Genomic DNA, 71,927 nt, shown 5'->3' with positions numbered 1-71,927 from the left:
AGCTATCAGGGATATTTGGAGAGTCAGAATTCCAAAGCAGCCCTGTTTCGAAGCGATTACCTTGCTCGACGCGTTTTGTTGTTTCTTTTAATATGCGATTCGCTCGTCTTTCTTCTTCTGTGTCCAGTTTCTCATTTGTAACTTTCGTGCAGTAATCCTCTACCGTGAAGTAGTCTCGCAACATGTCGTTGACTTCTTTGTTACAATCTGACTGGGGTGCAATATGAAAGTTTACTATCGCTGCTGGTGCCTTGTTTTTTGCACTTCCTCCGTAGATCGACCAACCTAGTCGACATAGAGCAGCGATTGGCCTAGGTGGCCGTCCTTCGCGAATTTTCAATGGCACATCAAGCCGGATATTGTCCAATCCGATCAACAGTTGAGGTTGTGCGCGTGTGTAATTCTGCAGTGGTAGCCCTTTCAAATGCGAGTATCGTTCTTGTAGTACGTCATATTTTAGCGTTTGTGTTGGAAGCATAAGTTGGCTGACTGTTCTCACGTTTTCCAGTCCGTACTTAATGTTTTTATCTCTCCCGGATATTTGCAGGCGTATTATTTCTGAGCCGGGCTCTTTCCTTGTCACTTGTCCTGTCCACTGTAGGGTCAATGGTGTTTTTTTGCCATGCACGTTCAACTTTTGGGCTATTGTTTCATCGATTAATGAGTATGACGAACCCTCATCTACGAATGCATAAATTGTTAGTGAAGTATTATCATGGTGCAGGGTAACGGGTAGTATTCTGAATAATGGACTTATAGCATTTACCTCATTTGTGTGTGATGCGCATGCGCTTACGGCTTCATCGGTTGCTACTGTTGGATGGAGCAACTGGTGGTGCTTCAGGCGACATCCATCCACCCCGCAACCTTGCCAGGATTTACAAGGCCATTTACCATGGTTATTTAGACACGTCCTGCATAGTGACTTGGTATTTATAAATTTCCAACGTTCATCCACATCGGCGGCTTTGAACTGCTCGCATTCGTAAACACGATGACCTTCACGTTGGCATACTGCACATTGTCTCCTTTGTGTTGCACTAGGAGGACGATATGAGGACGTTGACCTTTCGTTCGGTGTATCATCTTCAACATTCATTCTTACGTGTGTGTTTAAGGCGACCGTATGTTTTCTTCTTCTTTCTCCTATTCTAGCTATTTCGTGTAGGTCATTCGTAACTGCACATGCACGTTTTGCCAGTTGTGAGACATAGTTACTAAAGCCTTCTAGCCCTTCTATTGCCTTTTCTTCTTGATAGGCGGCCCAATTCAACTTCATATCACCTGGTAATTTTTCTTCGAGCTCTTCCAATAGAGTTGGGTTATTTAGATGCGCGTTTAGTTTAGCTGCTTTCATATGATTAGTCAGAGCTTTTACCGATAAACCAAATTCTATCACTGTTCTCATTCTATCCGGTCTCGGCGGTGACATGCAGCGGATTTTGTTAAGGAGCGAACGAATAAGTAGGCTCGGTTTACCATATATCATTTTGAGCGTTTCGAGTATATCGGGCACATTCTCTTTCAGCGTAAGTTGATCTTTCACTAGCTCGAGCGCGTTTCCTTTGAGGCATCTTTGTAGCCGTATTAAATTTTCCGCATTACTAAACCCACAAGTTTGCGATGTTTCTTCGAAGGTACTAAAAAATAGCGGCCAATCTTCCGGGTCACCACTAAAGTAGGAAACTTCTTTACCAAGTACGTGACGTGCGGCTATCTGTCTCCCTGATAGATCCGATTGTTCTTTCACTCGTTCCTCCACCATGGTCTTTTCGTTCGTTCTCTTTCTGGCACTCGATGTTACAAAAGGCTGTAAATTCATTAGCATCGAGCTGGCGCGAGAGACAGCTTTCTCCCTTTCCTTTTCTCCAGGCATTTCTTCACTCTTTCTAAGCCAGCACACTACCTTCTCACTATAGCTCTCCTGTGAACCCAGGTTGCTGGCGCGAGATTGTTGCAACAGCAGCTCGCGCTTTTTCTCGATTGATTCACGACGTACGCTGGTTTCGAGAGCGTTCATCTCCGCTTCGGCTTTAAGCTCTCTCTCCCGAAGAAGACTTTCTTCCTCGGCCAGCTTTCTCTTTTCCTCTAGTTGGCGGGCTAACTCTGCATTCTCGTGGCGTTTCAGCTCTCGCTTCTCTTCTATTTCGCGTTCTCTTAAGCGTTTCTCTTCTTCAACTAGCTTAAGCTGCTCTTCCACGTTCACTGAGAGAAGAGTGGAAGGTACACTTCCTTGCGCAATCCTCTCGCTCCTTTTAGTAGAAGCCACTGACCCTTTCTTGGACCGCACTGAAGGCTTTAAACTGGCTGTGTCCCGATCGTCACGAAATTTAGCAGCTGTGGTTTCCTGCTTTACTTTGCACTTCGAGCATACATACCTCGATGCTGGATCTTTGATCTCCACGAACAGTCCTGCACACTCCGTATGCTCCCATTTCGTACACAAGCAGCATTTTTCCATCGTGGCTTGCTCTTCTTCGGGTCGGTTGCACAGCTGGCACTTCGGTGTGCTGTCCATCTTACTTCTTCTCTGATGCCAGAGAAAATTTCAGAAAATGTTGGGATGAATTTTCGTTAACCGCCTTTGACACGGTTCTGAAACTATATTTAAAATATTTTATGACATACACGATCACATTCCAATTTACTTTTTCACTCACTTTTCTCGTCCCTTCACTAATCTGAATATTTACGCTTCCTTACTAATCTTCGTCACTCTTGCGGATTTGTATTCTGCTCCGTTCTACTCGCTGGTTGGATTGCTTCTCCCGACGGTCTACTCTGTCTTTCATTGCACTTCTCTTGGCGTTCGCCCGGTGAGACTTTCGAACTCAATCGCCAAGGGTGTCGAACGGTTTCGTCGCAACGGGGTTTCAACGAGTTCGCGTTTAAAGTTTGTGAAGGTAAATTCATTTCCCTAATTGTCCTCAATCCTTTCAATGGTTGTATTAGGCCACTCATACCCCTTATTTGCAAATTGACCAATTCGCTGGTAGCTTCCTCCTGCATTTCGCCATTGGTCCATGTCAGAGCCAATGGCTTTCTTATCCCCTGAACACCCAAACTTTCTTTAATATCTGTTAACAAAAGACTTGCGGAAGAACCTGTATCTATAAAGGCAAATGTATCAATTGCTTTGTCTTCGTGAATGACAGAGACCGGTATTATTTGGTAAAATATTCCTTCGGTGGTACTGTGATGGTTCAATGTGTTTAAATTATTTTGACTCTTGTTAGTGTAATGTAATAATGGATGATGTTTCATATGACAATTGGCTTCACGACACTGGGGTGGTAATCGACAATTATTAGCATTATGATTTCTGTTGTTACAACAGTTTGTACATAACCCAAATCTTCTAACGGCGTCCCACCTTTCATTTAATCGCATACCCCGAAATCTTCTACAATCGACAATGCGATGGTCTCCCTGACAAACATGGCAACAGGTTCTGGCATTTCTATTTGGGTTCGGTTCTATTGGTGAACTTAGGTTTTTATCACATATAGCCTCCTCCCGGCCTTCATTTACATTTAATAGGATGGCAAGCTTCTCTGTAGGTTTAAGCCACTTCAAAAAATCGTTTAGTATTTTAATGCGACTATTTCCTCCTTCCTCTTTCTCTCGAATCAAGGTTATTAGCCACTCACGCTTTAGGTCTTCTGGAAGCCTATCGACCAAATCGTCTAATAGCCTTGGATCCGTAAGATATTCTTCCTTTTTTAATACTGTCATGTTTGTAACAAGGTCGTCTAATGACCTGATGAAACTTAAAAATGTCTTTGGTTTACTAAGGGATGGATTTTCATTTTGCATGAGGTCTGCTAAAAGTGCTTTGTAAACTTTTTTTGCATTCCCATATTCTTCTTCCAACCGGTCTATTATTTTTGATACATTAGCCGGGTCAATCATCAGACGGCTTACACTCTGAGCGGCATTTCCCTTAAGGCTCTTTGATAGACGGGGTAATTGCTCCGTAGTAATTAACTTGCCTTCTTGGTTAGTTTTATCGAAAATAGCTTTGAACCTAGGCCACATTTTATAGTCCCCATCAAATTCGGGAAGATCGAGGATAGCAGTGTTAGTGCGTGTTTTCAGTGCATCCGCTAATGAATGTACTATGCTTTCTAAATTGCTGGTCGAGTTAATTGGAGTGGTCGTTACTTGCGGATGTTCACTCTGTTTCTTCCATTCATCAAAAATTTGTCGTTGTTCGATCATCATCGAATCGAAAGCCTGGCGTTGCTCCTTTAAGAGGATTGACGCTTCATCTTCTTTTGCCCTTCTTTCAATTACTTTTTTTAATTCCTTTGATTCCTTTTCCCAATTTTCTTTGGTTTCCGCTAATTCCTGTTTTAGACCAACTATTACCTCTACGAGATTCACTTCCGCGTCCTTGATTGCCCTCGTCTTTGATGTTGCCATTTTTTTGTTTCACTTCACTTCACTCTTAATTATAGTAAAAAATAGTAAATCGCTTACCGACTTTCTACGGTGCTCAGCTTTGCTGTTGGTGCGGGGCGGTGGGCGGCTACCTCCCTGGCAGCGGCCTAGCTCCCACGAGCTCTTCCCTGGCGCGGGGCGGTGGGCGGCTACCTTCCTGGCAGCGGCCTAGCTTCCACGAGCTCTTCCCTGGCGCGGGGCTCTTGGCAGGCCCGACTCGGTTGAGTCCTTCCCTGGCAGCGGGGCTCCTGGCTGGCCTGACTCGGTTGAGTCCTTCCCTGGCAGCGAGGCTCCTGGTTGGCCCGACTCGGTTGAGTCCTTCCCTGGCAGCGGGGCTCCTGGCTGGCCCGACTCGGTTGAGTCCTTCCCTGGCGCGGGGCTCCTGGCAGGCCCGACTCGGTTGAGTCCTTCCCTGGCAGCGGGGCTCTTGGTTGGCCCGACTCGGTTGAGTCCTTCCCTGGCAGCGGGGCTCCTGGCTGGCCCGACTCGGTTGAGTCCTTCCCTGGCAGCGGGGCTCCTGGCTGGCCCGAATCGTGGTCGAGGGGGCGGGGAAGGGGGTTTGGACAATACAACACATATACTAATATTTTTTGGCCAGGTTGTCCCAATGATGGGTCCCTCTTACGGGGTAAATAAAAATACTAATGAATTATTATCCTCTCTGGAGCCACCAAATGTTTTCTCCAGTTAATATAATTCATTTATTTTTACCCCTGGTGATTTAAAACCTTATTTTTACAAATTTTCCAAGAAAGGTATGCATCATGCTAAGCCCTTGGCCCTTTGGCCCTACGCCCTACGCTATTGACATTTGTTGTTGTTGTCGGTTGGTAAGCCTTTGGCCCTTGATCCTACGTCCCAAGGTTATTAGACTTTATACAGGTTACGACAAAAGCCCGTTTTGGCCGATTTCCAACAAAAAAATGAATGAAAATTTTGACAGACAAATTGGAATGGTTTGTTTACAATTCGACTGGTTTGTTTACAATTTGTCTGGATTGCAATCGTGCTATGGTATGGTGTTGAATCTTGCAAGTTATAATTTATTTAATTATTTTGCAATGTTATAATTATTATTATTGTGATGAATTAACAGCTGTGATAAGGAAGAAATCGAGAAAGTGAGCATCCAGTAAAAATATGCATTTGTTGTGGTAATAAGATCCAACATGTAGGAGTTTAACATTGTGTCAGGTAAAACGATTATATCAAGCAAGCGGAAGATTGCTTTAAAATCATTCGCTTTTCAGCATTATTAGCATTACGGACCAGGAGATAAATGAGCGAGTGAAGTACCCAGCTAGAAAGCATATGTTGAAGGGAAAATGTATGCAGTTGCTATAACTTGTGCGGTAATTTGATTCATATTTTAATGAAATGAATATAAAAATAATTTTCATTTTTTACAAACTTTCTTCTCATAGATTTCTCATATACGTGTGCAGTGCAGACACAGTTTCATCTTACGAGTTTCCTTTCCGACCAACAACAGTTCAGTAACTATGAAGAGGGAGGGGGCAAAGTGCCGTATATTCCCAAAGCAATCACTGTTCATAATAGATGAGGAATCATACCATGCCTGGCTGTTGCACAGTATCCGTTGGGATGAGGTTTAGCTCCCTTCAGATTCCACCCGACTGCAACATAATGTCCTGATGACCGAGATGGCATGTTGCTACGGCTAGATGAGTATCTTTGCACTAATGAACGAATGACCCGTTGAATGTTGCTCCATTCTAGGGAACGAATTCTTTTACCACCCGGATGTAACTGTAGCATCAGCAGAGGGAGAAGCTGCTCATATATACCGTCATATAGAGATAAACCGTTAGCTGGCCACCACATGTATTGGCGTATCCTTGTGGTTCCAACAGTGCCGCGTGATGGGTCCAGCACACAAATAACCAACAATTGCAACCATAGCCCGACTCCAGTGTGTGATCTGGTTGCATAATCAGTTCTGACACGCAGACTGGATGCACGTGATCATACGTCATCTACTATCTCAGCTCACTAATGAACAATGAAAGACAGTCAATCTCATATCGAAGCAAACCACTAATAATCAAATCTTGAGAAGCATATCGACGATCGTGGGGATCATTAAACTAAACATACGACACCGAATTTCATATGGGAGAAGAGTAGCACTCGATTGCCTCAAGAGCCGCCTAACGGTTGAACGCTTTCAACCCTGTCAGTTCATACCAGACTAACTGGGTACCAAACAATGCTCGCGTATTCTAAAGTAGGATAGAATAAGCTACAGTAAAGGGTTTTGAAGCAGTGGGGTAACGCACATCATGCATCATCAATGATTCCGACCCGCAAATGGAGCGGGTGTGCTAGATCGGAGTCGGAAACAAATCCGACCCGAGGTAGTAAGGACTTCAAGTTAACTCGAATGATTAGTAGTTGTAAGAAAGCATAAGCGATTCCATCTACTAACCCAGTAACCCATTGGTGCAGCGAGTTTGGGTCAGGTCAAAGTAGGTTCAATACCCGACCCGTACTCGCTGCACCAATGGGCCGGAATCGCTTATGCTTTCTCGTATCTACCGAAATCGTTGCACATACTGCATCTATTTGTACGTTTCAGGTTGACCCGCACGATTCCGGGATGCTTCGGATTGCTCCGACCCGGTGAGTTCCAGTTGCCCCGCCTTTCACTAGTGTGTGTATAGAAGAACGTGCGTGAGTTGTCGGATCGCTGACCAAGGAGTAGGAGAAGGATGTAAAAGTGAGTTAATGTTTAACGAGCCCGTTGTAACAATAATAATTAGAAAATAAACTTCAAATATATTTGTGTTTTTTGGTAGCATTTATCAAATACGATTTTCCTTTATAACTTTGGCAAATCAAAATATAACTTTATCAAATACGATTTTCCTTCATAACTTTCGTCACAACCATTTACGCAATCACAAAATATTATATAAATAAACACTATTTACAAAACATTTTGATACTCATACTGTACGGGCCGCACACCAGCAGCACCCCTACCGAGAGCACCTACTTGATCAACCTTTGTACACACTCTCTTTTCTGCAATGCACTCGCCTCACTCAAATGTGGGAATTTGTAACCTATGATCCCCCCTACCTATGTCACCTATGTACCCACCACAAATGCTTCAAACATCCTTTTCGCTCTGATATTGTACTTGACTCGAGCATAAATGAAATGGACCCCCGCCGTTGTTTAACACTATAGCAGCTGCCGCGACGACAATTATCTCTCGTCTTTTCGCTATAGCACTTAAATTAAGCTTCACCCGAGGTGGCATTAATTCTCAACCCCCACTGGAACAAGACTGCAGTCGTGGGGGAGGGGGGACTGCAGCACGAACATTCGTTTCCTATGATACGGAACAGTAACAGGAGCAGCATAGACGATCACCCTAGAGGCATGGAGCCTCGCCGCTTCCCACACATCGCAGTAGGGTCGCGTTCAGGACTGCATAATTTCTAACCCTTTTTAACAATGCTGCTGCTAGACGGCATACACCCTCGTTCCCAGAAGCTGTGACTGCAATTTCAAACCTGGAGAACAAACGGAACTGGGTAAACAATGCGATGATATCCTAGGCAAATCAGCAGAACTTACTCAGCATTGAACAGGTCAACAACGATGGAACGTGGTAGGATGAAGAAAACTTGAAGCGTTAGTTTCAGCTTCTGCAATCTTATTTGTGTTGTTTATTCCAAGCATCAGCTGACCGGCGTCGATTTTGACAGACAAATTGTAAACAAGGTTTACAAAATGGTGACCCTCTCAATCGCTCTGTCGTAACCTGTATAGAGTCTAATAACCTTGCTACGTCCTACGCTGTTGACATTTGTTGTTGTTGTTGGTTGTGATGCAGATTGCATACCCTTTTGCCGCAGCCTAATTACCGCTGTCGGCGACAAGGAGTAATATGGGAGTCGAGGACGGATATAATGAGAGTACGAGTTCCTAGCATCATGTTGTCATCCAGTGCTACCAAACGAAATGTAATGGGTGCGATCGCAAGGATTTACGATCCTCTGGGATTTGTGGACCCCGTCAAAATGGTGGCAAAAATCTTTATGCAGCAATTATGGAAGCTGAAAGATGTTAATGGAATTTCTTGGCCTTGGAATAAAGAATTGCCGGAAGGCTTGAGTCGTGAATGGACAAATTTTGCAACCCAACTTCATGTGCTGCAAGAAGTGCACGATTGAGTGCCATATATTTTGTGATGCATCTGAGCGTGGATATGGTGCATGTTTGTATGAGCGGAATGTCGGGAGCAGCGAAGGTGCAGCTGCTGATCTCTCGATCCAAGGTTGCTCCATTGGCAAAGCGTTTGACCATTGCGAGATTAGAGTTGTGTGCAGCGCTGTTAGGAAGCCGTCTATGGGACTTTTCAAGAAAGGCTGTGTGGAGGGCCGTGTTTCCTATGGACTGATTCTATGACAACATGGCATTGGATCCAGTCCCCTCATCATATGTGGAAAACTTTTGTGGGCAATCGCACGGCAAAGGTCCAATTGTTGACCGCTGGATGTAATTGGCGACATGTACCGGGAGTAGACAATCCAGCCGATTTAGTGTCGAGAAGATGTGAACCATCGCGATTAATTAATAATGCGCTTTGGTGGTCGGGGCCTACTTGCCTATCAGAAGCTGAAGAAAAATGGCCAACATTGCCCGAAGCAAGAGCAATATCAACAGGCGAAGAACGGAAGGTGTAGTTAATAGCCTCTTCAGTTAATGAAGAGGCATTTGTTGACTGGTTGTTCAATCGTTATTCATCTTTCGCTAAGCTTCGTCTAATAGTAGGGTACTGCTTAAGGTGCCTACAAGGTGTGCGAATGCGATCGAAGAGAGATTCAAAACAGCATGGATCTTCAGTAGTTCAATACGAGACGCTAATCCTCACCACAGAAGAACGTTTGCGATCAGAGCGGGTATTGTGTCGACTAGCTCAGAAACAATGTTTTGAAAAGGAATTAAGTTGTCTCCCAAGTAGGAAATTCCCCAGTCATCTCCATTGAGAGGATATAAGCCATTTATCGACGCAGAAGAGATCATTCGGTTAAATGAAAGGTTACAAAATGCTCGCATGGGTAAAGAAGCAAAAAATCCAATAGCTGTGCCAAAAAACCATTTGTTGGGAAGAATGCTGGCTGAACATTATCACCTAAAACAATTGCACGCTGGAGTACAAACAACTCTGACTGCGATAAGACAACGATTCTGGATATTTGGGGCAAGATCGATAGTGAAGAAAGTATGCCACAAATGTATTAGGTGCTTCAAATGGAATCCAAAGGGAGTGGTTCAAACAATGGCCGATCTTCCTGCAAATCGAGTAACAGAAGCAAGACCATTTGTGATATCGGGAGTGGACTATTGCGGACCTGTATAGATCAAGGCACAACATCGAAGAGGAGCACCGACAAAGGCATTTGTAGCCGTTTTTGTTTATTTTGTAACTCGAGCCGTTCATTTGGAATTAGTATCCGACCTAAGCACTCCAGCCTTCTTGGCTGCACTCAGGAGATTTGATGCAAGACGAGGGTTGGTGACGGAGCTGCATTCAGACAATGGAACCTACTTTAAGGGAGCAGCAAACGAGCTACATCAATTATATGAAATGCTATGCTCGCTAAAGCATAGAGAAGAGGTTTCAGCATGGAGTGCGGAAAATACAATCCAGTGGAAGTTCATCCCACCTCGTGCCCCACCACGCAAACAATGAGACCCCAAATTTTGAGTGATTCAGGCCGAGAGGTACCACGCAAACAATGAGACCCCAAATTTTGAGTGATTCAGGCCGAGGGGTATGAGGAAGCTTGAGGAAGCACGGAGAAACGCGCTGCGATGAGAGTTCGCATTCTGTTTTACACGCGCGCTTCACTAACACCAATACAAATACCGTGCTTTGACGAGCCGTCTGTGAATGTGTGTGTGTCTTCTTTCAGCGAGCCCAACTTGGAGCTGCTCGTCACATCGTGTTGTCTCGCTTACACTACAGCATCGAACCATCGCTCCGTATGTCCCCCCCTCCTACGCGTGCAAAACCAACAGTACAGCGCGACGCTTTGCCGGAGATGGTTGTGCGCGTTTCGTTCTAAGTCCCGCGCGCAGTGTTTGTGCGTTGATGCGCATTTCGTTCAAAGTCCAGTGCGCCGGTGTGTTTTGGTAAAGTGTGAAATGAATAAACAGTGTGCACAGACGCACATGCAGTGCGTGGATTGACAGGTAAGAATTTACTAAACAGAGGCATCGCAGATTGTCGACAAGTTTCCCGCAGCCTGGCTCGACCCGGTACTTTGCTGTATGACGTCATTCGTGAGTATAAAGGATTCTAAATGTGTTGTGAAAGTGTACTTTATGTTTCAATAAAGAGTTTAATGAAATAAAAAATGACCGTGTTTGTGTTTGTTGTTAGAATAAGTGCGCATGTGACGACACTGCAGTGTCCCTTCGATCAATGAGTTACCCAGTCCCTTCGATCAATGAGTTGAAATGAGTGGCAAAATGTCGCGCGACATGCATGCTTGAAATCGATGCTTGTTAACATTTTATTTCAAGCATCGTGAGTGTCCCAGCGTGAGCGCTGAGCGCACCTCCCCTCATTCTCAATGCCGCGTTTTTGGGTAATCCTCGCTCCCACCCTTTCTTTCCTTCTCATCAACGGTCCCACCATTCCCGCGAGCGTAGACCGATCAAAAAATTCCAGGAAATTCGGACAGTAAGTGTGCAGTTTTTTATTCACAGAGCTATTCGGGAATATTTCAATTCTTGATGGTGCGTGCTAGACGAACGAAACGTTGGCTGCTTGCTCCACCGATGGCGCGTGCTGTTGGAAGAAAAACACTTGCTGTTTGATGCGTTTGCCTGAGGAATGAAAGATATATCTAGCATTAGAATGGTGAACATAACTAGGACTATTTAAAACTTACCGATCACGAAGATATTTGAAGTTAAACGGCGACTCTGTAAGCCCGATTCATTTTCTTTGATCGGTTATCAGGTGCTTTGGTAATGAAATTGCTAGGTGTGATAGAAAATAATAGAAGAATAAACAAATATTAAAAGCAATACGATTGTTAGAACACAAACATCATTTGGAAGATTCTTCTTTTATGCATACACTTACCCGTAGATCAAGTAACAAAACAAACTGCATTTACACCTGCGTTGACATCTTTCACGATTTACTTAACCACTTTTCTATAAACATTTTATAATTTTCACTGCATTTTCCGGCACCGATCCTTCCCAAATGAAATTTGCATTCGTTCTGGCAATGAGTTTCGAACGATCAAAACACAACGCGAGAGTGAAGAACACAAAGTAAATGGCACTATGTACAAGTGTTGATCATATGGTCAAAATAAAGTATAATGGAAATTATTTTACTTCAAATGAATTGATTTTATTCTGATTTACATTTCAAATATTGTTATCAGCCTAGTTGTTAATGTTTAAAATTTTGATGAAGTGAAAACATCATTACCAGATAAATGAAACAATTATTGATGCATTTTGACCATATCGAATTATGATCGTCTTTACACATAGTGTCATCTCTTGCGCTTCAGGGTCTCACGCTCAGAGCAAAAATTCTTGCAACTTCGCAACGGTGGGAGCGATCGGCTATGGAGGGGTGGAGGAGTGCGAGTGTGTGTCTCATGCACACAGCGAAATTTTGGTCAACACCTCGATGGTGGGAGCGTTTTTCCATGGGATGGGGTAGTGGAGTGCGAGTGTGTCGCATGATTCCTTCAAAGCTAGGGCCAGGAGTAGCCAGAGGAATCAAAATGAGTTACTCTTTGCCAAGCGGGTACGCTCTCACCGGCTGTGAGTGCTTTCGCTCACTATTCTCCCCTCTCACCCTTTCTTTCCTTCTTTCTGATCCACAATTGCCCGTTGCTTCGAGCCGTTACGAACTGGATATCTGGATCCTATATCATATACAGTTTATAAACTCAAAAAGAAAAAAAAAAAACACCAGCAATCATCACCTTTTTCACAACTTACCTGCTAATTAAAACCAATTTAACGCCTTCACACTTGCGCACACTGACACTATAAGTCAATTAAATAAATATTGGTTAACTGCACTTATATGCTCGGTAAGCACAAGCAAATTAAACTGTACTTTATTGAAATAATATTAGTTAAACAGCATAAATCACTCCAGAATTTCACCGAACCAAACCAAGCCAATTTTTGTCAACACTGATATCTGTCAAACGAGGGAGGCGAATGAAGAAGATGAAGAAAACAACTTTTATCACTATGGGACAGCTTCAATACTTGTCCCAATTTTTAGAATAGTTTTGTGTACAACTTTCAATAGCCAGGAAAAAAAATTAAAACACAACACACATTTATTGAATACTTATTACTCTTAAACTAATTGTAAATTATTGTGTGTTGTATTAAATATCATTATTATCTGTTTTATCTGTTTTATTTCTGTTTTGCCAAATAGAACTATGATTCACTCATAGTTTCTTTCGCTCTCTCATCAGATTGAAAATTTTACCAACACCACAAATGTGGAAGCATTGCGGCATGAAATAGGTTGGTAAGGCATGGCGGAGTGAGAGCGAGGATCTCACACACAGATATAACAATACCACGCAACCAATGAGACCAAAATTTTGAGTGATTCAGGCCGAGGGGTATGAGGAAGCTTGAGGAAGCACGGAGAAACGCGCTGCGATGAGAGTTCGCATTCTGTTTTACACGCGCGCTTCACTAACACCAATACAAATACCGTGCTTTGACGAGCCGTCTGTGAATGTGTGTGTGTCTTCTTTCAGCGAGCTCAACTTGGAGCTGCTCGTCACATCGTGTTGTCTCGCTTACACTACAGCATCGAACCATCGCTCCGTATGTCCCCCCTCCTACGCGTGCAAAACCAACAGTACAGCGCGACGCTTTGCCGGAGATGGTTGTGCGCGTTTCGTTCTAAGTAAGTCCCGCGCGCAGTGTTTGTGCGTTGATGCGCATTTCGTTATAAGTCTCGTGCGCCGGTGTGTTTTGGTGAAGTGTGCAGTGAATAAACAGTGTGCACAAACGCACATGCAGTGCGTGGATCGACAGGTAAGAATTTGCTGAACAGAGTCAACGCAGATTGTCGACAAGTTTCCCGCAGCCTGGCTCGACCCGGTACTTTGCTGTATGACGTCATTCGTGAGTATGAAGGATTCTAAATGTGTACTTTAGTGTGTACTTTATGTTTCAATAAAGTGTTTAATGTAATAAAAAATGACCGTGTTTGTGTTTAGTTTTAGAATAAGTGCATGAAAGAAAGCGAAAAACAACAAGCTTTTGATGTGTTGATAGCATGGCTCGAAAGAACACAAACACATTGAGAACTGCAGAGCGCACCGTGCGCTACGGGTGGGGAGGGGGAAAGAAGACACACATTCACAGACGGCTCGTCAAAGCACGGTATTTGTATTGGTGTTAGTGAAGCGCGCGTGTAAAACAGAATGCGAACTCTCATCGCAGCGCGTTTCTCCGTGCTTCCTCAAGCTTCCTCATACCCCTCGGCCTGAATCACTCAAAATTTGGGGTCTCATTGTTTGCGTGGGATTTTTGCTTAACACCTCAACGATGTGAGCGTTCAGGGGTGGAGACGTATGGAAGTGTGCGAGTGTGTCGCATGATTGCTCGCAAGTGTTGAACGGGGGTAGCGAGAGGCAGAGTGTACAGGCGATTTCTGCCAAGAGGGTCCTACACGCATTGTATCACACACACATAAACACACACACACACACACACACACACACACACACACACACACACACACACACACACACACACACACACACACACACACACACACACACACACACACACACACACACACACACACACACACACACACACACACACACACACACACACACACACACACACACACACACACACACACACACACACACACACACACACACACACACACACAAACACACACACACAAACACACACACACAAACACACACACACACACACACACACACACACACACACACACACACACACACACATACACACACACACACACACACACATCTCCACACTCAGGGTACGACATCTTTCTGTTGCTGTTCTGGACTCAGACAAAGTTTTTGTTTCTACAGTTATTGTTCAAAAAAGTAGTAGCTCCCAGGATCTGAATTTACAAACAAATATCAAAATGTTACGTTCTGCTAATGATATTGCACTAAATTTAATTGCACTTCATTAAGTTTTTACATATCTTTCGTTAAAGTTCGTCAGAGTATTAAAATGTCGATACAATTTGTCATGAATAACTTAAATTTAAAGATTTTCGCGCATAAAATTATGACACACGCTGTGCATGTGCCTGCTGAATTCTTATATCTGTCTCGCTTCTACACATGTGTGCATTACCGCCGTCATCCTGTTGAAAACTTTGTTGTGATTTGTATTAGTGTTGATATTTTTGTTGTCTAAGGAACCTTTGATTTGCAATTTAGATGATCAAATAGTATAGATTTTTCATTTCATGAGCATCATACAGGGTTTGTAATCATATAATGGACTACTTGATCCACTCGGTGGAATGTTTCAAATGGTTAGGGGATGTATGCAACGTTGCTATGGAGGTTTGCAAGCATATAGGGGAATATGTCAAACGAATATGTGGGATGTTGAATCGGATAGGACGTAGTGAAAATTTAGTCCGAATAAATATTATTACGGATTAGCCACTATTTCCTTCTGATGATCCTAAAACAAGTGTTTAATCACCCCAAACATTAAAAACATCACGCGGTGCTTTAAAAAAAAAAAAGATTAGTTTGTACAGCGCTAAAACCGAGCGCTCCATAGCTGGATGCAAAACTCCATAGCTGTTTTGTACAGTTCTCCTAAGCGTTTGATATATTCCCCTATATGCTTGCAAACCTCCATTGCCACCCCCCCCCCCCCGTCAGCAAAAATGTTTGAGTTTGCGACAGATGATTTGCGAAGGGGGCCCCGCTGAATCAATTGCACCCCCCCCCCCCCCGTCAGCAAAAATTGAAGAGTTTGCGACTGATGATCGAAGGGGGCACCGACGACATTTCAACTTTACTGTTCAATCTCCCAACAGCAACTTTAGTGCCGCTACCCCCCCTCCCCCCAACAACATTAACTATTTACAGAGGGCCTCAACTCGTCGTTCCGCCTAGGGCCCCCGATACCCTTGATCCGCCACTGGGATCAAGTAGTCCATTATATGATTCGAAACCCTGTAATACCGCCAGTACCTCAATGTTGTGATCTAAAGAGTATTTGAGAATTGAAAAAACCTTAATGTAAATAATTGTGTTAAGCAAACCGTTAGCTTTGCTGTGCTTGAATTCGGTAAGAAATAGGTATAATGTTGAATGTTCAGTGTTTTTTATTTGCATATTTTAAAGCAGCTGTTTGTGCTTATGTATTTTTAGGTGGTCAGGGTACTTCAAGATATTTTCTAGTTCTTGCCAACTCCCATTCAACATGCCCTGCCAGGGATCATTGTGCGGGTCAACGCCAGGGAACTGCGTGCAGTCCGGCAATCCGGCAGGGATGGTCCCCATACGCGGAAAAATGCATGACCCGAATATGGAACGTTACATGCCCTTGTTTCTATGACTACCAGGATCCCACGTCCGGTATCATGGTTCATGGCCACTTGACTTAACTGCTGGTTCCAGTTGAAGGCATCTACGTTTAACGTCTGCAACTCTATGTCATGGTCCGTTATCGCGCTCCATTCCGTACGTTGCTGCTCGACGCTGCTGCTTTGCTCCACGATGGATGTGCTCACGGGTGTCCTTGCTTGCTGGGCAGATTAGTATGAGATCCGCAAACTGCACTGCGCTCATGCCAATTGCTGACTTGCGCTTTACATGTTTGAGCAATCGGCAGCACTCCAGAGGCACTCCTGGATGTCCCCATACCTCACAGGTGCTACGTAGGACTTGGTCGAATAGGTGACTGCTGCCAGCAGGTGAGAACGGTCACTCCACCTACGGTGATAGACTTCTTCCGGAGATAACTTAAAACTTGATCACCGTTAGTTCGTCTTAGCTTACGGCGGTTTCTAGCGGTGCTTGAGCAGCCACTGTTCTACGGACTCTTCGTTCTTCTCACCAGCAGCTGCTGCTTTCGACGTTGTGCCTTGGATTAAAAAGACCATTTCAGCACCCTTACTATACCCGATGGCGAGCCAGCTGGTGGTGATAATGCGAAAGGCGGATGATCAATGCCATCAATACCATCAGGCAGTGTTTGCCTCGATATGGCCGTTATGCCGTGTTGAGAACACGCTAGATCAGGGGCCTCCAAACTTTTCAGCTCGCGGGCCGCATTGCTTCAAAAATAACTATGTTGAGGGCCATTTGACGCTAGCTTTAACTGATGAGTGAACGTGAACTCGTTTTTACAACAAAATACTAACGATACTTGTACAGTTTTGTGTTACTAAAGCTTGATTTTTGTATAAGAAAAGTAAAAAATACATTTTTATTTGAAAAAGTCATAATAACGTAATATTTATATTAACTCTGGCAAAGTCATCGTGGGCCGCATTATAAGCTCTTGAGGGCCGCATGCGGCCCGCGGGCCGTAGTTTGGAGACCCCTGCGCTAGATCATGGTGATGGTAAAACCACCCGCGGCGTAGAGCGTACCGGGCTTTGGACATTTACATTGTGGTGAATCCTGTTCTTCTTGGTACAGGTGGATGAAGATGCGGGCAATATCATTTGTTGTCGTTTTCATTGTGGTGGAAATGGCCACTCGAAAGCCAGCTTTTCCAGCTTCGCTACTATCATCGTAGCATTTGGAGCAACTTTCAATGTTCTGGGGCTTTTTTCGTTGCCATGTCAGCAGCCAGCTCAGTGCGAACCGTCTCAGGCATCATACAATTGCTCCGCAGTCTAGTTGCTTTCTCCACCTCTGCCCTCAGCAATGTTGATCAATTGTGGAAACATGCTAAGTTTAATGACCTTATCAAACACGCGTTTTGCATTATTGCATTGTCTGACGCTGCGCTCATCTAACCCAGGTAATGGTACCCAGGGATTTCTGGTGCGCACGTTATAGTATGTTCGTGAAAGTATTTCATATGATAGACATGATATGACTGATAGGCATCGGCAAGCATCTAAATTATCGTTCTCAGCTCTCTTTCTCTCTCTCGGATATTAATGGCGCAAAGTGCAATTCGGAACGAGTCCTAAGTTTCATTGGGCCATTTTCCACCGGCTGCTAGCTCTGCTTTTTCAACCGGTCGCGCTGCCGGCTGTCTTGTAGATTATGGCGTTATTGATACAACTTGGGTTGTTGCGCACGCGCTTGATTTTCAGCGATCCCTTTAATCTCTAACTTTGTCATCCCGTGGTCGTTATGCGTATAACGTAGTTTTATGTTCGTGAATAGTGTAGTATAAACTTTATGAGAGTTTGTATGACAAAGGGAGTCCGATGAAATGATCTGTGTTGTTCAACATGATAAGGTACTAATTTTCTGTTTGAGACAGGACTTTCTTTAGTTTGAGAAAATGTACAATCACATTTGGACAGCTCCTGAGTGAGTTTAAAAAATACATGTTTATTGTTCTGTTGCGAAACTTGGACTAATTTGCTGGGTTTGATGTTTCGGTAGTGCTTGGTGTTTTGCCACCTGGCAGTCAAGCTGCCAACCACATGACGTGATCATGTTCGTTCCGTGGGTATGCAGTCATCTGCATACCGGACGGTCCATTCCATAAAAACCGCTCTGCACGCTGAGGTTCCGTTCGCGATCTGCGCCTGTTGTCGTGGGAAACCACTTCCAGTATTGTTCTCGTTGGAACACTACACATTGCACGGAGCGACATTGACGGCTCGCTTGCGACCGTGTGTATGCCTAGCACCTTTATACATATTTGCTATCGTTATGTACCACCCATTATTTCCCGTAACAATTGCTTTTTTAGATATATTAGAGATAAGTGGTACAGTCCTAAACTGGTAAAACCTAGAAAATGCTCTTCGTGGGTTCAAGCCTGCTATGGACCGTCTCCTCGTGTTAATGATTGAATATCCGGCTACATGGTACTAATAAGCCTGTATACCCCCCATAGGTCGTTACGCCAAATAGCGGCAACTTAATAAATATGTTGTTCTGGTTCTCTACATCACGCGTCCTGTCGAACATCTGAAAAAATGTAGAGCTCTTCAAATGTTATTTTATTATTTAAAAAATACGCAAGAAAATTATGTTATGCATCATATAATTAATATCTCGCATTTTGCACACAAACACGTATTTAGTAACTGTTTCGATAGCTGTTTCGATGAATTCTTTATTGCTACTAAAATTTCATAGGTTTCAATATTTGCTCTTTAATGTCTCTACACAGCCGAAGTTCTTCTCTCCACAGCCGAAGCTCACCTCTCCACAGTTCATTCTCTATTCTAGAAACTCTCCAAATTCCCGTTAAACATTTTCAACCTGCTTCCCCAAGATTATGCGTAACATTCCGGCCACCAAAAACGTATGTTTTTAATTATTGTTTGTTACTGGCAAAATGGCAATCTTCGTAACAGGTCTCTGGACCTCCTTTCTATTCGCAAACCTCACATTTACAACTCGTGTAACGTTATCAGCTCCTGGATGAATTTGACTGATTCGTGCTAAAGGCCATTTACAAATTGGTACATTTTCCTCCTTGACTATCACTAACCTTCCCACTTCAATCTCACATGCAGAATTATTCCATTTTGTTCGCTTTTGCAAAGAATGCAAATACTCTTGCTGCCATCTACGCCATATCATTTGTACATATCGCTGAACTTGTCTCCAATGATCTAACCGATTAGACGGGATATCTGTTACATCGACCTGAGGTACGCACTGTAGATTGGTTCCCACGAAAAAATGTCCAGGGGTCAAAGCTTCCAGGGCATTTGGATCGTTGCTGGCGGGTTCCAACGGCCTAGAGTTAAAACAAACCTCGATCTCTGCCATTAGAGTTGACATGTCTTCAAATGTCAACTCACCATTCGCGTCCTAGGAATCATATGATGCTTCATGGATTTTACGGCGGTCTCCCACAGTCCTCCAAAATGTGGTGCTCCAGGAGGGATGAAAGACCATTTGATGGTCCGCGCACCATCTAATTCTCCCGATGTTCATCAGAGTTCAGCAGTTTGTAGACTTCCTGCATCTGGCTACACGCGCCCTTGAAAATCGTACGATTGTCCGAATGTAGCTCAGCGACTAGTCCTCTTCTGGCAACGACACGTCTTAAGGCGGCTAAAAATGCAAGAGATGTTAAATCTGATGCCAACTCAATGTGGACAGCCTTTGTTACAAAACAGACGAACAAACAAATATAACCCTTTTTCGATGCTGCACGCCGATGTGTTCCCTTCATCATAATAGGCCCCGCGTAATCAACTCCACTGATGGAACACGGTCTTGCTTGCTCTTCGGTATCTGCACCCGTGATAAGATCATCGACGTAAAAATCTTCCTTTCTTGAAGCAGCGAGCGGAAATTGCACTCGATGATCTTCGATTATGCTATTCAGTGCTCGGATGGCTAGGAACGGTGCTGCTGCAGTACCGTATGTAACGGTATTAAGCTCAAAGGTTTCAATCGGCTCATTTGGTTTAGATCTCCACAGGTCGATTCGCTGAAATCGACGATCTTCATGATTTATCCACACTTGCCTATACATTTTTGCCACGTCAGCTGTGACTGCAACTGCTCTTGTTCTCCATCTTATTAAAATGTTGGTAGTATCCTGTTGAATGGTAGGACCAACCTTCAAAACATCATTTAACGATAAACCATTTGATGTTTTACATGATGCATCGAATACTACCCTGCATTTTGTTGTTAGACTATCCTTTTTGAAGACAGCGTGATGTGGCATGTAATAGCCCTCACTTTCGGTCGCCTGTGTGGTAACTCTACTTATGTGTCCCATTTCTTCATACTCCTTCATAAAAGCTACGTATTCTTGAAGCATTTCAGGTTCTCTAGCAAATCTTCTCTCTAGCCCAGTAAATCTCCGCAATGCAATTTGTTGTGAATCACCCAACTCTAAATTTGACTTGAATGGCAATCGCACAATTATCTTTCCGGTAGAGTCTCGTGTGCTTGTATCAATAAAATGCTTCTCGCACTTTTGTTCTTCTTGACTCCAAACTCGTTCTTCACCAACTTCTTCAATATTGAAAAAGTTATCTAATAGATTATTTAAGGTAGCGGCTTCATCTTGAGTTGACAAGGCACAAACTAAATTCGCAGTATTAGGCTGAGATTTGTACGGACCTCCAATTATCCATCCCAACTCAGTTTCAATTAAAGTTGGATAATCATCAGCTAGTTTGATCTTTCCGCTCTTTATAATCTCTACGAATATTTCAACTCCTAGAAGCATATCAATTTGGTTTGGAGCATAAAACTCAGAATCAGCTAGATGAATGGTGTTTGGAATATTCCAGTTACTAATGTCAATAGTATCCGTCGGTAATTCTGATGTGATTTTGGGCAACATAAGAAACTCTGCATGCGAATGATAGTTCGATATTCTTGATCGTATGGCACCAACGACTACTCCAGTTAAATTCGTAATCGATCCTCCAATGCCACATACAGGTTCGTTCAATCTAAACCCCTTTAATCCGAGTTGTCTTGCCAATTTCTCTGTGTTAAGTTTGTTTGAGAACCATTGTCAATTAATGCCCTGACAATACATGGTGTTTTGTGAATATTATCAATATATATCAGTACGGTTGATAACAACGCCCTTTTGCGCTTAGCCTTGTATGCAGTTGCTGTTACCGAGGGAATTGGGGGAATCATTTCTTCGTTTGCCATCGATATGGTTCGTTTACATAATTTGGAATGGTGTTTCCCTTTACAGTGTTTACATACGAAGTTAGATTTGCAGTATCGCACTGAATGGCCCACTCTTAAGCAGTTGAAGCAAAGCATTTGGGTTTTTACTAACTCTTCTCTATTAGCAATTGTAAGGGCTTCAAATTTTGGACAAGAGTTTACATTGTGCGATTCACCACATACTACACACCGGTTTATGTTCTGATTACTCTCATAGACTTGGATAGGAAGAGCTATGTTGCAATTGGGTTTTACCTGCCTACCGGCCACCATGTAAACCTGATTTGTACGATGATTTATCTGTTCGCTAATGCGTTTTTCGAGAAACTTGATTAAATCATTATATTTATCTTCGGTGAGATCAGCAGCATGTTTTTCCCAAGCCCAAACAGTATCCTCATCTAGCTTGTACAGCAGCATATTTGTTAGTGGAATATCCCACTGGTCAACTGGTGCCTTCAATCGTTGAAGTCCCCTCACTAGCCTTATTACTTCGTTTACAACACGCTGTAGTTCGTGCACTGAATTGATACTCATGCGCTTCAAATTGTGTATACCCAAAAAATACTCTCGTTTATTGCGCTTGGTGTTATCGAATCGTTTCACTAGTGCATCCCAAGTTGTTGTATAACTATCTGCGGTAATTGGAGTATGTTCAAATTGCGTTGCTAACGGCTCTGTCTGGCTTCTTCATTTTGTATTTTTTCATATGCCTGTTCTTTCAATTCATCAAATTGTATGCGAATGTTTTCTAATGATTGCAGTCTACCTTGTTTTTCACGAGCTTTCGAGTTATCATACGTTCGCAGAAAATCGGCAATTAATTGAAGTTTCAAAAATATATCGCGTTTCTTAAGCTCAAAAATCTTTACAGCTGGTTCACTCATTTTACACTTTGGGTTTGACACTCCTGATAATACGATGAACTCTCGGTTTAATGCGATGGCGGATTATAAGATGAAATGATCGTAGCTTCGCGCACACTGTAATACTCACGCACACGTTGCTGGTACTTGAAGCTTGTAGTATGATCAATCTGCACACAAACGTAGTGCCGACCTATGTGTCGTGGTTGCAGGAATATCGTGGTGGTTGGGTGGTGTTGTATTTACGAAGTAAAAGTTCTTGTATTTCGGTAATTCAGATAGTTCTAAAGGGTTACAAATTATTCTGGTTCACACACACGTCCGTACACCGTGGAGATCGCATACAAAGAGCGCGCACTTTCCTGGCTTCGGTTCCGACCCAAGCAGCAAACGTCAAACAACGCAACGCGTTTATGCCGACGGGTTAGCGTCTCCAACATTCCCCCGCTTTAACTGCGATGATACCCCTCCAACCACGCAGGCTGCTTCCTCACTCTCGTCGAGCGGCGTAGGCTTGCTTCTGTACCATCCGCAGGTGTCATCTCACGTTCCGCAAGATTTGTTGTAGTCGCTGCCGATGTTTCAGATGAGGATGCTGACACCGTTGTTCCAGACATATCCCAGGCATCTAATAACACATTCAGTGGCATTGGTTGCTGAGTTCGCCCTTCGTTGGTCTCTGCATTACGCATCCGAAGCTGGTTCACATGATAGCGCAAGGTCTTGCCATCGATTTTGACCATGTACATTACGTTACCCACGCGCTTGTCGACTACTCCAGATACCCATTCCCAGCCGTTTCGATGGTATCGCTTTGCGTAGACACGGTCGTTTATGGAGAAACTCCTCCTAGTAGCTTCGTCGGCCACCACTGGATCCGCTGGTCGAATATCGCGAAATGATGGACGCAACATCTCCAGAGACGTTCGAACCTTGCGATTTAACATCATCTCCCCCGGCGATTTTTGATCCAAGATTCTATTCGGCGTGTTCCTGTAGGTGAAAAGAAATTCATCCAAAGCCTCGTGCATCTCACCTCTACCCTCCCGAATCTTCTTGACCGCTCTCTTAAACGTGTCAACAAACCTTTCGGCTTGGCCGTTTGACTGCGGGTGGTATGGCGCAGTCCGCACGTGATGAATACCATTCTCCATACAAAAGTCACGGAACTCCGAACTTGTAAACTGTGTTCCATTATCGCTTACGACAGTTTCTGGTATACCAAACCGTGCACACAATCCCCGTAACATTTGAACTGTCGCTTGTGCTGTGGTTTGACGCGTTGGTATTATTTCCGGCCATTTCGAGTAGGAATCTACAACCAGAAAATAATACTCTCCCTCCATAGGTCCAGCGTAGTCAACGTGAATACGCTGCCAGGGGCCTGTAGTTTTTGGCCAATCCACTGGTGTGCAATGCTCTGGAGATTTCGCCGCACTTGCACACGACTGACACGTCTTCACTGCATTCTCGATTTCGCTGTCCAATTTCGGCCAATACACATACCCTCTTGCAAGCGCCTTCATGCGGCATACTCCAGGATGACCTTTGTGTAGCAGTTTTAACACTCGATTCCGAAGATTCGCGGGAACTACTACCCGTTCTCCGAATAAAAGGCATTTTCCAACCGTAGATAAGGCCTCTCGTCGTGCGAAGAATTGCTTTAGGTCTTCAGTCTTCTCTTCACCCTTTGGCCAACCATTTTGGACGAACTGGAACACCTTCCTTAACAAAGGATCTGCTTGTGTACCACGCTCCAAATCTTTAAAGTTCAACGGTAGGGCTTGAGTAGCACTGGTTACTAGATGATTAATATCATCCTCTAGCTGGATACTAGCAATGACGTAGTCCTCCTCCGGTTTCTCGTGTCGGTCCATTAACCTGGACAGTATGTCGGCATTTCCGAAATTGTCTGTCGCAACATATTCGATTGCGAAATCGTAAAGAAGTAGTGCTAATGCCCAGCGCTGCAGTCTATTTGCAGTATACAAGGGAATTCCTTTACGTGAGCCAAAGATTCTAAGAAGCGGCTGGTGGTCGGTTTGGAGGATGAAGCGGCGTCCGAACAACATGCGGTGGAACTTTGTTACTGCAAACACGATTGCAAGACCCTCGCGATCCGGCTGGCTGTAGTTCATTTCCACCTTCGTTAGAGCACGAGCAGCATGCTGAACAACCTTTATGCTACCATCTGGAAACCGATGACTGATCGTAGCTCCAAGACCTACTGATGAAGCATCCGCTGACACAATAATTTCCTTGGAAGGATCATAATAGGTCAGGAGAAGGTCTGAACTTAAAATCTCCTTAAAGCGGCGAAAACTTTTTTCGCATTCAGCTGTCCACTGGAATTCTCCGCCCTTTTTCAAAAGAAGGTCTAAGGGGTAACGCAAATCTCTCATTTGAAACACAAATTTACCGTAGTAATTTATCGCTCCCAAATACGAACGAACTTCGCTGAGCTGCGTTGGCGCTGGCATCTTCAAAATCGCTTCAATCTTTGCTGGGTCTGGTCGTATACCCTGCCGGTCTAGCAAATGTCCAAGGTATCGGATTTGGGGCTTCAAAAAGGAACATTTTTCTGCCCGTAGCTTGAAACCAAACTCCTCGATACGAATCAAAACTGCGCGTAAGTTTTTCAAATGACTTTCCTCATCAGCACCGCCTACAATGATGTCATCCATATAACCCGCGACACCTTCTAATCCGCTCAACATTGAGTCAACGATTTGCTGAAATGCACCAGGTGCTGTCTTTACTCCCGGTGGCAATCTATTGAAACGGTAAAGCCCCTTGTGAGTGTTTATCGTCAACAACTCACGGCTCCTTTCACATACCTCCACTTGGAGAAAAGCTTCTGCTAAGTCAATCTGACTAAAAACAGCTGATTTTCCAATGGCTGTAAATATGTCTTGTGGTATAGGCAACGGGTACTGATGCGGCTGAAGCGCGTCATTCAGACCTGTCGAATAGTCGCCACATATTCGGACTGTTCCGTTCGCCTTCCGTACTACCACAATCGGAGCTGCCCACTCCGAAGAATCAGTGGGTGTTATTATGCCATTACCCTCTAACCTGGTCAATTCATCTTCAACCATCGACTGCATAGCATACGCTACTGGACGTTTCGGGCGAAATACAGGATTCACGTCATCCTTCAACTGTAGACTAATTTTCATCTTATCACAACGGCCAAGTTCGTTCGAGAACAACGATGGAAATTGCTGAATCACAGCTGCTGCGGCATCTTTAACACACCCAACGATGTTGCAAAAGGCATCAAGTGGCTGTTTCCAAAGCCCGAAAACATCCATACTGTCTGCTCCGAAAAGTAACAGTTCCTCTTCTACAACACGAACTAACGCTTCTTTCTGTTGTTTGTTAATCGTCATTTTGCAACAAAACTCACCTAGTAGCTTAAGCTGTGTTCCACTAGCTGTCCTCGCTGAAACGGATGCTGGACTCAATTTGGGACCTCCTATCTGACGCCATTTTCCCTGCGATATAATGGTGATATCTGCACCGGTATCCAACTGCAGTTTCAGCTCGCGTCCGTTTAGCGCAGCAGTGACATACTTTCGGCCAGCCTGGATTTTGTTCACTGTCACCACCCTTACCTTCGCTTTGTTATTGCGATAGCGAGAACGATTACGGTACGCCGTTTCACAAAATCCTTCCTTGTGACCTATCTCGTTGCAGTCCTCGCATTTGTGTGACGTAAAAGAACATTCTCGTGCAAAGTGTTGCCCTCCGCACAACCAGCAACTTACTGCTTTCGCTTCCTTGCCACCTCCTTTGATGTTTTGTTGTTTCGTCTCATTCTTTCTCACTGCGTTTACCTCATGCGCAGTGTTTGAGATAAGGTTGCTATCTTGGCGCAGGTTAAGCAGGCGTTGAGCTTCACCGGTTAGCTGATCTAACGTGATTTCACTGTTGTCTTCCATCTTTGAGAGCAGCCGAACTCGTACATCAGCATCCGCATCCCGTTTTAGACCACAGACAAACAACAGACATTTTATTTCCTCCTCTGCTATCCCCGCCAACTTCGCCTCAACAACCTTTTTATTTACGCGGCACGCATACGCTCCGTACTCTTCGTGAGGCTCTTTCACTAGCTGCAAGCATTTAAACCGTTTGCACACGATGGACTCACGGTCTCCAAACAGTTTCTTCAGTTTCTCCACGGTGGTTTTGAAATCGAAGTCTTTCGGTTGTTTCGGCATGATGGAACTTATATAGCGTTCGTGCTCCGTAACGCCAATCTTACGAAGAAGAAGACGCAATTTTGCTCCGTCATCCAACCGCTTCGCATCGTCAAGAAACAAACCTTCGTATCTGCTATACCAAGCCTCGAAGTTTGTATCCTCCGTGTGGTGAAATTCTTTTATTTGCCCCGCAATGGCATCGATCGCTTTCTCCGATCCATCATCATTTTTGTTTTCATCGCCGACAATACACTGTTCAAGAGCTGCTGCTGCTGATCAAGCATTTGCTTTTGCTGGTTGAACATTTCAATTATCCATTGTTCTGAGCTTTCTTTTGCAGGTGGTTTCGACATCGTGGTATTCTCGTCGCCAGTTGTTGTATTTACGAAGTAAAAGTTCTTGTATTTCGGTAATTCAGATAGTTCTAAAGGGTTACAAATTATTCTGGTTCACACACACGTCCGTACACCGTGGAGATCGCATACAAAGAGCGCGCACTTTCCTGGCTTCGGTTCCGACCCAAGCAGCAAACGTCAAACAACGCAACGCGTTTATGCCGACGGGTTAGCGTCTCCAACAGGTGGTTGCTTTAATGCGATGAAGTTGGCGCCGATCTGTGTTATACGATGAAACACTCACACACGATCAACGCGCAGGATGATGAACGTGCGGGAGGATGAATTCGCAGGAGGATGAACGCTCAGGATGATGAATGCGGGATGATGAACACAGTGGCTAAAACGGAGACTCACACAGATAACGATAGAATATGGCGTTGCAGCTGATGATATTTCACACACGTTGTAGGAGCAATGCGATGGTATTAATATCGTTGAATACACGTACAATCTTCAGCGAATACTTATCTGACTTTGGGGGCCTTCACGATTCTAGTTAGTTTTTTGTATGGAGTTTGACAGTTGGAGGCTGAAATCATGTAAACAATTCATACAAAACCACACAAAAAACTAGCCTGCGATTTTCAGTCTAGAAAATTTTAGTCTGAAAGCTAGAATTAGATTCGAGTACCTGCTCGAAAACACGGGTTTGTTTACATTTATCCCAAGGTGCATTAAAGAAATCAGGTGATCGAATCTGGAATCAAAGTGTATGTAGTCCAGGTGGTCTCATAGCATTTTTTATAACCAAATTTTAATATCACTTTTTGACAGAACGAGTGAAAACTTTTGCTCCAACGAGCTTTCTGGAGGCTTGACGAATACTCAAAACACTCTTCATTCAGAAGCAGAAGCGATAAAAATCAGCCTTCTAAATTCATACACCTTGGGATAAGCCCACCTGTATATTATACTCACTTAGATAGCTGCTCGAAAACTGCTATACAATGCAAACAGCTGACAGGCTGAAATTTCAGCCTACGAGCTTCAAACGGAAAGGGCTCCTTTAACAGGTTTGATTTATCTTCTCCACTGGGCGCAGCTGGTTGAAACACCCGATAAAGCAAGATGATGAATGCGTTTGGATGAAGATTCATGAGGATAGCGATGGATGAGCCAATAAATTCACTGAAGTCTAGATCACACGTTATCCCGTGGTAGCGAGGATATCCGTATCGATAAAGCGATGAAAGTGCACAAGCGTAATTGTGGCGATGCGATACTGTCGTTGTTGGAAAGCCAGGGTACTGTACGCGCGTGATTGCGGCGGTACGTTGAAGTCTGTGTCGGTGAGACGAGGATGCTGCATGCGCGTGATTGCGGCGATGTGTATGTCGATGTGTCGGTAAGGCGAAGATGCTGCACACGCGTGATTGCGGCGGTACAAGTGTCTCGTGTCGGATGGGAACTGATAATTACGCACGCGCGTGGTAGCGACGGTGCCACAGATGAGACAAATATTCTCCAATTCACGTTGAGTAGCAAATGTTAAGAGCAATAATTTTAATTTTAACTAATTCGGATAAATCCGGTTCGAAGGACCAATGTTTCGATAGCTCGTATTTCGATGAATTCTTTATTGCTACTAAAATTTCATAGGTTTCAATATTTGCTCTTTAATGTCTCTACACAGCCGAAGTTCTTCTCTCCACAGCCGAAGCTCACCTCTCCACAGTTCATTCTCTATTCTAGAAACTCTCCAAATTCCCGTTAAACATTTTCAACCTGCTTCCCCAAGATTATGCGTAACAGTAACCCTCACGAAAATAGGTACCTAACTGAAAAAGGGTAAAGTAACACTAGTTGAGTTGTGCGATGTCTACCATTTCTTAAGTTAACATAGCAAAGGTTCATAAAAATACCTGTTAAACAAAGAAAAATTAACGGGCACGCTCATACCTGTGAACCTTAGACTAATTTAGCAGGCATATGAAACTATTAAAAAACGTAGGTTTTTTTATAACAATTAGAAAATGCACATGTGCATAACACACACGTGCAATTAAAAGGTTCGTATGCCATGCACAGGTAAATAAACATACCTGGTTATACTTCGGTACATATAAAGTTAGATGCAAATACAGATTGCCTCTTATTCGCAAACACGTTGTTGTTTGTGTAGTATCTCTATCCTAATTTGGATCTTTGCTATTGTGTGTAGTGTATTTCTTGAAAAGTGTTAGCTCGATTAGTGATGGAAGATATTCCATGTTCGCAACAACTGAAAAGAACCGGAAAACTTTATAAAGATGCTGACGCTCAGGCAAAAGTATCAAGATTGGATACCCAGTCTAGTGAAACACATAGTGGTGAAAGTGATGTGAGGAGTCAGCCGTCAACTTCGACTGCATTACCTTTCACTGTAGCAGATCTATTAACAAATCAAACAAACATAGACGAAAATATAAGTATATATATATATATATATATATATATATATATATATAAACGATTGCGATTCTGTAGGAGAGAATGAAAACATCGACATCAACGATGATGAAGAGAATCAAAATTTGAACATCAACGAGACTGAAGAATACGGAAACATCTACATCAACGAAGAGCAAGAGGACGACGAAACAGATGAAATCGAAATAGAAAATATGGATCTTAAAGAATGCTGAAAAATATGGTCATTGGTTTCTGATATTGACCATAAATCGCTTCGGTTTCTGCTGAGAATTTTACGTACAAACTGCGATGCTTCTCGTCCAAAAGATCCTCGTATATTACTTAAAACCCCAAAGAAACCTGCAGGAATAACTAACATCACTGGAGGGCAACTGTGGTACCAAGGAATAAAGACATGCCTCATCAAAAATTTTCGGTAAGTTCAATACAATTGGAAGCGCAATTTGAAATCTTATATTTTTTTGTTTTTTTTTTATTCTTTAACAGCACCGTTAGCCTTGACGACAATATTTCAACTCTAAGCTTGAAAGTGTTTATTGATGGCTTACCACTTCATAAGAGCACCAACCTGGAGTTTTGGCCAATCTTGGCGAGCATCGACGAACTCCCAAACGAAGCGCCGATGAAAGTGGGTATTTACTGTGGATTGAAGCATCCACAAAACATAGAGGAATATTTACGGGAACTTGTAGATGAATTGAAAGAATTGACTACCAGTGGTATTGTCATACAAAACCGTTTAATAAATATCAACCTGCTTTACTTCATCGCTGACACTCCTGCAAGAGCTCTGCTAAAAGGTAAATTTACATTTACACTATTGCTTCTTTCACAGCTATAAGTTAAGCATTATCGCTCTTTTTCGTTTATTTTCAGGAGTTGTGAATTTTAACGGATTGCAAGGATGCATTAAATGCACATGTCAAGGAAAGAAGGAAAACAACAGAACTATTTTTAGAGGAGTTTCTGCCGAGCCACGAACAAACAAAGCATTTCGAGATGGCGATTATATGCCAGAGCATCAAAGAGAACTAACGCCTCTATTGGATCTCAAATGCTTAGATATGATTAAACAATTTATTGTGGCTGACGAATTGCATCTAATTCACCATGGAGTCTTCAAAAAACTAATTAAGAGATGGAGGGATGGAGAGCGTGGAGTTTTACCCAGATGGTCTGATCAACAATGTGAGATAATTTCATCAAAATTAGCCGACATCCAGCTTCCAACCGAAATTCATAGACAGCTACGTCATTTGCGATTTTTTGATAAATGGAAAGCAACCGAGTTCAAATCATTCCTTCACTACGGCAGCATTGTTGTTTTGCGTGATAATGTGCCAGAAGAGCAGTATTCCCATTTCATGTTACTATTGTAACAATAGGTATAAGTATGGGTGAGGGTTGTAATAATAGGTGTTGGGAGCCACCCTGTACAAGCCTTGACAGAGTTCGTCATGCGCCCGATGTTAGGCGACCGTATGCGTGAAAGCACGATCGACGCTCTTCGGGATAGAGAGATCGTTCTCTTCTCTCCCGACCGGCTAAGGCAAAGGACGTATCGTTTGGTCCGTGTGTAAAACATTACATTATATTAATAAAAGTTATTGTTATAGATCGAAGATACAAAAGTGGCGACGAGGATAATTCTGGCGAGCTGTTTCCCGTGATTTTATCGATTTTGATTTCTATTTTACCCGTTTTCTGTGTAAACGGAGGATCCGTGTCTTTGACCTGATGGAACGAAATGGTGAACCATCGCCATCGCGGAGCAGCCATGACCCAAGCCAGCGAACCGTCACCAATTTACCGTTGGACACGAATGCCTTCATCCAAGACATATTTAAGCAGCAGCAGGAAATTCTTCATCAGCAACAACAGTCCTTTTTGCAACAGCAGGAGCAGCTAATTACTAAAGTGCTGGATCGCGACAACCTGTGGGAAATGAACACATTATTGATGCCCTAGCAAAACACATACAAGAGTTCCACTATGCTCCGGAGGATGCTGTTACATTCAGTGCTTGGTTTGCGCGATACGAAGATCTCTTCGAAAGGGATGCGGAACGTCTGGACGATGCCGCGCGAGTGCGTCTTTTGTTGCGGAAGCTGGGTGCAGCGGAACACGAGCGATATGTAAGTCACATTCTTCCAGCTAAACTAAATGATTTCGATTTTAGATCGACGACTGGCAAGCTGAGAAAATTATTCGGTTCTCCAAAATCCGTCATCGCCAAACGGTACCGATGCTTGCAGATGTGTAAATTGCAGGAAGAAGACTATATGACTTACTCGTGCCGCGTGAACAAGGCTGTTATAGAATCCGAGCTGGGAAAGTTATCCGAAGAGGAACTAAAATGTCTAATTTTTGTATGTGGTCTGAAAGACGACAGTTATTCCGAGATTCGCATAAGGCTCCTAAATCGACTAGAGGAGAAAAGCGATAAAACGGTAACGGATATGGCAGAAGAGTGTAAACGGATGGTGAACTTGAAGCGTGATACGGCAATGATAGGCGAGGGAGAGAAGAGTGTGAGCATCGTTCGTGGATCCCGTGAAAAATACCCTAAGAAGGAGCACCAAGCGTGGAAACAGCCGAATAAGCTAAATGCAATAAAATGCTGGCTGTGTGGCGAAGGGCACCATGCGCGAAAGTGTTTCCACAAGTCCTATAAGTGCAATAATTGCCATAGATACGGACACAAGGAAGGGTACTGCGAGTCAGCTTTGAGATGGGCCAATAGAAAGAAGCGATGCGTGAAATCGGTGATCGTGAATAGGGTGAATAGTGCTAGCCGTGGCCGTGTAAATTTATTTTTGAATAACACCCAGATGCCGATGATGGTAGATACCGGAGCCGATATAAGCATAATTTCGAGCAAGCAGTGGCACGCAATCGGTAGCCCTGCATTAATTCCTGCAAGCGTGAAAGCGAGGACGGCGTCTGGTGATCCTTTACACATTTTGGGCGAGTTCCAATGTGATATAACAATTGGCCAGCAGTGCAAGTGTTGTACAATACGGGTGACAGAAGCTGACCTAATGTTGCTGGGAGCGGATTTAATGGACACATTTGGTCTTTGGAATGTTCCTTTGGCATCAATATGCAGTGAGATAAATGTCGTAGAAGCAAGCGAGAATACGAAGACCCTGCAAAAAGCTTTTCCTGCATTATTTTCGTCGAAGCTAGGGCGATGTACGAAAAGTTGTGTGAAGTTGATGCTGAAAGAAGGAGTGTTCAGACCCAAGCGACCAGTAGCGTATGCGATGTTGCAAGCAGTCGACGATGAGCTTCTGAGGCTGGAAAATGATGGCATTATTACACGAGTGGAATATTTGGATTGGGCAGCACCTATTGTAGTGGTACGCAAGGCGAATGGAACCATCAGGATCTGCGGAGATTATTCAACGGGTTTGAATAATGCTCTAATGGCGCACCAGTACCCACTGCCATTACCCGAGGAAATTTTTGCCAACTTGAGTAATTGTGTTGTGTTTAGCCAGATTGACCTCTCTGATGCATTTTTGCAGGTAGAGGTAGATGAAAATCATCGCGGACTTTTAACGGTCAACACGCATCGAGGTTTATTCCGATATAACCGTTTACCACCCGGAGTCAAGGCAGCGCCGGGAGCGTTCCAGCAGTTAATCGACACAATGTTAGCTGGCTTGGATGGTGTCGCAGCATATATGGACGACATCGTAGTTGGAGGCAAGGACATGGCAACCCATAATGGCAACCTGCGAGCGGTTTTGGAGAAGCTGCAAGAGTATGGATTTACCATACGCGCAAGTAAGTGCAATTTTTATAAATCCCAGATTAAATACTTGGGCCATCTATTAGATGGAAAAGGGTTACGTCCAGATCCGGACAAGATTAAGGCCATTTTAAAATTGCTGCCCCCTACTGATGTGCCGGGAGTGCGGTCATTCCTAGGAGCCATAAATTTTTACGGCAAATTTGTCCATAATATGCGAATGCTGCGACATCCTCTTGATGATTTGCTCAAGGAAGGAAAGGTTTTTTGCTGGACGCCACAATGTCAGCATGCCTTTGAGCAATTCAAGAAGATTTTATCTTCAGATTTGTTATTAACGCATTATAACCCACGGCTCGACATAATTGTTTCGGCAGACGCTTCATCGATTGGATTAGGAGCTACTATATCGCATAGGTGGCCGGATGGAAAGATAAAAGTAGTCCAACCCGCATCGCGAGCACTTACAGCAGCTGAGCAGCGTTATAGCCAACCTGATCGTGAAGGGCTAGCGATTATTTTTGCCGTCACTAAATTTCACCGTATGCTGTTTGGACGACATTTTCTTCTACAAACAGACCATCAACCATTGCTCCGAATCTTTGGTTCGAAAAAGGGTATACCTGTATATACCGCAAACCGTCTACAGCGTTTCGCTTTGACATTACTGCTTTATGATTTTGAAATAGAGTACGTATCAACTGAGAAGTTCGGAAATGCAGATGTGCTATCCCGGTTGATGGATAAACATGAAAAACCGGAACAAGATTTTATAATTGCCAGTATTGAACTAGATAATGATGTCGGAGCCCTTGTGAAAAATGCAGCGAAGAGTTTACCGCTGGCATTTGAACATGTAGCGCGCAAGTCGCATAACGACCCTTTGCTTCAGGTCGTGTATAACTACATACAAAGTGGGTGGCCAAAGAATATAGATAATGCGGAATTGAAATACTTCTACGCGAGACGAAAGTCCCTTTCAACAATTGAGAATTGTATTTGTTTTGGAGAGCGGTTAGTGATTCCTGCGTCGCAGCGTCGGCGGGTGCTAGAAATGATGCACCGTGGTCATCCAGGAATCGATCGTATGAAAGCTATAGCACGAAGTTATGTTTATTGGCCATTGATAGACGCGGATGTTGAGAAACATGTAAAGTTATGCAAATCGTGTGCTTTAGCAGCTAAATCGCCAATTCATAGCTCTCCAATATCATGGCCGAAAACTGATGCACCATGGCAGCGTGTTCATATAGATTACGCTGGACCTATAGATGGTGTTTACTTTCTTCTGGTGATTGATTCTTTTTCTAAGTGGCCTGAAATTATTTCGACTTCAAGTATATCCGCTAATGCAACCGTCACTATGTTGAGAGGATTGTGTGTTAGATTTGGCATGCCTAACACGATAGTGAGCGACAATGGTAGGCAGTTTACCAGTGCAATTTTTGCCGATTTTTGCAACACTAATGGAATCGAGCATATTAAGACTGCCCCATATCACCCTCAGTCGAATGGGCAAGCAGAAAGGTTTGTTGATTCCTTTAAAAGAGCGCTCAAAAAGATAAAGGTGGGGAAGGTGTCATTACAGGAAGCCTTAGATACGTTTCTCCTGACCTACAGAAGTACACCGAACAAGCAGCTAGAAGGAATGCGTACTCCAGCAGAGGTCATGTTTGAACGAAAAATCCGTACTTGCTTGGAACTGCTGCGTCCCCCAGTACAAGTTGAATCAACGAGCAGGCAGATGCCACCCAGAAAGTTCCACGTTGGTGAAACGGTTTATGCTAAGGAGTACCGTAATAATTCCTGGAGTTGGATTCCTGGTGAGATCACCAAACGGCGTGGAAACGTAATGTATGAAGTACAGAACGCAGCCGGAAAGAAGTGGCGTTCACACATCAACCAGCTACGACCACGATTGAATATCGGTACACATACTGTCCAACCAGACGCTACGGAAACTTCAATGGCTTTGAACATTTTATTGGATGAATGTCGAAGCACTGTTAGTGACAGCTTTACCTCGGCGGTGTTACCTCCTGGGATTTCTGTGCCATCGTCATCGTCATCGTCTTTAATGTCAGCGTCTTCGTCATCGTCGTATTCGTCTTCGACGTCGTCTCCGTCGTCTTCATCGTCATCCCCGTCACTGTTACCTTTCATGTCTGAATCGTCTCCGTCCCTTTTGTTATCGTCAAATAATACGGATGTTCTAAGTTCTCCAGATTTCGCTACAGCTGACAGTGCATCATCGCCTTCACCGGTGCAGCCCCTACGTCGTTCTACGCGTGTTCGAAGATCGCCACAGTGGATGCGGTCGTACCAGAGAAATTGAAGAGGAGGGATGTTGGGAGCCACCCTGTACAAGCCTTGACAGAGTTCGTCATGCGCCCGATGTTAGGCGACCGTATGCGTGAAAGCACGATCGACGCTCTTCAGGATAGAGAGATCGTTCTCTTCTCTCCCGACCGGCTAAGGCAAAGGACGTATCGTTTGGTCCGTGTGTAAAACATTACATTATATTAATAAAAGTTATTGTTATAGATCGAAGATACAAAAATAGGTATAGGTATTGGTACTATTGTAACAATAGGTATAAGTATGGGTGTGGGTTGTAATAATAGGTATAGGTATTGGTTAGGTTAAAGTTATGGTTAGGAATGTAAGTGTATGTGTAAATGATTAAGGTGAATAAAGCAGTTGTTAATTAGCAGCTAACTCGAGAGGATCATTTGTTACACTATTTTGTTCGATAACTCTGCTATCTTCAAAATCGTACGAAGCGCATTGGCCAAAAGCAGGAAATATGCTAAATCGTTTTGTTTTGGATTACGAAACAAATTACGGACCAAACGGTCTAACGAGCAATGTACACAATCTTCAGCACGTTCTAGAAGATGTCAAAAACTATGGCCCTCTTCCATTAATATCTACATACCCGTTTGAAAATGAACTACGCCTTTTGAAGCTGCTGTTAAGGAGTGGAGTTAACTGTTTACAAGAAGTGATAAACCGTTTGGCAGAATTAGATGAACTTGACAACCGACACAAAAATACAGAGAAAAATTTGAAATATCCATGCGTTAAACACCACTGTGATAAGAAGACAGCTCATATACGTCAAGGATTGACGTTACAGCAAGAAGATAGAAACGGATGGTTTTTAACGAAGGATAACCATGTGGTTAGATCTGAATCAGCAGTTGAACGTGCATCAACAGTGGTTATCAAAGGAAAGAAGCTTCTTACTAGCGAAGAATACTTTTATAAGCCAATAAGTTCCTTCCTTTTAAACATATCGAAGGGTAACATGAATGCGTTATCATCATTTTCTGATGAGTTTTTCGCTCAAAGTATTTAGTGTATGGGCCGGTCTGGTGGTACAGTCGTCAACTTGCACGACTTAATAACATGCCCGTCATGGGTTCAAGCCCCGAACAGACCGTGCTCCCATACGTAGGACTGACTATCCTGCTATGGTAACAATAAGTCACTGAAAGCCAACCTCACTTCACTAGTGGGTACAGGCAGGCCTTGACCGACAACGGTTGTTGTGCTAATGAAGAAGAAGAAGATTTAGTGTAAGTTAGTAGCTATAAAAACAGGGTCAGAAGAGTTTTTGTACATTCCATTACTTCACACTTTATCGATTTGAGTAGACAAATAAAAATGGTAAAAGTAAAGTGTAACTGTATGGTTTTTTTTATATTTTCGTTAATATTTCACATAAGTTTCATTACTCATATAACTAAACATATTGTTATTTTTTTTTTAGTAAATTCTTGTTGATATAGGAACCTTGTTTTCATCTGTGTATCACATTCGAATATGTTTTCTTTATCGTCTCTTTTCTGACCTGGCAACCTTTGGAAAATATTTAAATAATAGTATAATTCCCAAGTCTTATTAAACTAAACGACATTCATGTCATAATAAAATTCTATATCTTTAGTTTAACATTATGAAGAGTAGTAGTTCGTTTTCCTAGAATATTTACACGATTGCTAGCATGTCTAAATTTTTGACCCAAGTATTCATAAACGAACTGTCCCGTTGGCGGTTCGAACATTGTGGCAGCAATATCAACAAACAATTTTTTAATATTTGTGTAGGTTGAAAATGAATTTTTTTTCTCACCCTTATTTGTTCTACCGGACCACGTGATTTCAGTAACAAATTTTCTATCAAGCAATTTGTCGATTGCTTGATGGATTTGATACTTAGAATACTTAGGTGCATTTGGATGATGGTACAGGAAGCAAGTACATGGTAGTTCTAAGGAAGTCTTTTTATTTAAACGTTTTGAACTACACAAAAAACACTACTACGCATGATAAAACGGATGGAGCGAGGTAGAATCTCCACCACAGAATTATTTAGAATCACTGGGAATAATTTGATAATTATTGATACACTTTCAACACGTGTGTAGAAGAAAACAATGATGTCTTTTGATCTGAATATGAATATATCAATGATTCAATCACTCTACCATTGCTTGTTGCCTCGGAGAATGGAAACACCGCAAAGAAATAAAATTCATCCAAGCATCCATAGTTGGTTAGCAAAACCGTTCTATAGTGAGTAACTTTTTTGTGGAAGGAAGATCCTATAGTGAGCAATCGTTTCACCTATGAGCGTAACGTGAGCGTAACGTGAGCGTCACCTCTTACTTCGTTTTGTATAAGGAGATGTATAAGGAGATTTTAGGTGACGGGAGAACGTTAAAGAGGTTGTCGATAGAATCTACAAAAAATATGTTTTATTGGTTTGACTATGTTGTTGTGTCGACATAATTTAGGTAGCACTGTAAGTAGTTTTCGTTAAGTATAAAACACTCATTAGCTAGGGAGTGCCCAAGCGGGGCACTCACAACAGGATATATAAGTGTGCACGTGGTGGGTATCGCTCTTCTCTTCTGTTGTAACGTGAGAGCGGTAACAAGTACAATAAAATACCGTTTCTCGAAAAGTGGTGTCTTAATATAACATGGCGATCCTGCCAACTCAAAGTGTGCTTCGTACCGTGCTATACAATATAAAAAAGTGCAGTGAATAATAGTTACAATTTTGGTCGACTCTACCAAATAATCACGCATGACTACACGAAAAAGCTACGTAAAATAGCTGTATTAATGCACCGAGCAATACGTGCAATACAAGCGTACAAGCCTCACCTACACATTGCGTGACGACAAACGACACCCAAAACCGAGCATCACCATTACCATTGGGTAACACCAGAAAAAATCACCAAATCAGAAGAGAATTATCTGCGCTGACCGACAAACCAAATCAGCACAACGAGCAGCACCTGTAACTAAATACAGCTACAGCAGCGTGCCGACCGCCATCGCACTAACCAACGGAACACGGGACGTCAGGGCATCGAACTTCGCCATCGCAACGATCGAAAAAAAAGTGACATCAAGGCACCGTGCTCCAAAAGCGTGCTAATAACGAAAATACAACATCCGAGAACATCCTTGCACCGAGCGAAGAAGAAATCCAGCATCCGAGAGCATCATCGCGCCGAACAACAGAACGCGTTACATCGAGAGCAAGCTGCGCCAGCGCGTTGAACGAGAGAGCCACACCAGCCCACGCAAACAATGAGACCCCAAATTTTGAGTGATTCAGGCCGAGGGGTATGAGGAAGCTTGAGGAAGCAAGGAGAAACGCGCTGCGGTGCGAGAGCGCTTTGCTTTTTGAGTGCGCTTGTCACTAACACAAAACGAAACCAGCGTATTGGAACAAGCCGTGTTCGATTGTGTGCGTGCGTCGACGGCTATTTCAGCTGGAGAACTCGTTTTTTATTTGCACCCAATTATTGCCGGTCAGTCTGTCTCATTCTTACTACCACATTTGACTTCATACAAAGTGGCAAAGTTTGACGTTTCGAATGTTGATGTTTTTAATCTCCTTGATTCTGCGTGATAATGTGTACAAAAACTTGTTATAGTGAAGTGTATTAATGTGTTTAGTGTTACTTCGACGTGCACAGTTAATTTCAATATGAAAAGTGTTGGAAAACAAAGTGTTGTAGTGATATTTATGCCTGTTTGTATCTCGGCCAAAGAGGTAAACATCATGTTAACAAAGTCAACAAAAAGGTAAATAACAACAACATGCATCGAGGTATATGCTCTTTTTGCAAATGTAAAAGAATTATGCCATATGCAAATATTATGTTAGATTTGTGACAAAAGTGTTTTTACTATTATTTACCCGAGTTATTCCATTTCCCTCCCCCGCCTATCCACTTGTGTACCGGTAAAATAATAAAAATCGTGGCATATCGTTGTGCATATAATGTGTTTTATGTTTATATAGTTTAATATGCGGCTAGTTAATTTCGCTGCCGTGGTTAGCATACCGGACATGCAGATTATGGGGTTGCGGACGCCAAACGAAATCCGGGATGCAGCAATAACCGGGATCGCACGTGTACATCTTGGCTGGTCCGTCTTGGCTTTGTGATGAGCGGGTCGATCCGAACTTACCGAGTCAGAGTCATCCGTAAGTGACCAGTAGTCGTTCGGGTCGACCCGCAAGGTACAAGTAGGTAAAGTAGGCCCAAGCACCGGGTCGGAAATGCTTATACTTTTACGTACCTACTGATAATTCGTGTTGGCCCAAACTCGCTGCACCCACAGGTCGAATTTGATTCCTAAAGTGATCTAGCAACCCTTACTGCAACCATGGTTCGGGATCGATTCCGTCAGACTCCGGATCGTATCGTAAAATTAATTGTGTGTCCCACCCCAAGTATAGCTGAACCCACGAGAGCAGTAAAGGACAGTTAACACTTTTGTTAATGCCCGCCTGGCTGGAGGAATTCAAGCGAGACCACAATGCAATGCATAAATTATAATATGACATAACATAAACGATTAAATTTTATTATTATATTTATTTTATTAATTAATTAATTATTTAATTAATTAAGCCTGTCTCGTGGTACAGTCGTCAACTCGTACGACTTAACAACATGTTCGTCATGGGTTCAAGCCCCAAATAGACCGTGCCACCATACGTAACACTGACTATCCTGCTATGGGGGGTTATCCAAAAGTCACTGAAAGCCAACACGACAAGTGGTACAGCCAGGCTTTGATCGACACCGGTTGTTGAGTCAAAAGAAAAAAAATTAAAATAGTTCGATCTGGACCAGTCATAAGGTAAACTTTTAATAAACAATTTTAAATTTAACAAACCCTGTTTTCCATACAAACGCATGCTTTTAAATTGAACTGTCAACCAAGTATCAAGTGTTCAATTAAAAAGCATGCCAACGAATAAGCGTTGAACTACAGTCAGAATTCAATAGTTTGTATCAGACTCCCGGTTTTTTTTTAATTTCACAAAAATTTCATGGCCTGCCGAGAATAATTTCATTTTTTTGTATGGAAAAACGTGCCAACTAAAAAGCACATACTCAATAGTTGGCATGGAATCGAAGTTCAACTAATGAGTTCAGATTGTTCTGTTAATTTGTTGTTTTGATCAAATAGCCATTGCCCAAGAGAAAGTTAATAATAATTTTCTTTACCTGTGTACCTGGCCTGCATAATTGTGTTGCTAAAAATCAAAGTATTACCCTGGTTTAAACAAGGATTCAATGGGTAAATATCTAAACATTACACCTGCTAGTGTTTATCCTGTTACATAAGTACCTTAAAATAAAGGTACTAAATAGTCCTTTACATAAGAAAATAGAAAATCCTACCTCTTTTCTGTCTTATGAAAACCCGCGCAATTTATGTTATATATGTATATATATATATACCCACGAGTTATATATATAAATATATATATATATATATATATATATATATATATATATATATATATATATACATATATATATATATATATATATATATATATATAAGGGGGTAACATGTAACTAATAATTGTATTATTGTTATATTATTGCAGATCACAGTCCGTTGCATAAATTTATTTGTTTGTATACGGTTTACTTATACAAAAAATATAAAAATCCAATGAAATGCATTCACTTCCTTATACATCACAGATAGTTTTTCAAATACTTCCCGACAGTTTCTTCTAACAAAATGTTTGTATTTATGTTAGAAACTTACAGCCACAAAATTACTTTTAAAGCGTAGCAACCGCGTCTTAATCTCCTAATTTTACAGATGTTAGTATCATGTTATGAAGCATTTAAGTAGTTCTTTGATTGCTTATTTAAAGTTAATATATATTTGTGTATGTTAAGGCAAGAATTCATAATATTTATCATAATAGTTCATATTAGCTATGTCATAAAAAAACATTACTTATAATAATATGTACATGTTATAATGATAGTAGTGCAGTGCATAATTTTTCGACTAGATTTCAAATAAACTTTGGTATAAATATGAACATCTTATAATAACGCTACTTAAGCTCATAATGATAAGACTAAAGTTGAATTATACATTAATTTAAAAATATTCATATGTACATATGTGACAGCTTATAGACTTTTAGAAATGCATAACATATGTATACAGGTAAACTATCTAGGTAACTACTAGGTAAACAAAAAGGTCATCGACTTCTATCCCCAAGTGATTTTTTCCGACAGCCCTAAGCAAACGTAATACATGCCGGTAATTACAAAACGGTATTTTTTTCCAGATGACCCTTTCCAACTGCAAGAAGCGAAAAATGCTCTATCAAAAAGGATATCCAAAGCCTCATTCAACCTATTGAATGCATCCTGACTTGTAATATCAGCATCGATTCTTTGTACATAACAAAAAAAAAAAGAATTCATTATTTTCCAACTTAGCTTCCAGCTCATCTAGCTGCTGCACGTTGGACACTACAGTAATATTAAATGTATTTACATTCCTTCGAAGTCCTTTCATAGGATTCATTGTTAAGGAAAGTCCATCTAACAGAGCAAGTATTTGAGCATTTCGAGCATCCTGTCTAATAAGCAGCTTTCGGCAAAGCGGACAGCAGCAAGACGGGTGGCTTTCTTCTTGCGGCTGTGTTGCAGCAGAAGCATCATCGCTGGAAACTTCCATCATTGATACAGCTGATGTTGGCTTGAGAACATCTGCGCTGACAATCCTTGCTTGCGAGCGTGTCGCAGCAGAAAAACCACCTCCGGATGCTGCAATGACAGTTGCAGACGACGATAACCGTTGTCCTGCGGAGCATTTAGCCATTCCTGGCGGTTTTGCTGCAGCAGCGACAACACCTCCAGATGCTGTCACCACCGCTGAAGACGACGTCAACTGTTGCAATCCAGCATCAACAACATTTCCTGGCGGGCGTTCCGTAGCAACAACAACGCCACTGGAAGTTGCTTTTGGTGATGTAGACGGCAACAGTTGTCCTCCGGCGGCAGCGGCAACACTCTCGGCTGTCTCCACCGTTGCAGCCGACGGAAGCCGTTGTCCTTCAGCATGAACAGCAGCGACATCACCACTGGATGCTGTACCCACCGTTGCAGTCGACGGCAACCGTTGTCCTCTGGCGTGTACAACACTTCCTGGCGGACGTGCAGTAACAGGAACAACACCGCTGGAAGTTGCGTTTGTTGATTCAGACGGCAACCGTTGACCTCCGGAGGCAGCGACAACACTCCTAGATGCTGTCACCACCGTTGCAGCCGACGGCAGCCGTTGTCCTCCAACATGAACAGCAGCGACAACACCACTGGATGCTGTCCCCACCGTTGCAGCCGACGGCAACCGTTGTGCTCCGGCATGCACAACACATCCTGGCGGGAGTGACACAACAACACTATCCGGACTAGAGGATGCCATCACCAATAAAGATGATGGAATTTGCTGTCCACCGGGGCAAACAACTGTACCAGCTGGCATCATCGTCGAAGATGTATTTGGCTGCTGCATTGCAACACAAGTAACGTTTCTTGACAAACGTGCAAGTGCAGCAGCAACATCATCGGAAACGTTCAACGCCGACGACGGAACAGATGATATTGGTGGCTGTTCATTGGGGGCAGTATGAAACGTAACTGCAGAAACATTACCGCCGGAAGATGTCAACGTGTATGATGCAGCAGAAGATGTTGTTAGCTGATTCTCCACGGTACTAACTACTGGAAGCACTTGTACACACGTAGGATTTCGCACAACTTCTTCACTGCAAAACATACCAACATCATCTGGATCTTCCGGACGCGCTTGCTTTGTCGGTATAGACATGATGTTGCTAGAGCAAAATAGGTACGTTTTTATTTACTTTTTACATTAACTTCCCTCTAAATATGTTTAACTTACTTTTACTCTTTTAATTGTAGAGATTTCGATAAAGCGACGTAGAGAAAACTGTGAATAAAAGCGACGTAGAGAAAACTGTGAATAAAACGCTGAAAAAATTGCTTGTTGTTCACGACATGAAAATTGAACTGTGAATGTTTACCGCTGTCAATAAAAATAAACAACAATGGCACCGCGTTGAAATGTCAAGCACACTGCTAAGCATCCCGTCCGGCAAAATGAGCGTATTTTTTGAGTGATTTGAGTGACGCTGTCGAAATACAGTGCCCCTTCGACGAATGAGTTACACCCTCGCGCGAGCCCTCCCCCTCCCCACCCGTAACGCACGGTGCGCTCTGCAGTTCTCAATGTGTTTGTGTTCTTTCGAGCCATGCTACGAACACATGTAAAGATAGTTGTTTCTTTCGTTTTTCGTTTTCTTTCATGCACTTATTCTAAAACTAAACACAAACACTGTCATTTTTTATTACATTAAACACTTTATTGAAACATAAAGTACACACTAAAGTACACATTTAGAATCCAATGACGTCATACCGGGTCGAGCCAGGCTGCGGGAAACTTGTCGACAATCTGCGTTGACTCTGTTCAGCAAATTCTTACCTGTCGATCCACGCACTGCATGTGCGTCTGTGCACACTGTTTATTCACTGCACACTTCACCAAAACACACCGGCGCACGAGACTTAGAACGAAATGCGCATCAACGCACAAACACTGCGCGCGGGACTTAGAACAAAACACGCACAACCATCTCCGGCAAAGCGTCGCGCTGTACTGTTGGTTTTGTACGCGTAGGAGGGGGGACATACGGAGCGATGGTTCGATGCTGTAGTGTAAGCGAGACAACACGATGTGACGAGCAGCTCCAAGTTGGGCTCGCTGAAAGAAGACACACACATTCACAGACGGCTCGTCAAAGCACGGTATTTGTATTGGTGTTAGTGAAGCGCGCGTGTAAAACAGAATGCGAACTCTCATCGCAGCGCGTCTCCGTGCTTCCTCAAGCTCCCTCATACCCCTCGGCCTGAATCACTCAAAATTTTGGTCTCATTGTTTGCGTGGGCGCGAGGGTGTAACTCATTCCTCCAAGAGTAACCACGTGATGGAACGTTCGAACGTGATGAGTTCTTATCAGTTTTTTGGGTTTTCACAATTCTAACAAAAAAAAAATAAAATAAATTAATAATAAATTTAAATATTTTTCATCATATGTTTTTTTCACCATGCGATATAAGTGTTTACAGTGCGTAAAAATAATAATAAAAAAAAATATATATATATATATATATATATATATATATATATATATATATATATATATATATATATATATCTATATATATATATATATATATATATATATATATATATATATATATATATATATATATATATATATATATATATAATACAATTTTTTTTCCTTATCATGTAAAGTGCATTCATGTAAAGTGTCATATAAAGTGAATTACCTGTTATCTTATTGTTAACAAAGTCAAGTTATCTTATTGTTAACAAAGTCATCTCATGTTAACAAAGTCAACAAAAAGGTAAATAACAACAACATGCATCGAGGTATATGCTCTTTTTGCAAATGTAAAAGAATTATGCCATATGCAAATATTATGTTAGATTTGTGACAAAAGTGTTTTTACTATTATTTACCTGAGTTATTCTATTTCCCTCCCCCGCCTATCCACTTGTGTACCGGTAAAATAATAAAAATCGTGGCATATCGTTGTGCATATAATGTGTTTTATGTTTATATAGTTTAATATGCGGCTAGTTAATTTCGCTGCCGTGGTTAGCATACCGGACATGCAGATTATGGGGTTGCGGACGCCAAACGAAATCCGGGATGCAGCAATAACCGGGATCGCACGTGTACATCTTGGCTGGTCCGTCTTGGCTTTGTGATGAGCGGGTCGATCCGAACTTACCGAGTCAGAGTCATCCGTAAGTGACCAGTAGTCGTTCGGGTCGACCCGGAAGGTACAAGTAGGTAAAGTAGGCCCAAGCACCGGGTCGGAAATGCTTATACTTTTACGTACCTACTGATAATTCGTGTTGGCCCAAACTCGCTGCACCCACAGGTCGAATTTGATTCCTAAAGTGATCTAGCAACCCTTACTGCAACCATGGTTCGGGATCGATTCCGTCAGACTCCGGATCGTATCGTAAAATTAATTGTGTGTCCCACCCCAAGTATAGCTGAACCCACGAGAGCAGTAAAGGACAGTTAACACTTTTGTTAATGCCCGCCTGGCTGGAGGAATTCAAGCGAGACCACAATGCAATGCATAAATTATAATATGACATAACATAAACGATTAAATTTTATTATTATATTTATTTTATTAATTAATTAATTATTTAATTAATTAAGCCTGTCTCGTGGTACAGTCGTCAACTCGTACGACTTAACAACATGTTCGTCATGGGTTCAAGCCCCAAATAGACCGTGCCACCATACGTAACACTGACTATCCTGCTATGGGGGGTTATCCAAAAGTCACTGAAAGCCAACACGACAAGTGGTACAGCCAGGCTTTGATCGACACCGGTTGTTGAGTCAAAAGAAAAAAAATTAAAATAGTTCGATCTGGACCAGTCATAAGGTAAACTTTTAATAAACAATTTTAAATTTAACAAACCCTGTTTTCCATACAAACGCATGCTTTTAAATTGAACTGTCAACCAAGTATCAAGTGTTCAATTAAAAAGCATGCCAACGAATAAGCGTTGAACTACAGTCAGAATTCAATAGTTTGTATCAGACTCCCGGTTTTTTTTTAATTTCACAAAAATTTCATGGCCTGCCGAGAATAATTTCATTTTTTTGTATGGAAAAACGTGCCAACTAAAAAGCACATACTCAATAGTTGGCATGGAATCGAAGTTCAACTAATGAGTTCAGATTGTTCTGTTAATTTGTTGTTTTGATCAAATAGCCATTGCCCAAGAGAAAGTTAATAATAATTTTCTTTACCTGTGTACCTGGCCTGCATAATTGTGTTGCTAAAAATCAAAGTATTACCCTGGTTTAAACAAGGATTCAATGGGTAAATATCTAAACATTACACCTGCTAGTGTTTATCCTGTTACATAAGTACCTTAAAATAAAGGTACTAAATAGTCCTTTACATAAGAAAATAGAAAATCCTACCTCTTTTCTGTCTTATAAAAACCCGCGCAATTTATGTTATATATGTATATATATATATATACCCACGAGTTATATATATAAATATATATATATATATATATATATATATATATATATATATATATATATATATATATACATATATATATATATATATATATATATATATATATATATTAAGGTGTAACATGTAACTAATAATTGTATTATTGTTATATTATTGCAGATCACAGTCCGTTGCATAAATTTATTTGTTTGTATACGGTTTACTTATACAAAAAATATAAAAATCCAATGAAATGCATTCACTTCCTTATACATCACAGATAGTTTTTCAAATACTTCCCGACAGTTTCTTCTAACAAAATGTTTGTATTTATGTTAGAAACTTACAGCCACAAAATTACTTTTAAAGCGTAGCAACCGCGTCTTAATCTCCTAATTTTACAGATGTTAGTATCATGTTATGAAGCATTTAAGTAGTTCTTTGATTGCTTATTTAAAGTTAATATATATTTGTGTATGTTAAGGCAAGAATTCATAATATTTATCATAATAGTTCATATTAGCTATGTCATAAAAAACATTACTTATAATAATATGTACATGTTATAATGATAGTAGTGCAGTGCATAATTTTTCGACTAGATTTCAAATAAACTTTGGTATAAATATGAACATCTTATAATAACGCTACTTAAGCTCATAATGATAAGACTAAAGTTGAATTATACATTAATTTAAAAATATTCATATGTACATATGTGCCAGCTTATAGACTTTTAGAAATGCATAACATATGTATACAGGTAAACTATCTAGGTAACTACTAGGTAAACAAAAAGGTCATCGACTTCTATCCCCAAGTGATTTTTTCCGACAGCCCTAAGCAAACGTAATACATGCCGGTAATTACAAAACGGTATTTTTTTCCAGATGACCCTTTCCAACTGCAAGAAGCGAAAAATGCTCTATCAAAAAGGATATCCAAAGCCTCATTCAACCTATTGAATGCATCCTGACTTGTAATATCAGCATCGATTCTTTGTACATAACAAAAAAAAAGAATTCATTATTTTCCAACTTAGCTTCCAGCTCATCTAGCTGCTGCACGTTGGACACTACAGTAATATTAAATGTATTTACATTCCTTCGAAGTCCTTTCATAGGATTCATTGTTAAGGAAAGTCCATCTAACAGAGCAAGTATTTGAGCATTTCGAGCATCCTGTCTAATAAGCAGCTTTCGGCAAAGCGGACAGCAGCAAGACGGGTGGCTTTCTTCTTGCGGCTGTGTTGCAGCAGAAGCATCATCGCTGGAAACTTCCATCATTGATACAGCTGATGTTGGCTTGAGAACATCTGCGCTGACAATCCTTGCTTGCGAGCGTGTCGCAGCAGAAAAACCACCTCCGGATGCTGCAATGACAGTTGCAGACGACGATAACCGTTGTCCTGCGGAGCATTTAGCCATTCCTGGCGGTTTTGCTGCAGCAGCGACAACACCTCCAGATGCTGTCACCACCGCTGAAGACGACGTCAACTGTTGCAATCCAGCATCAACAACATTTCCTGGCGGGCGTTCCGTAGCAACAACAACGCCACTGGAAGTTGCTTTTGGTGATGTAGACGGCAACAGTTGTCCTCCGGCGGCAGCGGCAACACTCTCGGCTGTCTCCACCGTTGCAGCCGACGGAAGCCGTTGTCCTTCAGCATGAACAGCAGCGACATCACCACTGGATGCTGTACCCACCGTTGCAGTCGACGGCAACCGTTGTCCTCTGGCGTGTACAACACTTCCTGGCGGACGTGCAGTAACAGGAACAACACCGCTGGAAGTTGCGTTTGTTGATTCAGACGGCAACCGTTGACCTCCGGAGGCAGCGACAACACTCCTAGATGCTGTCACCACCGTTGCAGCCGACGGCAGCCGTTGTCCTCCAACATGAACAGCAGCGACAACACCACTGGATGCTGTCCCCACCGTTGCAGCCGACGGCAACCGTTGTGCTCCGGCATGCACAACACATCCTGGCGGGAGTGACACAACAACACTATCCGGACTAGAGGATGCCATCACCAATAAAGATGATGGAATTTGCTGTCCACCGGGGCAAACAACTGTACCAGCTGGCATCATCGTCGAAGATGTATTTGGCTGCTGCATTGCAACACAAGTAACGTTTCTTGACAAACGTGCAAGTGCAGCAGCAACATCATCGGAAACGTTCAACGCCGACGACGGAACAGATGATATTGGTGGCTGTTCATTGGGGGCAGTATGAAACGTAACTGCAGAAACATTACCGCCGGAAGATGTCAACGTGTATGATGCAGCAGAAGATGTTGTTAGCTGATTCTCCACGGTACTAACTACTGGAAGCACTTGTACACACGTAGGATTTCGCACAACTTCTTCACTGCAAAACATACCAACATCATCTGGATCTTCCGGACGCGCTTGCTTTGTCGGTATAGACATGATGTTGCTAGAGCAAAATAGGTACGTTTTTATTTACTTTTTACATTAACTTCCCTCTAAATATGTTTAACTTACTTTTACTCTTTTAATTGTAGAGATTTCGATAAAGCGACGTAGAGAAAACTGTGAATAAAAGCGACGTAGAGAAAACTGTGAATAAAACGCTGAAAAAATTGCTTGTTGTTCACGACATGAAAATTGAACTGTGAATGTTTACCGCTGTCAATAAAAATAAACAACAATGGCACCGCGTTGAAATGTCAAGCACACTGCTAAGCATCCCGTCCGGCAAAATGAGCGTATTTTTTGAGTGATTTGAGTGACGCTGTCGAAATACAGTGCCCCTTCGACGAATGAGTTACACCCTCGCGCGAGCCCTCCCCCTCCCCACCCGTAACGCACGGTGCGCTCTGCAGTTCTCAATGTGTTTGTGTTCTTTCGAGCCATGCTACGAACACATGTAAAGATAGTTGTTTCTTTCGTTTTTCGTTTTCTTTCATGCACTTATTCTAAAACTAAACACAAACACTGTCATTTTTTATTACATTAAACACTTTATTGAAACATAAAGTACACACTAAAGTACACATTTAGAATCCAATGACGTCATACCGGGTCGAGCCAGGCTGCGGGAAACTTGTCGACAATCTGCGTTGACTCTGTTCAGCAAATTCTTACCTGTCGATCCACGCACTGCATGTGCGTCTGTGCACACTGTTTATTCACTGCACACTTCACCAAAACACACCGGCGCACGAGACTTAGAACGAAATGCGCATCAACGCACAAACACTGCGCGCGGGACTTAGAACAAAACGCGCACAACCATCTCCGACAAAGCGTCGCGCTGTACTGTTGGTGTTGTACGCGTAGGAGGGGGGACATACGGAGCGATGGTTCGATGCTGTAGTGTAAGCGAGACAACACGATGTGACGAGCAGCTCCAAGTTGAGCTCGCTGAAAGAAGACACACACATTCACAGACGGCTCGTCAAAGCACGGTATTTGTATTGGTGTTAGTGAAGCGCGCGTGTAAAACAGAATGCGAACTCTCATCGCAGCGCGTCTCCGTGCTTCCTCAAGCTCCCTCATACCCCTCGGCCTGAATCACTCAAAATTTTGGTCTCATTGTTTGCGTGGGCGCGAGGGTGTAACTCATTCCTCCAAGAGTAACCACGTGACCCGTCCGGCAAAATGAGTGTATTTTATGAGTGATTTGAGTACCGTCCCCCGTTAGCAGTTACTCTTGGAGGAATGAGTTACACCCTCGCGCGAGCCCTCCCCCTCCCCACCCGTAACGCACGGTGCGCTCTGCAGTTCTCAATGTGTTTGTGTTCTTTCGAGCCATGCTACCAACACATGTAAAGATAGTTGTTTCTTTCGTTTTTCGTTTTCTTTCATGCACTTATTCTAAAACTAAACACAAACACTGTCATTTTTTATTACATTAAACACTTTATTGAAACATAAAGTACACACTAAAGTACACATTCAGAATCCTTCATACTCACGAATGACGTCATACCGGGTCGAGCCAGGCTGCGGGAAACTTGTCGACAATCTGCGTTGCCTCTGTTCATCAAATTCTTACCTGTCGATGCCCGCACTGCATGTGCGTCTGTGCACACTGTTTATTCACTGCACACTTCATCAAAACAAACCGGCGCACGAGACTTTCAACGAAATGCGCATCAACGCACAAACACTGCGCGCGGGACTTAGAACGAAACGCGCACAACCATCTCCGGCAAAGCGTCGCGCTGTACTGGTGGTGTTGTACGCGTAGGAGGGGGGACATACGGAGCGATGTTTCGATGCTGTAGTGTAAGCGAGACAACACGATGTGACGAGCAGCTCCAAGTTGAGCTCGCTGAAAGAAGACACACACACATTCACAGACGGCTCGCCAAAGCACGGTATTTGTATTGGTGTTAGTGAAGCGCGCGTGTAAAACAGAATGCGAACTCTCATCGCAGCGCGTTTCTCCGTGCTTCCTCAAGCTTCCTCATACCCCTCGGCCTGAATCACTCAAAATTTGGGGTCTCATTGTTTGCGTGGGATGGAACGTTCGAACGTGATGAGTTCTTATCAGTTTTTTGGGTTTTCACAATTCTAACAAAAAAAAAATAAAATAAAATAATAATAAATTAAAATATTTTTCATCATATGTTTTTTTTCACCATGCGATATAAGTGTTTACAATGCGTAAAAATAATAATAATAATAAAAATATATATATATATATATCTATATATATATATATATATATATATATATATATATATATATATATATATATATATATAATACAATTTTTTTTCCTTATCATGTAAAGTGCATTCATGTAAAGTGTCATATAAAGTGAATTACCTGTTATCTTATTAATAATATTTTCTTTCCAAATGGTGTCTGAATAACTATTAAATTTTTTAAGTTCCTGTATACCTGCTACTAGTTCATACTTTTACGCATATTGTTAAATTTAATTTTCCCGCTAAATGAAAAAAAAATCATTACCAGCTACTAGCACCCCTGCAACTAGAACTACTAGGAATAAAACTAATAGTACCCCTGCGATTAAAACCAATACAAATAAAACTACTGGTATCCCTGCAAATAAAACCATTATAAACGAAACCATTACAAAAGTAACCTGCAGTGAACCTTGCACAATGGCAGTCAAGTTGGATATTAGTTTAGCACTAAAACTGGTCAAACCTATCGATGGTACCAATACGCTATTAAATCCATATATTGAAAGTGTTGAACTACTTTTAGATTATGCTGAAAAAGTGCCTGAAGTGGACATCGTTAAATTTATGAAAACCACATTGATTGGTACTGCTCATGGAGTCATAGACACAGCATGCAATGTAAAAGAAGCTTTCAGTCTTCTTCGTACACGATTCAGCGTGCACTTAACGCCGCTAGCTGTAGAAAAAGAATTAACCGTGCTGAAACAAGGCTCAAAAACTATTTCCGAAGTTGGGAAGGAGTTAGAAAAAATGGCAGCTAAATTATCCGCAGCTCATGTAGCTGTAGGAACTTTTTCTACGGAATTTGCCGCACATAGCATTGTCAATCCAATTATAGTACGCGCCTTTACGCAAGGTTTAAATGAAGCTAACACAAGATTTTTCTTGCAAGCACGCAATCCGCTTACACTTTGCAAAGCCATATCAGATGCTTTAGAATGTGAACCGATTGTAGAGCGATCAACGGCTCTTTGGTATCAAACCCCGCGTCCATCGCAACGCTATACGAGACGCCCCCAAAACTCATACTACCCTAGGCAATCGTATAACCCAGCATATAGAGGTAGACCATACCAGCGATATTCTAGTAATCAAGGTTATGAAAACCAGCCACGAAATATTAAAAATAACAATCAACGTGGATAAAGGAGCAGAAATTATTCGAACAGCCACTTTCAACAGCGAATGCCAAGCGCAACATCAACTGAGCGAAGCAATAACAACAATAGAGTGCATTTGGGAAATGCTAACGATTTGGAAGATTTTCACGATGCAATTCCAAACTCAAATGAAGAGCATGATGAAATAATTAAATTATTTCGTTAAATTACAATTTGATACGGGCGTTAAGGCCAAGTTTTGTATATTCGGAATTAATCGCGATCTAGTGATTGATACCGGAGCTACATGTTGCGTATTAAATTCAAACTATGTTCCCAAGCAAGCCGTCATAGATAAAACTTATACAATAAGTATTCACGGTATCAACGGAACTACTAAATCTTTAGGGTGCATTGAAACAAGCATTTATGCTAACACGCAAAGTTTTCCAATCATATTTCATGTCGTAGATACACTTCCATGCCACATTGTAGGATTAATAGGAGCTAATTTTTTGAGCTAATATAAATTTTGAAAATATGAGTTTGACTTGTAATGCCAACCATAAACAAACATGTTTTATAATCCCACCCAGACAGAATTTGTTACCTTTATCGATACTACACACACTGATACTTGTGTAGTGCTTAATGAAAAAATTCAACCAAATGTGTACATAGCTAACACAATAGCGAATCCAAAAAATGGTAAATTACCAATACGCATAGCAAATTTTCAAAATAAGTCAGTAATAATAACCAAACTACAACCAACTATTACACCCGCTTCAGATTTCAACATCTTGGAAATTAAAACTCCGCAACATAATATTGATCATGCTAATCAAATGTTGAAGGAACTTGATTTATCACATCTACACGAAGATGAAAGGGAGGTTATTGCCAAGATTTGTCTCAAATATAATGACATATTCTGTTTGCAAAATGATAAACTAAGTACCACTACAGTTTATGAAGCGTCTTTAAAAATAAAAAATAATACTATGCCCATATATTCAAAACCATACAGGTTACCGTATGCACAAAAAGAAGAAGTTGATAACCAAATCCGTAAAATGTTAAAAAAATAAAACAATTGAAGCCACACAGTCAGAATGGAACAGTCCAATTTTATTGGTTCCCAAAATGGATAATGCTGATAAAAAGAAATGGAGGCTTGTAATCGATTATCGCAAAGTAAACAGTGTATTACAAGATGATAAATTCCCTTTACCGAATATTGATGAAGTCATAGATACCTTATCATGATCTAAATACCCGCTGCGCAAAGCGACGGAAGGCGTTATGGCGTTCTGAGAATTTGATCATGCCTTCCTTTTCTCTCCAACGGCAAATTTGTCAAGCAGCTCGTCGAGCTGCCCGTCCCTGGCTCCGCCTCATACCCCTCGCCTGAGCGCGCTGCCGAAGGTTTGGATGTGTTGGTGCGTCAGACGGCCAATCGCCAATCAGCCGTCGTCCGTGCTTTTTCCCTCCATAGCGCCATCTCTTTCTCGCGTGTGGTCAATGCTCGCGAGCTGTTGTGGCGCCTAAAAATGCCGTTAACAAACATTGCGGCGATCAAGTTGCATTTTCACAAATCAAACCAAAAAAGCGTAATGAGTTCAAACGCTGCCACGTAAAAATGACTAAGGAATCGCTAGTTAACGCTGGAGGGTTTGCTGTGCAACGCGCTGAACCCTAATTCGCATTGACACGTTCATCCCGGCGCTGATTTTCATCAACTTTCCGTTCCACCAGCATCAAGAACGCAAGCTGATTGTGAAACCGGCATACTGGAAAGTCCACTGGCAGTCCCTGGGGCCTGCCATCGAACTGAACATTTTAAGCATTAAGCATAACTTTGTTACACTAAGCTTTTGCTTTCAAATGGTTTAGATTACACAGATCTGCTGAGCCGTATGCGCATCGGTGTGAGCCTGCGTGTGTGTGCACAACTGTCGCCAAATGTGTTTTCTTCCGGAATGTTATGATCCATCGGTCAAAGAAAGGAAGGTGTTCATATAAGGCGGAAAGACGAATTGAGGCCCCTGTCAATGGTAACTGATGACCGGGAGCCGGGGGTACTGGCATACAGCTGTTGGAAGATTGAACGGTATACTTAAATTGCCGGCGGATGGGGGGGAGGGGAGGTGGCCATGGGACCCCTACGATCATCGGTCACAGGCCCTAAAATTGTTGTCGCCATGGGGGGAGGGGAGGTGCAAATGGTTCTCCAGCCACGGAGCCCTAACGACCATCTTTCCGGGGGCCCTTGTTTTTAATACTCTGTCCACTTGTAGAGATCATCGGCGACCGCCTAGTCCGCCTACCGTTAGGTCCGCCGCTGGTTCATGACGGTGTTTTTTTTATCGTGGAGGTCCATCCTTCCCCCTACCTGTAGCGTATACATCGAGCAGGAGACAGTGTGGCAGTACCCCCGTCGTGGGTTCTAACCGCGTATGAACTGTCCGCCGTAGCAAGAGGTGACTATCCGGCTACGTGGTACTCAAGTCCTGAAAAGGCCGGCATGATCGCGTTGGCTATTACGCCAATAATAATAATAATAATGATAATAATAATAATAATAATAATAATAATAATAATAATAATAAAAAGAACTAAGCGTAGCAGTCCACACCCGGGTAAGAGTTTGTCTTGACTTTGTTGCTGCCGGGTCTACTGCTGTGGCGCGACAAATCCACAGAATGCACTCGATCAAAACATGAACCTACCGATCCGAACCCATTCCAAAGCATTGCCGGTCAATCGGCGACATGATAACTACTCCAAACCCACAAGCCACCAGATTCTGGACGGACAGGTGCAGTACCATACGCGCACCGTAATAAACTAATCCAGAATCCTCTTTTGTATGGATTCAATTCAAAATGTTGTTTCCACTTGCGTCCGCTAGCTGAATTGGAAAGAAACGTGCTACATATCACACGCATGTTTGCTTCGATCGTGTGTCTTTTTAATACCCCCAACAGCAGAGCCGATCGCAAAGATGCCAATGCCAATGGTTGTGTTGTCTCTCAGGTAGCGAGATCAAAAATGCATGGACTTTGTAGCCGCAGCGGATGAAAATGTACGCATCAGAATCAAATAGTTTTGGTGTTTCCAAACGCACGCACACATACAAACACGCGCGCAAACTCACACACACACACACGCACACACACACGCGCGCGCGCTCGCTAAGGCACCTACGAACGCGCGCACGCGAGAACGCACCTACGAAAGCGCGCATGCAAGCACGCACCCCCACCAAACCCCCCTCCCCTTCCGCTATCATCAGCTATCATATAGCGCATCATCATCCAAAGCGCCGGGCGGGGTGGGGGATCGCGGCATGATAGAGTGAATGGTCACTTTCCCCGCGCTGTGTGTGTGTGTGTGTGTGTGTGTGTGTGTGTGTGTGTGTCGAGACACAAAAACTCGAGAAAGATTTCGGCACATTAAAAAAAAAATTTATAGTCACTATACACTGTGCTACATGATGCTTAGAAGGTCGTTGAAGCATCTAACATGTACAATTTAAAAAATATTACATTAGTGTTAGACGTTCTCGTACGCTTGTTTTAAATAGGCTACTTCACCCTCAATTGGCAGGGGCATCGAATGGTCTCATCAGCAGCGGCACGAAATAAAATAAACCATCACTACACCGATAACACTTTGAATCCCAATCCAGCTTCTCCCACAGCGTCTCAAGGTCACACACAAATTAATAAATGCTAACACCCACCAATAACAATACACAACCGCAATGCACATATGAGTATCAACGCATACACCGCAACAGCCAATCAGCTGGCGGCGTAAGGCACGGGCTGAAGCGCAAGTAGGCAGGGCAGGGTGAGGGAGGGAGAAGAAGCGGACGAGAAAATGGGCGCCATTATTTTAAATTTTTTGACCGTTTTTTTTGCTCCGTCGCTATAAATAGTTCGTCCATTTCGCCAGCAGATGGCGCAAAACTTGCTCGACCCAGCGCAGGAATCGCTGAAGTCCAGCGCGGGGATCGGGCCAAAATCTGCGCTGGCCAGCGCAGATTTTGGTGCATTTTCTGCGCTGGAAACTGCTCGAATTTGCGCAGCGGGATGCAGGAACATAATTGTTTAGGATTGACATGCGCCAAAATGTAGACAATTTGTTGTGCGCGTGAATTAAGTCATAAACCAATAGCAGCGCCATCTCGAGGCAATGACTCAATTACTCCCAACTTCACAGTAGCGCCATCTGCGTTATTAGTTATGCAAATCATGGATTCAACGGGTGAAAATACTGACTAATAATTAGGAAACATTTGTATGTCCACGGAAAGAGGGGAAATTAAGCCAGCGTACAAACCCAAAAATGTAAACATCGCTACCGGAGCACAGCACGTTGTAATGAGTACCCCAAGAAATACATGCAGAATTTAGTTAACAGCACAGATTTTGGAGCTTGAATTTTATTCTACATCTTCATATCACCTTGCTAGCAAATCTTGCATAGAGTCCTTGGCGGGTAGCTCTTGCTTGACACTTGTTAGTGCTCTCCGGTGAATATGGTAACTGTGCTGATTTTTGCTCCCATAGAAAACTCGAGTCGCGAGTTTTAACTATCTAGTGTAGGGCGCAATCCTACACAATAATAAAAATTTATTGGATGTCTTTGAGCGATTACGGCAAGTGAACCTCAAATTAAACCCGGAAAAATGTCATTTTTTGAAGAAGGAATTAATATATCTGGGACATTATATTTCCGCAGAAGGGATAAAACCCGATCCACAGAAACTGAAATGCATCAACGATTGGCAACCCCCTAAATCCTCCGATGAAGTGAAACGTTTTGTAGCCTTCGCAAATTATTATAGAAAGCACATAAAGAATTTTGCCGCTATTTGCATGCCATTAAACCGGCTAACAAGAAAAGGAATTCCATTTGATTGGACTCCCACTTGTCAAACCGCGTTCGACACACTTAAAGAACATTTTGTTAATCCTCCGGTCTTAGACTTCCCTGATTTCCGTGAAAACAATACTTTTGTTCTGCATACCGATGCCTCTAACAGTGCAGTAGGTGCAGTACTAAGTAACCAAAACGGGAAACCCATTTCGTTTGCCAGTAAAGCCCTTAACAAAGCCGAGCTTAATTATGCAACCATAGAAAAAGAATTGTTGGCTATAGTATGGTCCGTTAAACATTATCGTCCATATCTTTATGGAAGGCATTTCAACATTTTTACTGATCATAGACCTCTAGTCTATCTCTTTACTATGAACAACCCCTCAAGCCGTTTAACCAAATTTAGGCTAGCGTTGGAAGAGTATAACTTTACTATTTGCTATAAGAAAGGGACTGAAAATGTAATAGCCGACACCTTATCAAGATTACCATTATCTGATCTAAAAAACATGAGTGCACAGGAAGAAATACTAATTACAACAAGGTCGAAAGCTGTCAGCAACGATACATGCCAAAACAATAATAATTCAGCAGTATCTAAAGCCAATTATATTAAGCTGCAGTTTTGTAACGATACAAAAGATCTTGTTATTTCAAAAGATAACATTATTTTGCCAAAATCTTACACTATCGTTCACCTACGGGGTATGATAGTTAGGATTAAAGCACATGTGAAAGCACTGAAACATAAAACATATTTGGTGATAGAAACAAATGATGAAATTACTAAACAATTTATGAAACAATTAAAAAACCCTGAATGAGAAGGGAATGCCAGAAATCATCGTACTCAACGAAAAGGTTGAAGTAGTAAAGGATTGTGAAAAAGCGAAAAAGCTGGTAATAATGAACGATTTTCATACCTTACCAACGGCAGGACACGCACGACTCCATCGGACTGTCAATACGATCAAGCAAGGGTATACGTGGCCAGGGATTGATAAAGATGTAAAAGAAATGATAGCCAAATGCAAACAATGCCAATTATATAAATCAAATAAGCCACCAAAAATTCCACTAAAAATAACAAATACCGCAAAAACAAGTATGGAAAAGATATTCATTGACCTAGTAGGTCCATTAGTAAATTCACATGGCTTTGAATATATTTTAACAACACAGTGTGATTTAACCAAGTTTGTAACAGCCACGCCAATACAAAACAAAAGAACTGAAAAATTCGCAAAAGTATTCGTAGAACAGGTTATCCTTAAGTACGGAGTGCCCGAAACAATTTGTACGGATAGAGGCACAGAATTCCTTTCAACACTGTTTAACGAGATATGTAAACTATTACAAATAGAAAAACTGCAATCCACTGCGTACCATCATGAGACAGTAGGAGCTCTTGAAAACTCGCACAAACAATTAGGGAATTTTCTAAGAATACACAGTGATAGAAAAGCGTTAGATTGGCATAAATGGACAAACTTCTACGAGTTTGCCTATAACAATACAGTACACACTGCTACAGGTTATACCCTGTTCTACCTTATGTATGGACGGCCAGCAAATATAACATCTAACGTAATAAAAGAAAAAGTTAACAGAGTGCAATACGACCTTGAGAATTACGCAACTATTTTAAGGCTTAAATTGAACATAGCGCATGAGGAAGTAAGGAATCGTCTAATACAAAATAAGATTAAAAGCAAAGAATAATACGACGAAAAAACAAAACATAAAACATTCCAACCAGGCAACCAGATATTAATTCGAGGAGAAAATGTAAAGAAATTGGAAACGCCGTACAGCGGTCCGTTTACAGTATTAGAAGATACAGGAGAAAATGTAATAATTGAGGATAATGGAAAAACCGATGTAGTACATAAAAATAGGGTAAAAGAATGGCACTTATAAACAAAAAAAAAAAGATAAGGCGTGTTGTGTCGACATAATTTAGGTAGCACTGTAAGTAGTTTTCGTTAAGTATAAAACACTCATTAGCTAGGGAGTGCCCAAGCGGGGCACTCACAACAGGATATATAAGTGTGCACGTGGTGGGTATCGCTCTTCTCTTCTGTTGTAACGTGAGAGCGGTAACAAGTACAATAAAATACCGTTTCTCGAAAAGTGGTGTCTTAATATAACAATGTATTTAATAACAAAACTCATCAAAATCATCTTCCAACGAGTTATTTCGCGATCTTGGTAGAAACTGCAAATGAGATCCGGACATAGAAGATGCTGTAACAATATTGTTATTTTAAAATCTTGATAGTTGTTAAGACCTGTTAAGTATAGAACATACCGCTTAGAACAGGAATACTTTGTTCTGGCTCTATTTCTACTGTTGATCATTGATTGCGTTGATAAACTTCTTGACGGCTTGCAGGAGATCGAGATGTGCCGGGTTTCGTGAGTATTGTTGGTTGTTGTGTCAAATTTGGTTGTGCCTGAGATGATCTCCATGGACTTTCCTTCATATACAGGGTTTCGAATCATATAAGGGAATAGTTCAATCACTTAGGGGAATGTTGCAAATCGGTAGGGGAATATTGCATGCAAGCTGTGGATGTTTGCAATCACTTAGGGGAGTTTTGCAATCGATTAGGGGAATGTTGTAAGCGTACTGTGGAGCTGTCATCAGACTGTGGGTGCCGGTGTAAAAAGCTACGAATTGATACCGATGATGTTTTTTTAAAAACATCGTTTGGAGTTGTTTTCGTCTGGGATTCTGCTGTACACATGATAAACTAAATAAATCCTGCTGCGGAGCCATAATTAAACATGATAAGTTAGTAAGATTGACGAAAATATTTTAAGGTATTTACAGCGGCACCCACAGTCTGATGACAGCTCCACAGTACGCTTGCAACATTCCCCTAATCGATTGCACAACTCCCCTAAGTGATTGCAAACATCCACAGCTTGCTTGCAACATTCCCCTACCGATTTGCAACATTCCCCTAAGTGGTTGAACTATTCCCTTATATGATTCGAAACCCTGTAAGATAAAATCGCCTCAACGTCAGCGGATGGAGTAGCGGTTAATGCTACAATTAAATTAAATAACATTATTTTAATTCGTAAGCCTATACATTTGAACACTACCTTTTGTCTGTACAGATTTTTTGTCCATATAACATGACATGTTGGATGTATGTGCTGTTGGGTTCGATGATCGTTTTATGTTTTCTGGCTTATTTTCCGTTTTTAACGGAATCAGGGTCGGTACTAAAATGATATTAACAATATAAACATATGCACACACCGTTATTCATCGATGTATACCTTTCAGAACAGTTGGAATCGGTGGTTTTTGTTGGGCTGGCTTTTTCGCTGTTTTAACTGTAATAAAAATTGTAAAGAGGTAGTAATTTGGTTAACTTAACACTTCGGCTGTTACGTTCAAAACGGTGACTGACACTGAACGTTTTTTTTAGACCACATATGGTATCTGTTGAGACGTTATCAACAGGATTCTTTCTTTCACCCGAATGTACAATAAATATTAGATACACAAGCGTTTTTTGCGTAACGTTGCTTAGTTTATTGTAGCTAAAAAATCAGTAGCTTGGTTCGGGGATCGGTGAAAGAATGGCTAAAGATCGTAACCTTTGCCACGTTCGGGAATTTTCGTGCTATCGGGAATGCTCGGCCCGATCGTTATCAGCACGACTCCACTTCGATAGTGTCCTCTATTGGGATTGACAGAAAACACCACTGTACCATCGAATTGACCGTTAATATTTATTTTAATATTTAACAGTATCGGTAAAGTACGGCATGGATCATAGCTGAATGCTAAATAACGCAGTTGAAATCTTTTAATATTGTTCGGCAACAGTCAACGTTTTCGAACAAACAGTATTATTATTCACACATCACTTACTTTTCTTACTTGGCCCTGGAACAACATTTTCCTGTTTAATTTGCACCAATGGCGGTCGCTTTGTGCCGGTTTTTGTCACATCCATTTCCCTCTGACTGAGTTCACTGTAAGCGAGTAAGAATATCAAGTAAGAAACTGCATTTCCCATTGACGTTAGAAAACGTAACACAATAATATTATACATACCAAATGAGTTTATTTCCGATTCAATGTATAACCACAGACAAAATCACAACCTTCACTGGTAGAGCATAACAAGTTGCTGCACAACAATACACGCACATGCGTATACGCGACGCTTCAACGACATGATACATGCCACTGTGACAGAAATTCAAATCGCCCGTTCCGGCTGTTTGAAGCTTCCCGCTTGGCAAAATGTCGCGCGACATGCATACTTGAAATCGATGCTTCCCGCCCGCTTGGCAAAGAGTAACTCATTTTAATGCCTCTCGCTACCCCTGGCCCTAGCTTTGAAGGAATCATGCGACACACTGGCACTCCACTACCCCATCCCATGGAAAAACGCTCCCACCATCGAGGTGTTGACCAAAATTTCGCTGTGTGCATGAGACACACACTCGCACTCCTCCACCTCTCCATAGCCGATCGCTCCCACCGTTGCGAAGTTGCGAGAATTTTTGCTCTGAGCGTGAGACCCTGAAGCGCAAGCAGCTTGTTCGAGCAGCTGAGCGAATCGTGCAGATTTGAACTGCTGATCGGATCACATCCGTGCCCGTTCATGTACACATCTCTATCGATCTTCAATTAATAAATAGAGGGCGAAAAGGCTTTTTCTATCTCTTCATCCCCAGCAATTTCTTACAACGGCTTCGGTAATTATTAGCAGCAAAAACCAAAGAAAGAAAAGGAAACTTTATCCGAAAATTATTCGCGACGAAACATTGGTGCCGTGACCAGGATTGTGCCGATATCCTGAATATTCGCAATTTTTTCAATAAAGTGTTAAACACCTTTGCCTTTCACTGCCCGACCGTTACACTGAACTTTACACTACACTCGCGCACACGATAATCGCAGTTTTAGTAAGATGCCAGCTCAACCGCTTATTTTGTCGTCGAGACGAACGATTTTGATTTCCATTTTGGCCCGTTACGAAGAGTTTCTTCAAAACTACCAGCCCGATAGGGATTCTATCGAGGTGGAAACTCGTATGGCCAAATTTGACCAAATATGCAAGGATTTGGAGAGCCTTCAACAGCAGCTGGAGGACAGTGCAACCACTGCTGAAGAGATGACACACAATGCCGCCCTTAGGGAGGATTTTGAACGGCGCTTGATTCGCGTTCAATCGGCATTGAAAGCGAAATATAGAGAAATTCCGCGCAGCGAAGTGTCGCAGCAAGAAGCCGGTAGGAACCCGTTACAAGGCATAAAACTGCCCACCATCGCTCTGCCGGAGTTTGACGGCGATTATATGCAATGGCTAACCTTTAGGGATACCTTTGAGTGTTTGATTCACGATAATGTTGATTTGCCGCCAATACAAAAATTCCATTATCTACGCGCAGCCCTAAAAGGTGAAGCAGCGCAAGTGATCGAGGCCATTACAATAAGCGCCTCCAGCTATGAATTAGCTTTAACACTCGCTGAGCGATATTCGAATGAATATCTACTGAAAAAACGCCACTTACAAGCGATGTTCGGCATCACACCAGCGAAGAGGGAAAGTGCGACAACCCTGCACCAGTTAGTGGACGAGTTCAAGCGTCACAAAAAAACTTTAAATCATTTGGGAGAGAAAACTGACGGCTGGAGTAGCATATTAGAGCATTTACTTTGCACAAAATTGCCCTCTAACACATTACGCGATTGGGGAGAATTTGCTTCGACCAATGACAATCCGAGCTACGATTCGTTGATTGCCTTTTTGCACCGCCGTATGCGCGTACTCGAGACGCTATTAGTAAACAAACCCGAACCATCACCTATAGAAGCACCGATACCACCAAGACGCACAATTTTTCCGCGCACTGCTAGTTTTGCTACCACTGACCGCGATGTTAATAAATGCCCCTTGTGCAATATGCCGCACACCATAACAAAATGCCAGCGATTTAATGCCATGAATCCGGCCCAGCGGTACCGTAAGGTACTTGATGCCCGCTTGTGTTTGAATTGTCTGCGAGACAATCACCGTGCCCGCGATTGCTCGTCACAGTACAAGTGTCGTCATTGCAACTTGGCGCATCACACAATGATTCACACTGAAAGCACTCCCAGCACATCTTCCACTACGTTTCCAATGCTAGCTGCGCAAGATGAACCTTCACACACAACACACGCCACTGATGATCACACAGCTAGCATACAACGCAGCTACGCAGCTGCAATAAAACAATCACCTTCACAAATATTATTACAAACTGCACTTCTAAATGTAACCGATGCACACGGCATCCTGCATCCTGTGCGTGCACTCTTAGACAGCGCATCACAGCCCAATTTGATGAGCAATCGCCTTGCTCAGAGGTTGGCTTTGAAAGGTAGCACGGTTAACATAACCCTCAAAGGAGCAGGACTATCCACCATAACGGTGAGGAGGTCGGTTCGAGCTCAAATTGCTTCACGTGTTGAACATTTTGACTTGGATGTCGATTTTCTGGTCGATGTCGATCGCTGATCTGCCGGCGCATGATGTTTTCACTCGCGGCTGGAACATTCCTTCGGAATTTGTTTTGGCTGACCCGCAGTTCGATAAATCAGCCCCGATTGATCTCATCCTTGGAGCCCGTCATTACGCTTCCTTCTTTACGAACGTAAAATCGCACGAGCTTGCTCCGAACCTTCCAACTATGCTGAACAGCGTGTTTGGGTGGGTCATGATTGGTCCCACCTCTCCTCAGAATCCTGCATCTCCGACCGATTGCACCGCCGCGTCCACAATCGTCTGCATGGCATCCCTGGAGGAGTCTCTCGAACGCTTTTGGAAGCTGGAAGAGTTAAGCGTCAATGATTCGTACTCACCTGATGAGCGACGATGCGAAACATTGTATAAAGAAACCACTCAGCGCGACGAGTCGGGTCGCTATATTGTACGATTGCCCAAACAGACCGACTTCACGGAAAAGCTTGGCCTGTCTAAAACTACCGCTTTGAGACGCTTCGAGCTGCTGGAGAGGAGGCTAGAACACAACCCACAGCTCAAGGAAGACTATCATGCCTTCATGAAGGAGTATTTGGAGCTGGGGCACATGTCGCTCATGAACAAAGATAGTGGGGATGAACGGGCGTACTACCTACCGCATCATCCCGTATTTAAAGCCTCCAGTACCACCACGAAAGTAAGGGTCGTGTTCGACGGATCTGCAAAAACAAGCACCGGTTATTCCTTGAATGACATTCTATGTGTTGGTCCAATCGTGCAGGACGAGCTGCTTGATATTGTGTTGCGATTCCGCACCTACCAAATAGCACTTGTGGGAGATATAGCTAAAATGTACCGACAAATATTGCTGCATTCTGATAATCGTCGATTGGTGCGCATATTCTTTCGATTTTCGCTGCAAGCTCCGATCCAAGTATATGAGCACAACACCGTTACATACTAGCATTCACCTAGCACCGACCACCTAGCACCTTCCTCGTTTCTGGCTACACGCACACTTATCCAACTAGCAGATGATGAAGGGACTGAGTATGCGCTTGCACCTGCAGCCCTGAAACGAAACTTTTACGTGGACGACTTCATTGGCAGTGCCAATAACGTTCGCGTAAGTTGTTTAGCTGCGTAAGGAGTTATCAGCACTACTTGCCAAAGGTGGGTTTGAGCTGCGCAAGTGGACATTAAACAATCTGAGCGTTCTCTCCGGCTTAAGCACCGAGCATATCGGCACACACTCATCGCTGCATTTTGTACCCAACGAGACGGTCAAATCACTCGGCATCTCTTGGAAGCCTGAATCGGATGAGCTGTGTTTCGAATCCAATACTGAGGCTAATGAAACCACGTCGACTAAGCGATCTATTTTGTCGAGCATTGCCAAAATGTACGATCCGCTCGGATTGATAGCACCGGTGATCGTGCGTGCTAAGATGCTGATGCAGGAGCTATGGCTACTCAAATCCGGCTGGGATGAACCTGTTCCTAATCACATCTGTAAAAAATGGAAGGCGATTCAGAGCGACTGGAAAACGTTATCCGAGTACAGGACTAACCGTTACGCTCTCTTACCAGATGCAACAGTAGAATTTCACACATTTACCGATGCTTCGGAGGCCGCCTACGGAGCATGTGTCTACGCTCGTTGTGAAAACGCGGCGGGAGAAGTCCGCATCAGCCTATTAGCTTCGAAGTCTCGAGTGGCACCACTGAAGCGCGTCACGTTGCCGAGGCTTGAACTAAGCGCAGCTGTCCTGGGCGTTCATCTGCATCATCGCGTCAAGGAGGCAATGCAGATCGTGTGCGCCGAATCGTTTTTCTGGTCCGACTCAACAGTGACGCTAAAATAGATTGCGTCACCTCCCAACTCCTGGAAGACGTTCGTGGCAAATCGAGTAACTGAGGTGCAACATTACTCTCATCCAAGGCAATGGAGGCACGTTCCTGGCACATCCAATCCTGCTGACTTGGTTTCCCGAGGCATGTCGGCAGCACACTTCACGCAGAATCAGCTTTGGAATAACGGTCCAGATTGGCTTGTGCAACCTTCGTCCCATTGGCCCAGCTCAGATCCAGAACCAAGCGATGAGGCGGACCTAGAAACACGCCAGGTGAGTGCCGCTTTAGTTTGTACACCAACTCATCCATGGTTTGGCATTCCTTCATCTTTCACCAGAATGGTACGCATCATTGCATACTGCATACGGTTTGTGCGCAACACCAAGCAGAAGGCGCGATCACAGCGACCGATACCGCACACCAATGCATCCAAGACGATCACGCCCAAGTACGTGGATGCTGCAAAAACTGTGCTTTGCAGACTAGCCCAGCAAGATGCATTTTCCGCGGAAATCAAGCAGCTAAAAAAGGGAGAAGCATTGATGAAACAATCACCTTTACGAAAACTTACCCCATTCCTGGACACAGAAGAAGTAATACGGGTGGGAGGACGATTGATCTTGTCGCAACTACCGTATCAGTCCAAGCATCCAGCTGTTCTACCGAAGAACCACAAATTCACTCGTCTACTTGCGGAAGATTATCATGAAGAGATGAAACATGCTAGTGGAAGGCTATTGCTATCCCGCATTAGAGAGCTGTATTGGCCACTGGACGGACGTCGCTTGGTAAAAAGCATTGCAAGGAACTGCTTCCGCTGTGTTCGGCAAGATCCCGCACTCGCACGGCAGCCGGTTGGCCAGCTTCCACCATCCCGCATCACACCGAGCCGACCGTTTTCTGTAACCGGAGTGGACTACGCCGGTCCATTCTATTTGAAGCCAGCGCACCGGAAGGCAGCAGCTACTAAGAGCTATCTGTGCGTTTTCGTGTGTTCCGCTACGAAAGCTGTGCATTTGGAACTCGTAGGAGACCTCGCAACGGCGGGATTCTTAACAGCGCTACGCCGATTCACATCACGACGCGGATCCATTCTGATAATGGGAAAAACTTCGAAGGCGCAGAACGTGAACTGAAGAAGCTTTTTGAGCTGTTCAACGACGAACAACACCGCAACACCGTGGCTACCAGATGCGCTGACCGGGGAATCACTTGGCATTTCAACCCACCAAAGGCTCCACACTTCGGCGGATTATGGGAAGCAGCAGTAAAGACGGCGAAGCGACACCTCTATCGTCACCTGGGCAATACGCGGCTGTCATACGAAGGCTACTGCACTGTGCTCCACCAAATCGAGGCAGCGATGAATTCCCGTACGCTGTTGCCTTTGTCCGACGATCCCAACGAGCTAGCTGCACTCACACCGGCACACTTCCTTATTGGCACATCGATGTTCGCCGTGCCTGAACCGGACTACACCCAGCTGAAATCCTGCACGCTAGATGATCTTCAGAAGTGGCAGCTTTTAGTTCAGCGTTTTTGGAAGCATTGGGCCACTGAGTATCTACAAGAAATGCAAAAAAGTTATGCAAGTGGTGGCAGCAACAACAGCAACATACTTCCCGGCTGGTTAGTGATCCTCATGGACGAATCGTTACCCACCACTCGTTGGCCTCTCGCGCGTATCGTTGAAATCCATCCCGGTGAAGACAAGATAGTACGCGTCGTTACGCTCAAGACAGCTAAGGGAATAATTACGCGACCGATCACGAAAATATGCGTTTTACCGCTCAGCACTGATAGCGAAAACCCCGTGTAATGTAGGAAACAACTTTTTGTTGACATTCGTCAAGGTGGGGAGGATGTTCGAGCAGCTGCGCGAATCGTGCAGATTTGAACTGCGGATCGGATCACATCCGTGCCCGTTCATGTACACATCTCTATCGATCTTCAATTAATAAATAGAGGGCGAAAAGGCTTTTTCTCACTCTTCATCCCCAGCAATTTCTTACAACGGCTTCGGTAATTATTAGCAGCAAAAACCAAAGAAAGAAAAGGAAACTTTATCCGAAAACTATTCGTGACGAAACATTGAAATGTAAATCAGAATAAATTAAATTCATTTGAAGTAAAATAAATTCCATTATACTCTATTTTGACCATATGATCAACACTTGTACATAGTGCCATTTACTTTGTGTTCTTCACTCTCGCGCTGTGTTGTGATCGTTCGAAACTCATTGCCAGAACGAATGCAAATTTCATTTGGGAAGGATTGGTGCTGGAAGATGCAGCGAAAATTATAAAATGTTTATAGAAAAGTGGTTAAGTAAATCGTGAAAGATGTCAACGCAGGCGTAAATGCAGTTTGTTTTGTCACTTGATCTACGGGTAAGTGTATGCATAAGAAGAAGAATCTTCCAAATGATGTTTGTGTTCTAACAATCGTACTGCTTTTAATGTTTGTTTATTCTTCTATTATTTTCCATCACACCTAGCTATTTCATTGCCAAAGCTCCTGATAACAGATCAAAGCAGATGGATCGGGCATACAGAGTCGCCATTTAACATTAAATATCTTCTTGATCGGTAAGTTTTAAACAGTACTAGTTTTGTTCACCATTCTAATGCTCGATTAATCTTTCATTCCTCAGGCAAACGCATCAAACACCAAGTGTTTCTCTTCCAACAGCACGCGCCATCGGTGGAGCAAGCAGCCAACGTTTCGTTCGTCTAGCACGCACCATCAAGAATTGAAATATTCCCGAATAGCTCTGTGAATAAAAAACTGCACACTTACTGTCCGAATTTCCTGGAATTTTTTGATCGGTCTACGCTCGCGGGAATGGTGGGTCCGTTGATGAGAAGGAAAGAAAGGGTGGGAGCGAGGATTACCCAAAAACGCGGCATTGAGAATGAGGGGAGGTGCGCTCAGCGCTCACGCTGGGACACTCACGATGCTTGAAATAAAATGTTAACAAGCATCGATTTCAAGCATGCATGTCGCGCGACATTTTGCCAAGCGGGAGTGTCTCTTCGACGAATGAGTTACACCCTCGCGCGAGCCCTCCCCCTCCCCACCCGTAACGCACGGTGCGCTCTGCAGTTCTCAATGTGTTTGTGTTCTTTCGAGCCATGCTACAAACACATGTAAAGATAGTTGTTTCTTTCGTTTCTCGTTTTCTTTCATGAATAGACACGATCGCAAATGCGCACTTATTCTAAAAGCAAACACAAACACGGTCATTTTTGGTTACATTAAACACTTTATTGAAACATAAAGTACACACTAAAGTACACATTTAGAATCCTTCATACTCACGAATGACGTCATACAGCAAAGTACCGGGTCGAGCCAGGCTGCGGGAAACTTGTCGACAATCTGCGTTGATTCTGTTCAGCAAATTCTTACCTGTCGATCCACGCACTGCATGTGCGTCTGTACACACTGTTTATTCATTTCACACTTTACCAAAACACACCGGCGCACGAGACTTTCAACGAAATGCGCATCAACGCACAAACACTGCGCGCGGAACTTAGAACCAAACGCGCACAACCATCTCCGGCAAAGCGTCGCGCTGTACTGGTGGTTTTGTACGCGTAGGAGGGGGGGGACATACGGAGCGATGGTTCGATGCTGTAGTGTGAGCGAGACAACACGATGTGACGAGCAGCTCCAAGTTGAGCTCGCTGAAAGAAGACACACACATTCACAGACGGCTCGTCAAAGCACGGTATTTGTATTGGTGTTAGTGAAGCGCGCGTGTAAAACAGAATGCGAACTCTCATCGCAGCGCGTTTCTCCTTGCTTCCTCAAGCTTCCTCATACCCCTCGGCCTGAATCACTCAAAATTTGGGGTCTCATTCCAGCTTGGCAAAGAGTAACTCATTTTGATGCCTCTCGCTATCCCTGGCCCTAGTTTTGAAGGAATCATGCGACACACTCGCACTCCACTACCCCATCCCATGGAAAAACGCTCCCACCATCGAGGTGTTGAACAAAATTTCGCTGTGTGCATGAGACACACACTCGCACTCCTCCAGCCCTCCACAGCTGAACGCTCCCACCGTTGATAAGTTGCAAGAATTTTTGCTCTGAGCGTGAGACCCTGAAGCGCCAGAGATGACACTATGTGTAAAGACGATAATAATTCGATATGGTCAAAATGCGTCGATTATCGTTTCATTTATCTGGTAATGATGTTTTCACTTCATCAAAATTTTAAACATTAACAACTAGGCTGATAACAATAGTTGAAATGTAAATCAGAATAAAATCAATTCATTTGAAGTAAAATAAATTTCATTATACTTTATTTTGACCATATGATCAACACTTGTACAAAGTGCCATTTACTTTGTGTTCTTCACTCTCGCGTTGTGTTTTGATCGTTCGAAACTCATTGCCAGAACGAATGCAAATTTCATTTGGGAAGGATTGGTGCTGGAAGATGCAGCGAAAATTATAAAATGTTTATAGAAAAGTGGTTAAGTAAATCGTGAAAGATGTCAACGCAGGCGTAAATGCAGTTTGTTTTGTCACTTGATCTACGGGTAAGTGTATGCATAAAAGAAGAATCTTCAAAATGATGTATGTGTTCTAACAATCGTATTGCTTTTAATGTTTGTTTATTCTTCTATTATTTTCTATCACACCTAGCAATTTCATTACCAAAGCACCTGATAACCGATCAAAGAAGGTGAATCGGGCTTACAGAGTCGCCGTTTAACATTAAATATCTTCTTGATCGGTAAGTTTTAAACAGTACTAGTTTTGTTCACCATTCTAATGCTAGATATGTCTTTCATTCCTCAGGCAAACGCATCAAACACCAAGTGTTTCTCTTCCAACAGCACGCGCCATCGGTGGAGCAAGCAGCCAACGTTTCGTTCGTCTAGCACGCACCATCAAGAATTGAAATATTCCCGAATAGCTCTGTGAATAAAAAACTGCACACTTACTGTCCGAATTTCCTGGAATTTTTTGATCGGTCTACGCTCGCGGGAATGGTGGGTCCGTTGATGAGAAGGAAAGAAAGGGTGGGAGCGAGGATTACCCAAAAACGCGGCAATGAGAATGAGGGGAGGTGCGCTCAGCGCTCACGCTGGGACACTCACGATGCTTGAAATAAAATGTTAACAAGCATCGATTTCAAGCATGCATGTCGCGCGACATTTTGCTAAGCGGGTTGTTTGCGTGGTAACGCCTGTAAGATGTTCAACTCTAGCATGGATCAAGTCCCTGATACTTCAAAAGGATGCTTATCCTGAAGTTGCCAAAGCAGTTGTGACAGTCGAAATAGGCCGCCACGATCAATCAGTTTCTAGTCGCTCCTGAATTCCGAGCGAATAGAACCAAAAGCTTAGTGGTGCTCAGAGAGCAGTAGCGCCCAATAAACCGGAGAAAGTGAACAGATTTTTTTAACGCTCGTGTGCGCTAGGGCTTACATAAATACTTTTGCCGGATTTAGGCAAGCAGCGAAATAAACGCGATTTTTTTTATTTGATTAATAGTGTGTAGTTAAAGAAACCATCAGATCCTCACCTGGTATATGGGTATACCAATTAATTCACTAGTATCCAAACGAATGATTACTATGGTCGATCTTAATTACCTACTGTTATTACGCCAGGAAAGAAGAAACGAAGCTTTGTGATAAAATCATTGGAGTAGTTATTTCTACTCCTCGGATTGCATATTCTTCTATTTTTTAATTGAAACAAGACATTAAAGCTAACCCGTGTGAAACAGGGTAAATCAGCTAGTCATATACTAAAATACGATGGAGTATGTTCGGTCGAAAAATCTCCAATTTGGGACAAAAAACACATAGTTTGTACTTTGTGGCCTATATCTCAGATAATTCAAGATAATAACGTGAAATATTTTGGTTTCGACTAAGTATACCTATATTTTTTAATAAAATATTTATGGACAGTCGTTTTTTGCGATTTGCGGAAAATCCGTAATAGATAGATAGATAAAAACAGTGAATGTATGAGTAGTGCAAAATACCAATTCACATCTTCGTTTATTCGTCTAAATTTTTTAAGCCATTTTTACACGACTTATTACGAAAAATTTATGGTCGCACCGTAACTATAAAGACGAAAACCAGGTTTTTTTGTGTTAACAAAAGCATTTAAAAATCGTTCTAAAATATAAATAACATTTTTTTGAAAGGATTTACATATTTTTTTAACGATTTAAAAAAGTGGTATGGAACTTATTTTAAGGTTTTAGGAGTTATTTTTTTACATATCAAAAGTTTTGAAGCAAAACAACATTTTTGCATGCAATGATTGTTTTGAAAATACAAACCAAAGTAATTATTTTTTTTATAATTTGAAATTGTTATGAGAACCTTATGAGCATTGTGAACACCGGTTTAAAACTGATCCGATCAAACAAAGGCGACTCAAAAACCTCAA

The 71,927-nt window shown here is 42.6% G+C and overlaps 4 protein-coding genes and 7 long non-coding RNA genes across 14 annotated transcripts; 9 read left to right on the top strand and 2 right to left on the bottom strand.

Moving 5' to 3' along the window:
- Positions 1–5,131: 5,131 nt before the first annotated feature.
- Positions 5,132–5,963, top strand: LOC120904151. Of its 2 annotated transcripts, XR_005739708.1 has the most exons (4): positions 5,140–5,457; positions 5,540–5,637; positions 5,694–5,795; positions 5,868–5,963. It is a non-coding gene; the product is annotated as an uncharacterized LOC120904151 (long non-coding RNA). The 2 variants fall into 2 exon arrangements; XR_005739707.1 differs by having other exon boundaries at positions 5,132–5,457; positions 5,540–5,795.
- A 5,198-nt stretch (positions 5,964–11,161) lies between these two features.
- On the bottom strand, positions 11,162–11,825 carry LOC120902899. Of its 2 annotated transcripts, none has more exons than XR_005739502.1 (3): positions 11,573–11,825; positions 11,382–11,472; positions 11,162–11,316 (listed from the first exon to the last, which is right to left on the bottom strand). It is a non-coding gene; the product is annotated as an uncharacterized LOC120902899 (long non-coding RNA). The 2 variants fall into 2 exon arrangements; XR_005739501.1 differs by having other exon boundaries at positions 11,579–11,825.
- Positions 11,826–19,593: 7,768 nt separating this feature from the next.
- LOC120901060 (uncharacterized protein K02A2.6-like) lies at positions 19,594–25,379 on the bottom strand. Its single transcript, XM_040308763.1, has 4 exons — positions 24,201–25,379; positions 23,282–24,107; positions 22,722–23,188; positions 19,594–19,733 (listed from the first exon to the last, which is right to left on the bottom strand). Exons 1-4 carry the CDS (start codon positions 25,372–25,374, stop codon positions 19,594–19,596), a joined length of 2,607 nt encoding a protein of 868 aa, XP_040164697.1. The 5' UTR covers positions 25,375–25,379.
- A 3,980-nt stretch (positions 25,380–29,359) lies between these two features.
- On the top strand, positions 29,360–31,217 carry LOC120904220. The gene is made up of 3 exons (XR_005739721.1): positions 29,360–29,625; positions 29,697–30,010; positions 30,087–31,217. It is a non-coding gene; the product is annotated as an uncharacterized LOC120904220 (long non-coding RNA).
- A 9,148-nt stretch (positions 31,218–40,365) lies between these two features.
- LOC120904467 lies at positions 40,366–43,356 on the top strand. The gene is made up of 3 exons (XR_005739762.1): positions 40,366–40,591; positions 41,843–43,186; positions 43,261–43,356. It is a non-coding gene; the product is annotated as an uncharacterized LOC120904467 (long non-coding RNA).
- Positions 43,357–46,079: 2,723 nt separating this feature from the next.
- Positions 46,080–49,081, top strand: LOC120904488. The gene is made up of 3 exons (XR_005739771.1): positions 46,080–46,305; positions 47,568–48,911; positions 48,986–49,081. It is a non-coding gene; the product is annotated as an uncharacterized LOC120904488 (long non-coding RNA).
- A 13,000-nt stretch (positions 49,082–62,081) lies between these two features.
- On the top strand, positions 62,082–64,602 carry LOC120901059. The gene is made up of 2 exons (XM_040308762.1): positions 62,082–62,403; positions 63,758–64,602. The coding sequence occupies exons 1-2, from the start codon at positions 62,082–62,084 to the stop codon at positions 64,600–64,602; spliced, it is 1,167 nt and encodes a 388-aa protein (XP_040164696.1).
- Positions 64,603–65,038: 436 nt separating this feature from the next.
- Positions 65,039–65,503, top strand: LOC120901058. Its single transcript, XM_040308761.1, has one exon. It carries the CDS (start codon positions 65,039–65,041, stop codon positions 65,501–65,503), a length of 465 nt encoding a protein of 154 aa, XP_040164695.1.
- Positions 65,504–65,830: 327 nt separating this feature from the next.
- Positions 65,831–67,311, top strand: LOC120901056. Its single transcript, XM_040308760.1, has 2 exons — positions 65,831–66,471; positions 66,522–67,311. The coding sequence occupies exons 1-2, from the start codon at positions 65,831–65,833 to the stop codon at positions 67,309–67,311; spliced, it is 1,431 nt and encodes a 476-aa protein (XP_040164694.1).
- Positions 67,312–67,558: 247 nt separating this feature from the next.
- On the top strand, positions 67,559–68,301 carry LOC120904004. 2 transcript variants are annotated; one of them, XR_005739683.1, is made up of 3 exons: positions 67,559–67,883; positions 67,991–68,081; positions 68,147–68,301. It is a non-coding gene; the product is annotated as an uncharacterized LOC120904004 (long non-coding RNA). The 2 variants fall into 2 exon arrangements; XR_005739682.1 differs by having other exon boundaries at positions 67,559–68,081.
- Positions 68,302–69,860: 1,559 nt separating this feature from the next.
- On the top strand, positions 69,861–70,466 carry LOC120904006. Its single transcript, XR_005739684.1, has 3 exons — positions 69,861–70,049; positions 70,156–70,246; positions 70,312–70,466. It is a non-coding gene; the product is annotated as an uncharacterized LOC120904006 (long non-coding RNA).
- Positions 70,467–71,927: the final 1,461 nt, after the last annotated feature.

Source organism: Anopheles arabiensis, chromosome 3 (assembly GCF_016920715.1).
Source record: "Anopheles arabiensis isolate DONGOLA chromosome 3, AaraD3, whole genome shotgun sequence".
Classification (NCBI taxonomy): domain Eukaryota; kingdom Metazoa; phylum Arthropoda; class Insecta; order Diptera; family Culicidae; genus Anopheles; species Anopheles arabiensis.
Note: the sequence above shows the minus strand (reverse complement) of the source record. Positions and strands in the feature narration are given on the sequence as shown.

Bases quoted from the DNA above. Each gene is read 5' to 3' on its own strand.
- LOC120901059 (XM_040308762.1), top strand. From the start codon at position 62,082: ATGCCAGCTCAACCGCTTATTTTGTCGTCGAGACGAACGATTTTGATT. The intron at 62,404-63,757 runs GTAGGAACCCGT...TCGATAAATCAG, and splicing joins AGTGTCGCAGCAAGAAGCCG to CCCCGATTGATCTCATCCTT.
- LOC120901056 (XM_040308760.1), top strand. From the start codon at position 65,831: ATGGTACGCATCATTGCATACTGCATACGGTTTGTGCGCAACACCAAG. The intron at 66,472-66,521 runs GTGCGTTTTCGT...TGGAACTCGTAG, and splicing joins GCAGCTACTAAGAGCTATCT to GAGACCTCGCAACGGCGGGA.
- LOC120901058 (XM_040308761.1), top strand. From the start codon at position 65,039: ATGTACGATCCGCTCGGATTGATAGCACCGGTGATCGTGCGTGCTAAG.
- LOC120901060 (XM_040308763.1), bottom strand. From the start codon at position 25,374: ATGAAAATTAGTCTACAGTTGAAGGATGACGTGAATCCTGTATTTCGC. The intron at 23,189-23,281 runs GTTTGTTGACAC...TTTCACCTACAG, and splicing joins TCAAACGGCCAAGCCGAAAG to GAACACGCCGAATAGAATCT. The intron at 19,734-22,721 runs GTACAGAAGCAA...TTGCATTTTTAG, and splicing joins TGAGATGACACCTGCGGATG to CCGCCTTAAGACGTGTCGTT.